Source organism: Amphiura filiformis, chromosome 1, assembly GCF_039555335.1.
Source record: "Amphiura filiformis chromosome 1, Afil_fr2py, whole genome shotgun sequence".
Taxonomy (NCBI): domain Eukaryota; kingdom Metazoa; phylum Echinodermata; class Ophiuroidea; order Amphilepidida; family Amphiuridae; genus Amphiura; species Amphiura filiformis.
This window is the reverse complement of record NC_092628.1, coordinates 14587332-14659420: the sequence shown is the minus strand read 5'-3', so window position 1 is coordinate 14659420 and position 72089 is coordinate 14587332. Positions and strand designations below refer to the sequence as shown.

Genomic DNA, 72089 nt, shown 5'->3' with positions numbered 1-72089 from the left:
ACTTTTCGATGTGCCATACAAAGCCTGTAAGAGTCGAACTATCTTGTCCGGGTAACCTAGGTGCTTCATTGCTGCCCATAGTCCATCTTGCCACACAGTGTCAAAGGCCTTCTGGTAATCTATGTAGCAGAGATACAGCGCCTTGTCTATTTCAGTGTATTTTTCTGTTATTTGTCTTAGTGTAAAAAGCTGGTCAACCGTGCTACGGCCTGGTCTAAACCCTGCTTGTGATTCGGAGAGTATCTCCTCTGTTTGCTTTTTCATCCGGCTGTGAAGTATGCTGCAGAAGACTTTCCCTGCGAGACTTAGTAGGCTTATGCCTCTATAGTTGGCACAGTCTAACTTGTCCTTCTTTTTGAAAATGGGGACAATGATTGCTTTGCCTCAGTCCTCTGGTACGCATTCGGATTCCCAGATCCTTCGGCATAATTTATGAATCATGTCTATTCCTGTATCACCAGCAGCTTTTAATTCCTCTGCTGTGATACCATCATGTCCAGCTGCTTTCCCTTCCTTAAGGTGTTTCAAGGCTAGTTCCACTTCCTCTCTGAGTATTCCTGGTTCAGGATCACTGGATTGAGTACTGGATAGTGTCTGCAGTATATAGTTGAGTCAGTTGGACCTGGCATGTTATATAAGTCTGAATAATTTTCTCTCCATCTATCCTTGATTTTTTCCTCATCAGTGAGAATATTTCCTGCTTTATCTTTTACACTTTTCATCCGGAGAGTTTGTTTCCCTGTTAGGGTTTTGATTGTTTGGTAGACCTGTCTAGTTTTAGAGGCTTGGTGGCAATGATCTACCTCCTTGCACAGATTGTTGATCCAGATGTCCTTACACTGTTTTGACTGTCTTTTGATCTCTCTGTTCAGGAAGTTGTATCTACTGTTTTTTGAGTTGTCTGTAAACTTTTGTTGCTTAATCTCTCTCCTTTCGTCACATAATTTGAGTACTTCTGCTGAAATCCAAGGCTTTTGTGGCTTTGGTTTCTTGAGGCCAAGTACGTTTTCAGATGTTACCTTGAAGCTTTGTTTTATTGAGTCCCATAGGTCTTTAACCTCAAGGTCTGTGTCTGGTACATCTAGAAGTGGTTCAAATCTTCCCCCTATTTGGATCTCAAATGAACTTCTGGTTGTAGAATCCTGAAGTTTTTGAATATCATATTTATTCTGTCTCAATGGTTTGGGCTTGACTTTAAGTCTAAGCTTGAAGTTGGCGAGTACCAATTGGTGGTCGGAACCTGTGTCAACACTGGGAAAACTTCTGGCCATAGAAATGCTACTTTTCCACCTTTGCTTTATCAGGATGAAATCAATCTTGTTCTTGGTTTTACCATCTGGGGACTCCACGTCCACTCTCTGCTTTCCTTTTTCTGCTTGAAGCAGGTGTTAGAAATACACAGGTCATTTTGTGCACAAAAGTTTAGCAGCCTTTCTCCTCTTTCATTGGACTCTCCATATCCAAATTTACCAAGTATTCCATTCCATGATTCCCAGTCAGTTCCAACTTTGGAATTAAAATCTCCCATTGTGATCAAGATGTCTTGTGAAGGTGTATTGTCAATAGTCTGTTGCAGCTGATCGTAAAATTGATCCGCTTCTTCTTCGGTTGATGAGGAAGTTGGAGCATACGCTTGAATAATTGTCGCTGCACCAATTTGCGTGCGAAGTCTGGCTGATATCAATCTCTCTGAGATTGGGTTATAACCCATCAGTGATCGTTGAGCTGTCTTGTTGAGGATGATAGCAACTCCTTTTCTGTGGATGGAGTCATTTCTTGAGCTCAATATTTGAGCTCAACTTTCGTAAACTCCCCTGAGTCGCACCAGTGGGTTTCTGAGATCCCAAGTATTTCCCATTGCAGATGATCTAACTCATGTAAAAGGTGTTCCAAGTTTCCCTCTTGGTGGAGTGTCCTTACATTCCACGTACCTATACCTATGGTTTTTTTCGCATTTCTTCTACTTCTACGCATTTTCTCATCAATAATTCAAATAATTCAAAAGCCTGTTCAGCAACTGGATGAGGTAACGTCACATGGGATATATGGTCATTGTCAGTGATGTGTTTGTGGCTGGGTCATTCTTCGGTAAGGTGCATATTTGAAGGTTTGGAAAATAGACATTTCAAAATGTTTTTTCTGTTAACTATTTTACAGATTAAGAAAGAGATATGTCTCCAGTGTAGTAAAAAAGTGTTTGGCTCAATCTTTATCTGGCTTTTAAGCTTTTTCTGAGCTAATGTCATCTCTGTCACCGTCGTCATCTCCGTCACAATTGCAACAAAGTTAAACTGATACCAAAAATGTGTTGCACATTGAACATTTGTTTTTTACCTGCAGAGCAAGGGAGTATAACCAAGATTATATGCAACATATCATTACTTTTCCATTTGACCAGTTTTAAGGTCAAAGCATGGCACTATCTGTGGAGTAACGGAGATGATGTCAACGAACGGAAATTCTAGTAATAGTAAAATCATCTCCGAACGTCATATCCGTCACAAAATTGTGACGGATATGACGTGATGGTATATTACGAAATAAACAAACTTACGACCCTAGTGGTAAAACTATAACATACACATGGTCAATAAAGGTATCAGAAGCGTTCGGAGATGATGATTAATAAAGGTACCCACCCATATGAGTGAAGAAATGGTTATAGTTTTGATGAATGAGGGAAAAATGTCTTTTCGTGACGGTAGATGACGCAGACATCGGGACAGGAAATTTTAGACATAAGGGTGAAATTATTTTTACTCCTGGCTATAAAAGACGTGTTACAATAACTTTTTCTACAATATACAATAAATAACTTGTCATTCCCGGTGTTTTTTACGATGCTGAAGTTATCCACTAAAAGATATCAAAGATATCAGCATCAAAAGTTTTGATGACCCCAATCGGGACATGGCGTTTGGGGGTTGTGACACCCTGTATAAGCATTTCTTCTTTTAATATTTTGACGTTTTATGATATAAAAGGAACGTCAATACTAAACAACTGCAAAAAATAAAATTAAAAATCACGTTTCGTATTTTAGTTATGACTCCTGAAAGTGGCGGGACTGCAATTAGGCACCTTACCGAAGAATGACCCGGCGATTAAGTTAAGTTGAAATTTGTTAAAAGTTTGCCCTGGACCAAATAAAGCACATTAGAAATGTACTTTATCTGTACTTTATGGGCACTTTAACTGTACTTTATGGGTACTTTAACTGTACTTTCTGTTAATTAGTACATATAAAGTGTACTTTAAATGTGCTTATTTTTCATATCCTGGAAAAACTGTGTACTTTAAAGGTACTTTAAATGTGCTTTATATGACTTTAATTATACTTTATGAATATTTTGATAAATATGGGAAATTTTTTGTGCTTTAACTATACTTTATTTGGACTTACTTTTTTTCCCAGTGTCAGTGAGTATACTTTAATTGTGCTTATTTTCGACGTAACCAAATTTTGAACATCAGTGTGTACTTTAAATATAGGCCTACTTTATCAGTACTTTATGTATACTTTACCTGGATTGGTTTTCCCAGGTATTGTCAGCAATGTAAGAGTACTTAAAATGTGCTTTTCAGTGTACTTTAAATGTACTTTAATGTGGCCATCATGGTCATGTGATGTTTACATATACAAGTCACATGACTATCCTTCTAGATTTGAAAAATACCAACGGCCATATTGTGCTAAGGTTGCATATTGCAATGGATGTATAAAACTGTTCATATTTATATAAAATGAAGGACTTAATGGACTTACAAATACAGGCTTGATTACAGGAGATGGTTACTGGTAATGTATGCTTGCATGTGAACATACTTGTGTTACCAATACTTTGATAAGCTCCATATGTGGTAAGCTTATAATTATAAGCTTACTGGTATATGGTATGGAACCTCGAAGCACAGTACTTTAAAAATGCTTTTTTTCAGTATGCTTTAAATGTACTTTTCTAGTCATTGTGCTTAATTTGTACTTTAAAGGTACTTTATTGTCGTTCCAAATGTTGCACATAGGAATGTTGTTTAGAAAGCACATTTAAAGCACAGTGCTTTAAATATATTTGTTTTGGTGTAAAGTATAATTAAAGCACAGTACTTTAAATATGCTTGTTTGGTATAAAGTACAATTAAAGTACAGTACTTTAAATGTGCTTTTTTCAGTATGCTTTAAATGTACTTTTCTGGTCATTGTGCTTTATTTGTACTTTAAAGGTACTTTATCGTCGTTCCAAATGTCGCACTTTGGAATGTTGTTTAGAAAGCATATTTAAAACACAGTACTTTAAATATGCTTGTTTGGTATAAAGTACAATTAAAGTACAGTACTTTAAATGTGCTTTTTTCAGTATGCTTTTAAATGTACTTTTCTGGTCATTGTGCTTTATTTGTACTTTAAAGGTACTTTATCGTCGTTCCAAATGTCGCACTTTGGAATGTTGTTTAGAAAGCATATTTAAAACACAGTACTTTAAATATGCTTGTTTGGTATAAAGTACAATTAAAGTACAGTACTTTAAATGTGCTTTTTCAGTATGCTTTTAAATATACTTTTCTGGTCATTGTGCTTTATTTGTACTTTAAAGGTGCTTTATCGTCGTTCCAAATGTCGCACATTGGAATGTTTAGAAAGCATATTTAAAGTACTGTGCTTTAAATATGCTTGTTTTGGTCCAGGGTGTGTGAGTGCTGTAGCAAATAATGCATGTGTTGACTGAAGATAGAAGAACCTGTAAGAAAAAAGACACAGACTATGGTACAAAATCGACTTACCTATGCATGTTACTCCATCTCCACTGTAACCAGCATTACATGTACATGTGAAGGAACCAGCGATATTGGTGCAAGCAGCATTTGAATCACAATTATTATCAGCAGGCAAAGCACATTCATCATCATCTGTATAAAAATGTTTTGAATAATATATTTTTCTATAAGACTACCAATTTTTTTCCAAGAATTAGTATATTTTGGTGCATAAAAATAATGTATTAGCCGATATATAAGAAACGATAAGGATAGTGATAAAGTTTTGGAAACATTGTCAATGATATTAACGTTTACATTATAAGGTTAAAGTAATCAGGGTAGCCTATAAACAAAGTATACAAACTTTTCTCTTGATTTAGTTTCTTGCTCAAGATAGCCTCATAATTCAAAATATGACAAACATATGAAAAGACAAAAACAACAACAATACTGACAGACTGAACAAGTGTGAGTGGTAGAGGGGAGAGACAGAAAGATTAGAAAGATAAGAAACAGAGAGGAGACAGAGGGGAGAAGGAGCGAGGAGAGACTCACATCACATGGTGCTTTGGAAGTCTGAACTCTTTTATTTTAAGCGTCGAATTAATATGGATTAGTGAAACATAAAATTTGTGTTCGGACAAGTAGGCATATCCTGCCTAGTAAAATTTATTATCATGATGAAGGACGTCATGAACTATAGGGGCGATTGACCACTTCAAACTCCGGTGTTCCATATTATAACTAATTGTTTTATCCATCCTTTATTGACAGATTTGAGTATGATTGTGATACTGTGTGACATTTGACCCTACGAGTGTCATGTTGCATGTATGGACATTGTCAGTGATGCTTGTAACCAAGTTAAGTCGTAATTGGTCAAAGTATGTGAGTGCTAGAGTATATATGCAAGCGTTAACAGATAGAAGAAAGTGTAAGAAAAAGGACACAGACTATGGTACAAAATAGACTTACCTGTGCATGTTACTCCATCTCCACTGTAACCGGCATTACATACACATATGAAGGAACCAGCGGCATTCCAGCAAGCAGCATTTATATCACAATTATTATCAGCAGGCAAAGCACATTCATTGTCATCTGTATAAAAATGTTTTGAATAATATATTTTTCTAAAAGACTACCAATTTTTTTCCAAGAATTAGTATATTTTGGTGCATAAAAATAATGTATTAGCCGATATATAAGAAACGATAAGGATAGTAATAAAGTGTCGGAAACATTGTCAATGATATTAACGTTTACATTATAAGGTTAAAGTAATCAGCTAAGAGGGTAGCCTATAAACAAAGTATATAAACTTTTCTCTTGATTTAGTTTCATGCTCAAGATAGCCTCATAATTCAAAATATGACAAACATATGAAAAGACAAAAACAACAACAATACTGACAGACTGAACAAGTGTGAGTGGTAGAGGGGAGAGACAGAAAGATTAGAAAGATAAGAAACAGAGAGGAGACAGAGGGGAGAAGGAGCGAGGAGAGACTAACATCACACGGTGCTGTGGAAGTCTGAACTTTTATTTTAAGCGTCAAATTAATATGGATTAGTGAAACATCAAATTTGTGTTCGGACAAGTAGGCATATCCTGCCTAGTAAAATTTATTATCATGATGAAGGACGTCATGAACTATAGGGGCGATTGACCACTTCAAACTCCGGTGTTCCATATGATAACTTGTTTTATATCACTCATACATAAATTCTAGACAGTTCATTGGTTGATTACCATTTATCATTTTTACCATCACCCTCTCCGTGTGATAGTCTTTACTATCATAGTGCTCTGCCGTAGTGCGCCTGCGCCAAGCCGTGCGCTGACTCTTAGACTCGCCGATTTAGTTATGGGGTGGACCCCAAAATGTGAAGTATATCACGGCAAAACATGGTGTTAAATGTTGATGAAAAAATGTATTTCCTACCTTAAATAGTATTTTAATAATAGAATTTATGCATGAGTGATATAAAACAAATATTAACTGTCCTAAATTCGTGTAATGGTCGAAATATAATCACTCGGTGAAAGATGTATTGTTATATTCCACTCACCGTTCCAGCTTGTGGAATGGAACAATCCATCTTTCACCTCGTGATTATATTTCGACCATCACACTCATAGACAGTTAATATTTGTATATTATCCATCCTTTATTGACAGATTTGAGTATGATTTTGATACTGTGTGACATTTGACCCTTCGCAGCCGCGGAGCCAGAAAGAAAAAAATACGGGGGGCGCAAAATACATAAGCTTTCTAGTGGGCGACAAATTAACCATATGGCCGGAAAGCAGTCATCGCGTCGCGTTTGCGCGACGCAGGTGGTGTCTGAGGGGGGAAGAAACTTTTGCAAAATGAAAACCTAATTGAAGCCATTTGGTGGACCATTTTGACACTATTGTGTAAATTTGAGTTTGAAAGAGCGGAAAATTTGTGAAATGACCATGACGGCCCATTCTCATTGGACAAGTTTTCAATATTATTGTATAAATTCAATTGCTTTAAACATAAAGTTCCGGGTATCTAAAGCATAAAGAAAAGGGCAACTTCTTTATACATAAGCAGGGGGGGGTGTCTGAGTGCCCCCCTCAGAAGTGAGAAACATTTTATAAAACAATTGATTGTGCTATAAAAATTAACACATGCATGGTCACAAGTAACAGGTTGGCAGGATACAACTCATCCCTGTATCGAGTTGGCATTCAGCTTACTCTCCCAGACCGGGTAGTCGTAACATCCTTTCCATGTCCTGGGTCTACTAGCCTGGTTGCTGTTTCTCGATACTGGTTTCTTTGGGACTTGGTGAGTTGATTGGTTCATCTTCGAACCGGACCTTTCTTGGCTGGATCTTGTTTGTTTCAATCTGAGGCATTCCCCTGATGTGTGGGGGATTTGCCATTTGGTCTAATACCATTTGGTCTAATATCCATTTCGTCTAAATCCATTTCGTCTAAATCCATTAGGTCTATCCACTACGTCCAATAATCATTTGGTTATTTAACCATTTGGTCCGATAACCATTTGGTCCGATAACCATCTAGTCTAATAACCAATAAGTCTAAAACCATTTAGTCTAACAACCATTTAGTCTAATACTCATTTGGTCTATAACCAATAGGTCTAATAGCCATTTGGTCTAATACCCATTTGGTCTACACACCATTTAGTCTTACAAGCATTTAGTTTATTAATAAATAGACAAAATGGTATTAGACTAACTGGTTATTAGACCATACGAATATTAGACCATACGGTTATTAGACCAAACGGTTAGTAGACCAAATGGTTATTAAAAAAATATTAGACCAAATGGTTATTAGACTATATGGTTAGTAGACATACCGGTTATTAGACCTAACAATATTAGACTAAATGGACATTAGACTATATGATTATTAGACTAAGTGGCAATTAGCCTTTCTGGTAATAGACCAATTGAATATAGACTAAACGAGAATTAGACGAAATGGTATTAGACCAAATGGCAATAGACCAATGTGTGCACGGTTTCTTCTCAGCACAGATCCATTTGGTGTGGTTACTTCATATGATCTTGGTTCTTGCTGTACTCCAGTAACCACTGCTGGTTGCCAGACTTTGCTATCAGAGTTCAGCACTCTGACTCCAGAGGATGATTTAAGCACTTCCCAGAAGTCTTGCGGTTAGCACAGCTGTGTGAGTGAACATGACACCACTGCCCGCCCACTGCATACACACGTGCGTGGTTGTATTTGAATTTGGACAGATATATTTACAATAAAAACACCTTCAAAAGGTTGGTCGATTTCACATTTTATGCTATCTACAGAAGGTGTGAATTATCCTTCATGCATACATCACTTTAGATCTAAAATCGACCAAGAAATGACGACACACGGGCAATTCTAAAACAACATCTTTTGCACAGAGTTCAATGGGATTTGAAAAGTAAAGTGGCAGTTGAAACTCTAGTGATAACACTTTTACGGTGCATGATGGGGCTTCCTTAAATCATCCTCTGCTCTGACTCTTTGTCCATCATATAGAGGGTCAATATCCATTCCTGCGTGCTTGTCATAGTCCTGTTTCATCTTTCTCTGCTTCTCCTTCAGCTGCTCATTTGCTCCATCTCTCTCGTGAGTCTTTTCTGCTAAATGGAAGCATGGCAATGTAGTATGTACTGGTCTTCCAAACAGCAATTCAGCTGGGGATGGTATTCCAGTATCCACCGGTGTTGCTCGCAGGTTTAACATGGCTAGATGGAGATCCTGCTTGGTTTTCTTGCATTTCTTGATTAGGGTCTTGACGGTTCTCACCATCAAAATTTAGAAAATCCCATAGGAAAATTGCCAAAAAAGAGCTTGTGTCCCCCAATCAGACCCGGTGCCCCAATCATGGTCGGTGCCCTCCCCCCCCAATCGGATGACCCATGCTACGCCACTGGAATACACCCAGGTGAAAAGCGTTACTGATGTTCTTGGGGTGTTATGAAGTGGGGAAGGGATATTTAGAGAGTTCAAATATGGTGAGTTGTCATTTGGAGAGTTCCAATATGGCGAGTTGTCAATTGGAGAGTTCAACTATGGTGAGTTGTCATTTGGAGAGTTTCAAAGTGGCGATTTGTCACCTTGAGCATATTGGAAGTTTTGTTTCTAAAGTTGGGATGCGGTGTGCTATGTCAATGTAATGGGAAGGTTTCTATTTTGAAGTGGGGAGGGTAATTTAGAGAGTTCAAATATGTAGGCCTATAGCTACCTTTAGCATATTGGAAGAGTTTATGTTTACAAACCACATCCTAACGTTACTACACAACTCTCCCAATATGCAGAAGGTGACAACTAACCATATTTGAACTCTCCAAATGACCCTCCCCCACTTTAAAGTACAAACATCCCCAAGGCATCCACATGACATATACCACATTGCAACCTTTACAAAATATAACTCCCGGATATAACTCTTTCAATTCGGTGTAGTGTAGGTGATAACTTAGTGCTCATCCTGGTGCATTGAACTCTCCAAATGACCCTCCTCCCATTTCAAAGTACAAACACTCCCAATTTATGCATCAACAGAACACACCACACCCCAGGTTTACCAAAGCACTTCAAATGTGGTGAAGGTGAAAACTCACCACATTTAAACTCTACAATGTCCCTCCCCCACTTCAAAGTAGAAACATACCCAATACATCAACATTGCCCAAAAATCATCCCAACTTTAAAACCAATACAAACCTACCACTATGATGTGACAACCTTATTTGAACTCTCCCAGTGACAAATTTGAACTCTCTAAATAACCCTCCCCACTTCAAAGTACAACCTCCCCAAGACATCGGCATAACACCCCAACAACATTCAGTAACACATTTCACCTGGGTCAGTCAGCATCAACCCACATTTAAATGATACATGCATGCATAATACATGCATGTCTGCTGAATTCAACAACCTTTATAGGCAATGTATTTATGAATATTAATCATCCAGGTAGATCAAATAGTTGACTAAATTATAATTCTATTCAACTGGACTTACTATTTATGATGGCACGGTATCACGTCATATCCATGACGCATAATCAGGCCGAGTGATCTTGAATTGGCTCTGTATTCTTGACCTGTGACGTCACGATGGTAGAAGTGACGTCACGCGAGTCGTCGAGGATCTTCCTGATGGTCGGTTCGTAACTCTTGGACATGTTGTGGCGTAGTCCCCCTCCGCGATTCAAGGTTGGCTCCTCCCTGCGAACATATATAGCTTCTTTCACCCCTCTTTCATACCACCTAGTCATACCACCTAGTACGCGAGTCGTCGAGGGATCTTCCTGATGGTCGGTGCGTTACTCTTTCTAATGTTGTCAACTCTACCGATCTTGTGGACAAATTGAAGGACATTAAGGTTGAATCAGACGAAACTATCACCTCATACGACGTTTCGGCCTTGTTCACTAGTGTCCCACCGGAGGGCGCTGTAAACGCAGTCAAGGAAGCTTTACACGCTGATAATACCCTAGGTCAACGAACCAACTTGAACGTGGACCAAATTTGTTCACTTTTGGAATTGTGCCTCGATCAATTCAACTTATTTCGTGTTTGAAGGGAAATTTTACAAACAAAATCATGGATGTGCGATGGTATCGATCCCCCGTTTCCCCAATTGTCGCGAACCTTTACATGGAACGCTTTGAACAGACTGCACTCTTATTTCACCGTCGCATTGGTTCCGATATGTCGATGACACTCTCGTTAAGATCAAAAAGAGCGAACTAGATCCGTTTTTTGACCACATTAACTCTGTTGACAGCAATATCAAGTTCACCCAAGAAGGTGCGGCCAGTAACCAGTTACCCTTTTTGGATTGTTTGGTCAAAATTCAGTCAGACGGCACTCTCATAACATCAGTATATACAGAAAAGCCACACATACGGACCAATACTTACAGTTTGATTCCCATCATCCACTTATCCACAAACTCGGTGTGATCAAAACGCTCTTTCACCGCGCGGAGACCATCCCGTCAACGGACGAAGCGAAAGCTGGTGAACGCGAACATCTGAAGTCGGCCTTATAGGTACAGGCTGTATCAAAATGATTGGTACCTATCAGTTTTCATGTTTATTGACAAACTTGCTGCTTCCAAATGCAGCGTTGGATCACAGTAAAATGGCCTCAATTTGTAGTTCATAATCGTTTACATTATTTGTCTACAAATTAGGTGCATCCTATGTTGCATTGTGATGTGGCAGCCCTGTCCATAATAATTGAAAACTGACGGGTACCAATCATTTTGATACACCCTGTACCTGTGGGTACAAGGACTGGACGTTCCAAAAAGCTTTGAAACCGCAAAAGGACCAAACATCGTCCAAACAATCTTCCACCACCGCTTCGAGCACCCGCAAGTTCGGTATTACTATCCCTTAGGCATTTCGCACTTGATTATTAGTTTCCTGTTAAAGATTTTGAAAAAGGGACGAGGTGACTTTTAATTATGAATTATTAATTATCTTTTATTTTCTTTATTTAGTTTGAACTATTACAAGCAACTTCTGACTCGTTTTGACTAGAGCGGGCATTTAATTATTTCGAAACAATATTTGATTTTATAAATAAGTGAAGGTGGAGTTGTACTCTTTGTTCATTCATCATTATTGTTGATATTATTAAAGTCAGAAAATGGCAAGTAGAAGTTGTTGAAAGTTATTTTAAAGGAGAAAATTAGAAATAAAAATAAAATAATTAATTATTTTGAGATTTTCAATTTTGGACGCGGGCGGTAAACAGGAAGCTAATAATCAAGTGCGAAGGGCCTTATGTCTCAGATGTTTCTGAGAAGTTAAAGATCTTCGGACAGCACCAGATCCCGGTCTCATTAAAACCCTGCAACACTCTGAGACAAAAGTTAGTCCATCCGAAGGATAAGATCCCGCAACGCAAACAAAGCAACATTGTTTATGCGATTAACTGCCAGGATTCGGACTGTGAGAACTACTACATAGGGGAGACAAAACAACCTCTCCACAAGCGCATGTATCGACATCGTCGCCCTAGTTCAACAGGGCTCAACGACTCTGCGGTATACACACACCTCAAAGCAGCCAAACACAACTTTGAGGACAAGGACGTTATTGTGCTTGATAAAGAACATAGGTGGTATGAAAGAGGGGTGAAAGAAGCTATATATGTTCGCAGGGAGGAGCCAACCTTGAATCGCGGAGGGGGACTACGCCACAACATGTCCAAGAGTTACGAACCGACCATCAGGAAGATCCCTCGACGACTCGCGTGTGACGTCACTTCTACCATCGTGACGTCACAGGTCAAGAATACAGAGCCAATTCAAGATCACTCGGCCTGATGATGCGTCATGGATATGACGCGATACTGTAGCCATCATAAATAGTAAGTCCAGTTGAATAGAATTATAATTTAGTCAACCTTTATAGGCAATGTTTCCTGGGGAAAAAGAACGACAAAATATAGACTTTGAAACTTACCAACAGCTGATCTTCCTTCCACAGGCATAATTGGTATGCTCCCCATCAACTAGACACCGTTAAAATACCCTAAAATACCCTTTAAACTGTTAATTTTTCAAAATTTGTGTAGTCTGCTTCCTTACAGTTGGTGACCTATGACCTAATATCATGTGACCATAATTAGCCTGAACAATAATTGGCCAGAATACCAAATCTGGCTAATATATAGCCATATTTTTGATTCTGGTTAATGTCTTAGCCAGAAAACTTTTTAAGTTAAGACTTTAGCCTGAAATTGGATTCAGGTTATGAATTCTGTTTATTAAATAACCAGAATTGATATTCTGGTTAATTTGTTAACCAGAAATTGATATTCTGGTTAATTTATTGGTCTTAGAATAATTTCTGTTTAGATTCAGGCTAAATTAACCAGAATGTTTGGTAAGGGATGATTTCCTCATGATTGACTTCATAGTGCCAGTTGATTTTTTATCTGTTGGATTCTTTTAAACACAGGAGCTCATCAAAAATGTGAAAAAGTTGACTCTTATCTCTCTTCATGGTGGTGGCCCTGCTCTACCTAAAATAACATTACCTGTGCATGTTATTCCATCTCCACTGTAACCAGCATTACATGCACATATGAAGGAACCAGCGATATTGATGCAAGCAGCATTTGCATCACAAATATTATCAGCAGGCAAAGCACATTCGTCGTCATCTGTATAAAAATATTTTGAATAAAATGTTTTTCATAATGTATGACTGAAAATAATTTTTTTGAAGAATTCAGACCGGTTGTAAGCCTATCTTGGCTAGTAAAATCTGAATATTATATGATGAGGGACTTGAGCTATCGAGGGGCGCTTGGCCACCTTCAAAACCGGCATTCGCGGTATTTTAACCTGTTTATTAATTATTGACAGATTTGAGTATGATTTTGACATGTGTGACATCTGACCCTATATGCGTGTCATTTCTACTACTTCTACACATTTTCTCATCAAAAGCCTGTTCAGCAACTGGATGAGGTAACGTCATATGAAATATATGGTCATTGTCAGTGATGTGTTTGTGGCTATTAAGTAAGTTGAAATTGGTTAAAAGTATGCGAGTGCTATAGACGAATCCATTTTCACGCATTCCTATACCTCAATGGCTGCCAAAGTCGGGTCCTCGTCGGCTCAATCTTACCTAAAATGTGAAATAATGCGGCCTTGGAGGGTATTTTAAACTGCATTCTATCACCCGTGTTACAATAGACAAAAGAATGATGACAGTTTACAACACAAAAGAATCTAACATCGATTTTTATGCGGCTTTTTGGTGTTGAGGGGACCCAAAGATGGCCGACCAAATCCTGACCATGACTTGGCTCGTTGGATTCGTCTATAGTAAATAATGCATGTGTTGACTAAGAACCTGTAAGAAAAAAGACAGACTATATGGTACAAATTAGACTTACCTGTGCATGTTACTCCATCTCCACTGTAACCGGCATTACATGTACATGTGAAGGAACCAGCGATACTGGTGCAAGCAGCATTTGAATCACAATTATTATCAGCAGGCAATTAAAGCACATTCATCGTCATCTGTATAAAAATGTTTTGAATAATATATTTTTCTAAAAGACTACCAATTTTTTTCCAAGAATTAGTATATTTTGGTGCATAAAAATAATGTATTAGCCGATAAATAAGAAATGACAAGGATAGTGATAAAGTTTTGGAAACATTGTCAATGATGATTTTAAACTTTTGATCTCAACACAAGATTAGACATACCTCAAATTTTCGGTCATAACTTCGACCTTCATCGGGAGACTGGCAACCCAAGTTTGGGATCAATGACCTTTTGGACACTTGACCCCAACACTTGGTCGCAGATTCTTGGTAGCTGGTATCAGCCCCCGGCACAGTTAAGTGAAGGGTGGTTGACTCCAATGTAGATGGCCTCCTTGACACCCCTTTCGAAATACTTAGGTTCCCGGTCAAGGACCTTAACTTGCTCCAAGTCAACTTGGTGCCCCGGGGATTCAATGGGATGTGTTTGGAGACTTCTCACTTCTGACAAGCTGGAACTTGGACAACAGTGCTCAAGGAATCTGGCTTTCAAGGATCGTTCGGTTTCGCTAATATATGATTCCGAAGACTGGCCTTTAAGTTTTTTCCCTGACAAGGGATAAAATACACTGGTCCCGCTATGTTCTCTTTTTCAGTCTTGTCTTTTGGTGACACAAGTAACTGTCTAAGGGTTTGAGTTGGTTTGAAACAAACCCTGACACCGTAGTTACTGAAAGTTCTTCTGAGGGCCTCAGACATTCCCTTAAAGACCCATTCAGTGATCCCATCAGCGCAAGTGTAAAAAAATTAAAATTGTTTATAAATTGCTTAAAATTGAAGGAGAAGTCATTCAAATTGTAATTTGGTATTTTTTAACTGACAAATTTGGCAAGAAACAAAGAAAACAGCAGTACTGACGAAGTTGAAGCCCCATTCAAATACATGTAGCTAATTTAGATACTGTCAGTATCTAAATTACAGATTTGTGTAAAATGTCTTATTTTGTCGTAAATGCACAGCTTTCGCCAATGTCAATGGGGTGTTCAGAGATTTTGGGGTCAAAGGTCATTAAGGGTCACACAACGGCTGTGTTCGTGGTCTTGGTCTTAGACCACAGTTATGTACATGTCTAGTATAACTTGTTTTATCCAGCCTTTATTGACAGATTTGAGTATGATTTTGAAACTGTGTGACATTTGACCCTACGAGTGTCACGTGGCATGTATGGACATTGTCAGCGATGCTTGTGACCAAGTTAAGTCAAAGTTAATTGGTCAAAGTAGAGTATATAATGCAAGTGTTGGCAGATAGAAGAAAGAAGAAAGTGTAAAAGGACACCGCCAATGGTACAAAATAGACTTACCTGTGCATGTTACTCCATCTCCACTGTAACCGGCATTACATGCACATGTGTAGGAACCAGCGGTATTGGTGCAAGCAGCATTTGCATCACAAATATTATCAGCAGGCAAAGCACATTCATCGTCATCTGTATAAAAATGTTTTGAATAACATATTTTTCCAAAAGACTACCACTGTTTGGCCCCCACATATATGTGGGGCTTATGTTATCATCCAGATGGTTGTTTGTTCCCTTGTTTCTTTCTTTGTTTATTTGTTTGTCCGGGCGGAAGCAAATTCATCAATCCACTCTCCAGCTTAAATGCTATCACCAATCAACTTCAAACTTGGTACGGAGGTAGGGTATGGTGGCCTCATGTGCTGTATAGTTTTGTGTTGCATTATTTGCATATTTATGAATATTAATGAGCTCATTAGCATATTTTGCCTACATTGTCCTTAATCCACTCTGCAGCACAAACGCAATCACAGATCAATTTCAAACTTGGTACAGTGATAGTATATGGTTGCCTCATGTGCTGTATACTTTTTTGTCGCATTATTTGCATATTTATGAATATTAATGAGCTCATTAGCATATTTTGCCTACATTGTCGTTAATCCACTCTGCAGCTTAAATGCAACCACCGATTAACTTCAAACTTGCTACGGTGATGGTCTATGGTGGTCTCATGTGCTGTATACTTTTGTGTCATGTTATTTGCATATTTTTGAATATTAATGAGCTTATTTGCATATTTGGCCTACATTGTCATTAATCCACTCTGCAGCTTTAACGCAATCACCGATCAATTTCATACTTGGTACGGTGATAGTATATGGTGACCTCATGTGGGGGCCACCTTAATTACGAACCGCGTAATTCTAGTTTTCCAAGAATTAGTATATTTTGATGCATAAAAATAATGTATTAGCCGATAAATAAGAAATGACAAGGATAGTGATAAAGTTTTGGAAACATTGTCAATGATAATTTATGATTTTAAACTTTTGATCTCAACACAAGATTATATAGACATACCTCAAATTTTCGGTCATAACTTCGACCTTCATCGGGAGACTGGCAACCCAAGTTTGGGATCAATGACCTTTTGGACACTTGACCCCAACACTTGGTCGCAGACTCTTGGTAGCTGGTATCAGCCCCCGTCACAGTTAAGTGAAGGGTGGTTGACTCTAATGTAGATGGCCTCCTTGACACCCCTTTCGAAATACTTAGGTTCCCGGTCAAAGGACCTTAACTTGCTCCAAGTCAACTTGGTGCCCCGGGGATTCAATGGGATGTGTTTGGAGACTTCTCACTTCTGACAAGCTGGAACTTGGACAACAGTGCTCAAGGAATCTGGCTTTCAAGGATCGTTCGGTTTCGCTAATATATGATTCCAAGGACTGGCCTTTAAGTTTTTTCCCTGACAAGGGATAAAATACACTGGTCCCCTATAATCCTCTTTTTCAGTCTTATCTTATGGTGACACAAGTAACTGTCTAAGGGTTTGAGTTGGTTTGAAACAAACCCTGACACCGTAGTTACTGAAAGTTCTTCCGAGGGCCTCAGACGTTCCCTTAAAGACCCATTCAGTGATCCCATCAGCGCAAGTGTAAAAAAAATTAAAATTGTTTATAAATTGCTTAAAATTGAAGGAGAAGTCATTCAAATTGTAATTTGGTATTTTTGAACTGACAAATTTGGCAAGAAACAAAGAAAACAGCAGTACTGACGAAGTTGAAGCCCCATTCAAATACATGTAGCTAATTTAGATACTGTCAGTATCTAAATATACAGATTTGTGTAAAATGTCTTATTTTGTTGTAAACAAATGCACAGCTTTCGGCTGAACCACTGGCAGGCTATGTTAGCACATCTATGACAATGACAAAGGGATTTTTACGGTCATCCGGATGAGCAAATCACTGAATGCATGGGCCTTTAATATAAGCTAGCACTATTTGCCCTCTAGTCTCTACATTTGCATTGTCCTTGTTATTGTCGGATCTCGCTTTCTTAGGCTTGTTTGCACGATCAAAAGCCCATTTGGGATAGTTACACTTCTCCCATGCTTTACTGACGTGTAATTTCTCCTTTTCCTTATCCTCTTGGTCAGTGATGATGCTGCCAGCCCTGTGATGTAGGGTCTGTATGACACCTAATTTATGTTGAACTGGATGATTTGATTCGAAATTGAGATATTGATCTGTGTGCGTTGGTTTGAGATAGATCTTGATCCTCAGGCTACCATCCGCTTGGATAACCGTGTGTGTATCCAGGAACGCGAGCGCTCTATCCTCTTCTCCTTCTGTGGTGAACTTTATGTCCGGGTCAATGGAATGCATTGGTTCGACTACATATACGTCTGTTCTATTAACTTAGAGACCCGGTCTTATAATTACTTATTTAAATATATGTTTTTGAAAAAAAGTCATGAAAAGTTGTTAGTGACGTTAAAACCTAAGAAGTTTTTCTTGCTCCAAAGATATTTGGTAACATTATATAAACCACAAATCTAACTAGACTTAGCTGTGGTCTAAGACCACGAACACAGCCGTGTTGTGACCCCTTAATCACATTTGACCCCAAAATATATGAAAACCCCATAGACATTGGCTAATGTCAATGCACGTGTCCATGTGGCATCACTTTGCTATGCTTTTTGTGGCAGAAGGGGCATTTGAAGGTATTTCGGTTTATACCGGAAATGACCCTTAATGACCTTTGACCCCAAATCTGTGTACACCCCATAGACACTGTGTAATAACAATGCATGTGTGCAAGTGGCGTCACTGTCCTACATAATCTGTGGAAGATGCATTTTAAAGGTATTTCGTTTTATACCGGAAGTGACCCCTTACTGAAATTTGACCCCGAATAAAAAAATACCACATATACATTGAGTGACTGCAGATCATGTGTGAACATACGGTTACTGTCCTATGTTTTTCTTAGCAAATAAAAAAAAAATTGAAGGTTTTTCATTTTATACCGGAAGTGACCCCTTAATGACCTTTGACCCCAAATCTGTGTACACGCCATAGACACTGGGTAATAACAATGCATGTGTGCAAGTGGCGTCACTGTCCTACAGAATCTGTGGAAGAAGATTCATTTTAAAGGTATTTTGTTTTATACCGGAAGTGACCCCTTAATGAGCTTTGACCCCAAATAAAAAAAATACCACATATACATTGGGTGACTGCAGATCATATATGAACATACCGTTACTGTGCTTTGTTTTACTTAGCTAATAAAAATTTTTGAAGGCTTTTCGTTTTATACCGGAAGTGACCCTTTAATGACCTTTGACCCCAAATCTGTGTACACCACATAGACACTGGGTAATTACAATGCATGTGTGCAAGTGGTGTCACTCTCCTACGTAATTTGTAGGAGAAGATGCATTTTGAGTTGAAATCACGTTTTTGACCCCTGTGACCCCTGCGTGACCTTTGACCCCACGAGTTTCATGTGACATGTAGGGGCACGGTCAATGATCATTGTGACCAAGTTAGGTCAAAATCGATGTAAGCATGTGAGTGCTAGAGCAAATGTAATGGTTGACAGAAGAAAGAAGAAGAAAGAAGAAAGAAGAAAGAAAGAACTAGATCTGGTTACAGATCTGGACCTAGCTGGGGCCGGAAATGCCAGTCTTAACTTAAAGTTTGACCTTTGACCGGCTATTACGGACATCTCACACCATTAATGGTGCTTCACTGTAGCATGTAGGGGCTTTATCCGTCTTCCATAGGCTGAGATACAGCTACTGTTCCGTAATTTTAAACATTTTTTGCAAATTTGACGTTTTGACCTCCTTAATGACCTTTGACCCCAATATAAAAAAAACCCTCATATACACCGCGAAAATGCATTGTTACAGTTTAAATTAAAAAATCTACTATGCTTAGTTATGGAGATAAAAATTCTTGAAGTTATTTAGCTTAAAACCGGAAATGACGTCTAAATGACCTTTGACAAAAAAAATAAAAATACCGTGCATACATTGGGTAACACTTATGCATATATGAAGTTTATGTCACTCTGGTCTGTTTACATTTTGCGATAAAATTTTTTTGAACATTTTTGATAATTTTGGTTTTTGACCGGAAGTAACCCCTTAATGACCTTTGACCCCAGAACTGTAGGCATCCTAAAGACCCTGGCTAGTAGCGATGCATGTGTGCTAATGGCGACTCTCTGCTATATAATTTGTAAAGACAGTGATTTTTTGAATATTTTTACAAATCTTTCAGACTTTTACCGGAAATGACCCCTTAATGACCTTTGACCTCAATTTTTTAAATAAGTTTTAAGCACTGCCACATGTTGATTCATATGCATGAGTCACATGATCATTGCATGTAATTTGTGGAAAGAGAAGCATTTTTTGTGAAATCAACATTTTTGACCATAAGGTCAAGGTCAAAGGTCACAGTCAGGTTAAAGTCAAATGTAAGGTTTGGCCTAGTCCAGTGGTCATTTGGCTCAAGTATGGTTGAAATCTGTCAAAGCATAAGAGAGCTAGGGCGAAACGTGGCAAGTCACGCAAAATGTCACGCTTTGTTGCCAGAAGAAGAAAGAAAGATCCGATAGCATCACAAGACCTAGCCGGTGTCCCGGCTAGGTAAAGAACCTGTAAGAAAAAAGACACAGCCGTGACTAACGTCACGGCTGTGTAATGAAATTTGAGCAATTTCATGGCAAATGGCTGTTATGGAAAATAATGTTTTGGCATAATACAAGGGCTTTAAGTTTAAATTGATTGGAAACAAGGTCGTTCTTGAACCACAAGTCTCCACCTGCTCTTGTAACTGCTTGCTTTCACAATTACTTTTGGTAACAGACATAAGGCCAAGTAAAATAAAAAACATGTTTCACGTCCGGGTTTTTGAAAAAAAGGAGGAAGAGGGGCCTGTTTATTTTTTATTTTTTATTGCAAAATCGGTGTAAATACCCATAATTAGAGCTGTTTTAGCGTATACAATAATGCCTGGGAAAAGGAGGAGGCCTCTTTTTATTTGTTGTTCTGAGAGATAGGCCCCTCTTACTATCACAAAACCTTACAAAAGTGTTTCTTGTATATTAGCAAGGCTATAGAAAGCATCTCTACTTCCTAGACATATTTTTTGGAAAGTTATAACTGAATTTCAAAAAATAAAAATAAAATTGAAGAAACCTCAAAAAAGGAAGCGGGAAGGGACGTGAAACATGTTTTATTTTTTATTTGGCCTAAAACAATAGGGATGGCTGTCCGAAATAGGTTGTCCAAAGACACTGAAAGTGAACACCATGCATAGTAAATATTTATAGACGATTTTATTTTCATGCATTTCCAGCCTACTTAACAAGTTGACCTCAAATGACCTTTGACCTTGAACACCACCATTACATTGAAGTTCCCATAATGAAGCTTGGCCCAAGTTTAAGGGTGCTAATGGATTTGAACTGTCAATTTCAGCCAATTTTACAAGTTGACCTCAAATGACCTTTGAACTCTGTATGTGACCTTTGATACCACCAATATTATATATGTATGTAACCATACTGGCTGCAGCTATGACCTAAGTTTGGTTGCAATAGGATTTGAACTGTTCATCTGAGAGCATTTGATCAAAACTTTAAACAAATTAAACAGCTGAAAAAGTGATTACATGGTCTACTGCCTTATCATGTGAGACAACAAAACAGTGATCATATGAAACGTTATGATTAAAAAGTTAATAAGATGCTCATTTCAGTCTAAACGCAGGACAACCGATCTTTTGTTCTGCTTAAACTTGTTTTCTTTAAACCTCCGTGGTCGGGGTACGCGCTGGTGTTGTTTGACCACGCAGATCAGGCGAGGTGTACGCGTTCGATGACCTTGGTGTGTACATGCTTTGGTGTGTACATGCACAACACAGCGAGCATGAACATTTTACTATATCCCACTGCGCAAAAGGCTCCGAACGACCAGCGTGACTTTTAATGACGGCTAAAATGATCGAGCATCACCAAAATATTGTACACAATCAAGAATGACGTCGGCTGCTCCCAAAATGTAAACATTGAAATTCATGAACTTAAAAAGGCCTACAAAGACCGTAGAGACGAAATAAAACATTTAAGTAGCAAATACTGTATTTGTATCAATAAAGAATATTTATTTGTCATATTCCGTGTTTTTCATTGTAATTTGTAAGATATCACTAAGATAATTTTCACCGCGGCAGCGGTGACCGGTGAATATTGTCACACTTCGCCGGCATTTTACGGGCATTGGTTTAACCAGCAGTAGCGCATGATAAATATTGTTCAATTTTGTCGGTTTTACGTTGACTTTGGTTTTAAGTTTTCACTTGTCATATTCGGTATTATCATGGATTTTATAGGACAAGGAAAGGCGTACTGTAAGCAAGCGCAGAACATAATACTAAATGTATGGGGATACTTCTCGACAAACGGTACTCACCCCGTTAAGGAAACAATTGAAGCAACTGGAGTAAAGAGGGATACTCTTATGAAACTGCGCAAAAATGGAATAAAATCACCAAAGAAAAACGGACCAAAGAGGAGGAGAATGCAGGACACAGTGGATGAATTCGATAGGGGTGTTATCAGAAGAATCATCCAAAACTTTTATATAGACAAATGTTGGCCAACTGTGGCAAAGATCTACGAAGAAGTAAAACAACAGCTAAATTTTAAAGGCTCTATTTCTACTTTGAGACGAATTTTGAAACACATGGGATATAAATATGCATCACGACCGACAAGAGAAATAGTTAAAGAAAGACCTGATATTGTAGCGAAAAGGCATACCTTTTTGACGTCCATGCAAAAACTTCGAAGATCTGGAAGACCCATTGTGTACCTCGACGAGACGTGGTTAAATACTACCCACACGGTTGGAAAATGTTGGCTGGATGATGCCGGTACGGGAGGCCTGAATGTACCAACCGGTAAAGGACGGCGACTGATAATCCTCCACGCGGGCTCGGAAGATGGCTTCATCCCAAATTGCTTGTTATCTTTCGAGTCCAAGGGCAAGAAATTGGCAGACTATCACGACGAAATGAACGGTGACTGTTTCTTAACTTGGTTTAAAAACCAATTATTACCAAATATTAAACCAAACTCGCTCATTATAATGGATAACGCCCCTTATCATTCGATGCTGGAAGAAAAAGTCCCAACACTTAGCAATGGAGGAAGAAAGGCCGACATGCAGCAATGGTTAAGAGCACACAACGTGGACTTCGAGCGGAATATGATTCGAGTTCAGCTTGATCAGTTGATTCAAGCTCATAAATCCCGATTCCCTGTTTATGTGATAGACAAATTAGCAGCGGAAAATGGACACTTGATAATAAGATTACCGCCGTACCACTGCGAGTTTAACGCGATTGAGCTCATGTGGGCCCAAGTCAAAGGAGGTGTTGCTATTCATAACAAAGAATTCAAAATGACTGAATTAAAACGTCTTCTTGATGAAGAATTACGTAAGGTGACACCCGAAAACTGGTTCAAGGCATGCAAGCATGTAGAACAACTGGAGAACACTGTATTCGACGCTGAAATTAAAATCGACACAACTCTTTCAGAATCGGATTTAGCTTCATTCCGCTTTTGTCCATACGCGGATGACAGTGACACTGATGACAGCGAGAGCGACTGGTCAGATGTTGACAGCAGCAACGACGAAGATGAACTCATGTGGATTCCTGCTCCTGAAGTATATGATTCCGAAACGTCAATGTCAGATGACGATTATGTCACCGAATATCCACAGTGGACAGGAAATGAACATTGATTGTTTATGTTATTGTTTTGATGCTGTCACTCATGCACTGCGCCTGCATAGAGCTGCACACGTGGGCAACTTCATCAAGTCAACAGTCGGTAAGTCGGCTTTGCACGTTGTCTTTTCTTGTAATTTTGCAACATTCTTCACCATGCCTTCGTTGTATGTAATTCCACGATGCTACACAAATTTTCTACATTAAAATTGAGTCGATATTCTTGCAGAAATGAGCAAAAATCAAGCAATGATTCAGCTCTGACAGTGACGTCTTTTTCAAAAAAGTTGCAAATTGTGTGTGCACACACGTGCAGCGTGTATCTCTATGTGCTGTACACTTTTGAGGTACGTGAGAAAGGTCAAATGTTGTTGTCGTCACCGTGTCGTCAAGACTATTGATCAGCCAATCAGCGTGATTGTTTATTGCTTTTGCGTATACGCTCGTGTACGCGATACGCACAGGCACGACCACGGAAGTTTAAAGAAAACAAGTTTAGTCGCGCTAAAAGTCGATCGATACATGTTAAAATCAACACAATTCCGAGATACACCTTTTTGCTATGAAATTTATTTTCTCGGTCAAATATAAAGCAAATTTTTTTTTCTTCAGTAATGTCAAATAAAAACATAGTGCTTGGATGAACATTTTTTTTAAAAATCCTGGTGTTAAAATTAAGCATCGAATTGTGTCTTTTAGTGTGATATTTTTGATTTTTATAGGCCTTTAGTTCGCCCGTGAGCTTTTTACAGAATTCATTTTTAGCGTCTCAAACTAATATAGTTTGCTAAAGAAAGATATTTCCCACCTCTGTAAAGCACATCGTGTGGGTCTATATATTATAGTTTTGTCAGAATTTCCGTTTTTATTTTACCCTTTTCCCTTCATGCTCCGAAAATGTCAAACTTAGTACTTTACCTCGAGAGCAACCAGCAGAAATAATCGATATTTCAATTGTTGTCAACCCAGGTCCCTTTTCCATTGAAAACCAGGATTGCCTGACCAGCGATTTGGTAGCCCAAATCCCCAATTCTGGTAAATGAGGTGGATTTTGGAAATTTGCTCCCGTGATAGCCTGCAATTTCAATTTATAGGGGCTATGGATTCCATGATTATGAAAACCATTTTGTCTGTTTGTTTGTTTATTTATTTACCTAGGATGAGGTCCATGGGAAAATCCACTGTCCAAACCTAGAAAAATTCGCGTGTTATTAGAGGGGATTTTAATTTTCTGTCCCTCCTATCTCCAGGTGAATTTTGAATGACCCCCCATCGCGGGTTGGCATTTTCATTACACCCTTCAGACTTGCGTTCGGGTTTGTGTAGGCCTATTTGTCATAATTTAGCGCTATAGGACCTACTTTCTAAATGTATAGCTATAGCCGTGCTATATAAATATTATAAGGTACCGGTATGTAATATTATGTAGGCCTATGGGGGTGGGGTGGGTACTCAACACATTTTAACCATGACTTACAATGCAAGGCTCATTGTTACCATAAATGATTTTTCCTTTAGGTCATTATAATAGGTTGTTATAAACTTCCGTGTTTAACCTTGTATTGTTTTGGCTGCTTCATTATGACTTTCGGTGGGTTTAAGCAATTTCAAACAAACACAAACAAAAGGCACTATACCGAAACACTAGGTAATTTCTTTGCTATATTGAAGTTCTGGCAAAACTGTATCCAGGCCGGGCACCCAGAGATATCGATCCACAATGCTAGTATTTCACGCGTGGATTTGAAATTTTTTCAGCTGGTATTCAAAAATTATGGAATCAAAACGGAAATTCTGACAAAACTATGATATATCGCTCATGGTGATGTGCGTTAGAAAGCTGGGAAAAATCCTTCTTTAGCGAACTATATTACTTTGAAAAGCTAAAAGGTTGATCCAAAAAAAGGCTCGCGGGCAGAGTTGAAGCCTATCAAAATCGAAAATCTTACACTAAATGACTGAATTTCACGACTAAGTTTAACACTAAGATTTGAAAAAAAATACAGTATCAAGCATTACAGTTTTTCCTGACATTTACTGAAAAAATGAAAATTATTGCTTTTCATTTGGCCGAGAAAAAAATTTTACACTGAAAAGGTGTAACTCAAAATTTTGTTCATTTGAATACCAAATTCGATCGTTTGTATTGCCTTATTAAATGACTGAGTGAGCCTTGCAGAACAATAACAATCGGTTGTCCTGCGTTTAGACTGATTTGGCTATTTAGCTAAATGATTCGACTACATATGCAGTTAGAATACATATCATTGAAATTTGTCAGGCAGGATCATATTTCAGAATAAATTGTTTTGCAGTAAACCCAGGGGGGGCACTCAACTTAAATTTTGGTAAGGGTGTGCGGCACGGCGCGCCGAACTTTGGGAACTAAGAACTGATTTTCGGGCAAAATAGGGGCTTGAAGAACTGAAATTAGGGCCAAATTATAGGCTGTTGAGCTAAAAATTTCTAAATTATTTCCAAATTTGAGCTTAAAGAGCTACAATTGTCCGAGTTTGAGGCTCAAAGAACTGGAGCAGATCCAAATGTGGGGCTTAAGGAACTGCAGGAGAGCCTGAAAAAGGGACCCTTGAGCGCCGCACATACCCGTACCACCTTAACATGTGAGTGCCCCCTCGGGCAGTAAACTTGCTGTAATACAAACCTAAACAGTCTGCATATGCCGATGACCCTGTAGCCAATGTTCCTTGACCAGCTGGACAATAAGTACAAGAAGTTTGTTGAGTCATATCTTGATAGCTATCTAGAGCACAATCTGTACATGGTGCTAATCCCCTGTTGTTCCAAATGTACCTGGTTGGCAAATGGCTGTTATGGAAAATGATATGTTTTGACATAAGACAAGGGCTTTATGTTTAAATCTATTTGAAACAACACAGTGATCAAATGAAACTTTATGATTGAAAAGTTTATAAAATGCTCATATGGCTATTATTGCTATATGGTTTTTATGATGCCACAAATCTATTGAAATTTGAGCAACTCTTCACGGCAAAGTTGAAAATGAATCGTGAAATGCTGGGTACATTACCAAATATGTATTTGGATGGTTAGATTATTTTACTTTGAAGGTAGAAATCCTACGGATGTGGTAGTCAAATAAGGAAAACCAGTTTTGATCAATACGGTACACCAGTAGATAATTAGAGGAAGCAGAATAGCATTTATATGTGACTATTATATATCTTTGTGAATATTAATAGTGTATACATATTGTGTTATCATACATTTCAACAATAAATCATGACCAGGTAATTATTCCTGATGATTAAAAACTTTTGAAAGGAAAGTCCATTGCGAGTAAAATGGAGGCCGGGAATGGAGGTCACACAGTGGAAAAGGATACCAGCAATGTGCAAACCCACAGATTGCTGATCAGTAGGTAGTTAGCATACATATCATTTAGAATTATCAGGCAGGATTATATTTCATAATTATTTTTTTTTTACATTTAAATTGCTGTAATACAATCCTAAACAGTCTTAAATAATACAAACCTAAAATAATACAAACCTAAACAGTCTGAAGCTGCAGTCGACGCCGTTGTCAATGTGTCCAGACCAGCTGGACAAGTTGTACAAGTAGTCTGGTGAGTCATATCTTGATAACTACCTTGAGCACAATCTGTACATGGTCCTAATCCCCCTGTTGGTCCAAATGTACCTGCTTGGCAAATGGCTGTTATGGAAAATGATATGTCTTGGCATATTAAAAACAAATTTTAACCAAAGAATACTTTGCCATATCTCAGGTGCTTTGTTACCTATTCTTTGTTGAAAATGTTGTACGAAGTGGAACAATTTGAGACCACTTTGAGCGAAATCTGAGCATTTTTGATGTTTTTACCCATGTACAAATTTGACATTTGACCTTTTTGCCTATAACTCAAGAACTATACATCGGAGATAGGTCAAACTATGCTTTTTCTGAATCCTAATAATAAATACAATATGATTTTTATCCACATTCAACACATTGTCTCGAGACAGCAGGAAAGCACAACAACGCAAAGAATAGACTCCGCATTGCCCCCACGATCATGAGGACCATTTAATACACATAAGCTTATTTATAATAATTTCACAATCTCATAGAAATTAAAGACTATATTGAGATAATAACAGATTAATAACATATCAATTAAACAAATTATATACATTGAGATAATTAATTGCAGCAAGCATTTGGAATTATTATTGATTATCTTCATATAAATCAATAAATACACAAATTATTGGGAAAATGTGTACAAGCCAACCATACAGGCTGGACAAACAAAAGTTGACTTCTGAATCACATTTAACCAAATTTCATCTTAAGCAAATCTTAAGCATATCTTAAACAGATACATCTTTGGATCAAACAGAGGATTGGATTGGAAAACAGCATTTTTAACCGCAATTAAATAATTAGAAATCTCCAAAAGAATAAACAATGCCAACACTAGCAAACGAACATTTTGTATTCAGCAAGATCTGGCATCAATGCTTAAACCATTTACTGATATATAATATATTAAATCCACCGTTATTTACAACAAAGTAAATAAAGATACTCCAAATAAGCAACAAAGCATTTATAACCCTGGTATAAAAACGCAGTAGAAAGGGAGGAAAGCATGAAGGCAACCAATAGCCCACTATAAAACGCAGTAGAAAGTGGAGACAATCTACTGACGAGATTCTTCAGGTTTTGAAGAAACTCCACCACCCTCAATAAAAACGCAGTAGAAAGTGGAGACAATCTACTGACGAGATTCTTCAGGTTTTGAAGAAACTCCACCACCCTCTATAAAAACGCAGTAGAAAGTGGAGACAATCTACTTACGAGATTCTTCAGGTTTTGAAGAAACTCCATACAAAGCTTTCAATAGCCCAATAAACCCATTCAATACCATAAAACGCAGTAGAAAGTGGAGACAATCTACTGACGAGATTCTTCAGGTTTTAAAGAAACTCCATACAAAGCAATCAATAGCCCAATAAAACCAACAAATACCATAAAACGCAGTAGAAAGTGGAGACAATCTACTGACGAGATTCTTCAGGTTTTGAAGAAACTCCATACAAAGCTTTCAACAGCCCAATAAAACCATTCAATACCACAAAACGCAGTAGAAAGTGCAGACAATCTACTGACGAGATTCTTTAGGTTTTGAAGAAACTCCATTCAAAGCAATCAATAGCCCAATAAAACCAACCAATACCATAAAACGCAGTAGAAAGTGGAGACAATCTACTGACGAGATTCTTCAGGATTTGAAGAAACCCCATACAAAGCATTCGATAGCCCAATAAAACCAATCAATACCATAAAACGCAGTAGAAAGTGGAGACAATCTGCTGACGAGATTCTTCAGGTTTTGAAGAAACTCCACCACCCTCTATAAAACGCAGTAGAAAGTGGAGACAATCTACTGACAAGATTCTTCAGGTTTTGAAGAAACTCCACCACCCTCTATAAAACGCAGTAGAAAGTGGAGACAATCTACTGATGAGATTCTTCAGGTTTTGAAGAAACTACATACAAAGCATTCAATAGCCCAATAAAACCAATCAATACCATAAAATGCAGTAGAAAGTGGAGACAATCTACTGACGAGATTCTTCAGGTTTCGAAGAAACTCCTCCACCCTCTATAAAAACGCAGTAGAAAGTGGAGACAATCTACTGACGAGATTCTTCAGGTTTTGAAGAAACTCCACCACCCTCTATAAAAACGCAGTAGAAAGTGGAGACAATCTACTAACGAGATTCTTCAGGTTTTGAAGAAACTCCATACAAAGCATTCATTCCCCTTCTATAAAACGCAGTAGAAAGTGGAGACAATCTACTAATGATATTCTTCAAGATTTGAAGAAATTCCATACAAAGACTCTATTTTTAAGCATAAAGCAGCATAATTGGACATACCAATTTATTGGAGTATCTTTAACCATATTTAGTTAACTGATCCCGGGGGGATCACTCGCATACCAAAGTGGTATGCATGCTCGTCCCAGCACCTCAAAAATGGACCCTAAATGGCGTAATCAGTGTGGAAAAATTTCACCCCTTATTGGCGTAAGGCTCTGTAAATCTTACCCCTAAAATATGGCGTAATTCGGCGTAAGAAACTACAATTGAAAATGAAAAAATATACCCTAAACGTCGAAACTTTACCTAAAAATGTTGATGTCGCCACAAGGCCGAAAATCAACCCCTTTTCAACGTTTTTGGGGACGAGCATGGGTACCACTTTGGTATGCGAGTGACACCCCCGGGTAACTGATTCACCCTTCCAGCTTTTGGGAGGGCGGGTGGGATTTTTTGGTCCATCAAGATCGAAGGAACAATTGCAAGTGCATCACTAGGAGAACTATGGACATAACAAAGGAATGAAAAAATAAGAAAGGGACCTGAATGGCTGCACACCACTAAAGTGACAGCTGACTGGACAGAAAAACTGAGCTTGTTGCTATAACAACATAACAACAACCCCTAAATTAAAACTGAATTGACCAGGAGACCAAAAACCATTAAGTGTACTTGAGAATGCTCAAGTGGGAATAAGAGGATAAGCCTCTACACCTAGATGCACATGACAGCCTAATGTCCCCTGCTGCTGAGACAATCTAGTTTTTAAAAGATTTGCAACTTTAAAAAACGGAATTATTGAAATTTTAGGCCTGCATTATATAGCGGCCATTTTGCTTTGGATATATGTTGTTCAGGGGGGTATTTAGAATAGAGTCACTAGCAAAAAAAAAAATTGGTTCCATTTTTGTCTAGCTCAGTGGCGTAGCCAGTGGGGGCCAGGGGGGCCGGTGCCCCCCGCTCATCATGGCCGTCGGTTCATATAAAGCTGTCGGTAGAAGGAAGGCGTTGGTGAAAAAAATTGAGTTAACAATAGACTATTTTTCAACCAGGGTGAAAGAAAACAGGGTAGAATTGTAAAAAAATGATGATAAATTGTGAATTATACATAAAAATTATGTGTTTTTATGTTAGTAGCGCCTATTATCCTTTTTTTTTTGCTCTTCACTTTTTCAAACCATGTAAAAAAAATTTGGGTCAACAAATCACAACTTCTGTCGGTAGAAAATATTTCCGTCGGTACATTTACAAGTTGTGCCCCCTCGGTTCCAAAATCCTGGCTACGCCACTGGTCTAGCTCATATGTAAATTAACTTGTCTATAACTATTATATAGGCCTATCTTTATCTTTTTGAATAGTCCCACATCTCACAATAAATTAGGACCAGGCAGTTATTCCTGACAATTAAAACTTTTGAAAGGAAATTAAGTTCATTTCAAAGTTTCAAAGGCGTGATTAAAATGGAGGTTAATCAGTGGAAAATGATATTAGGAGTTAGTATACATATCATTTAGAATTCATATTTCAGAATAGATTGTTTTACATTTAAAATGCTGTAAACAGTCTGCAAGTGCTATTGACGCTGTCGCCAATGTTCTTTGACCAGCTCGATAAGACGAAGAAGAAGTCTGTTAAGTCATAATATCTTCATGGAAATAGATGTTTTGGCATAAAACAAGCGCTTATATTATTTTGTTTTTATAAACAAAGTAATAATAACGTACCAAATAACAACATACCAAATAACGTACCAAATAATTTCATAATATATATAACTTTAAAATGGCTATACTCCCAAGTTTTGAAGACCAGGGCTATACACATTGTTACAATACTATTCTGGCCTGTTTTATATCATTTTACTTACCTAAAATTTCTTTTCCAAACACAACCAAAATTAACCAAACAATTCCTCGATAAACCCGGAAAAAGTGGCATGCATACTTTGCATAGCAGTTAGCCATTTTGATGTCTAGTATTGAGTTACACATGCTGGTAAAAGAGTTCCTGATTTGTAACAAAAGGGCTAGTCATGCAAGCACTCAACCAAATTGTTTCTGGTAAACTGAATACAGCTGTGAATATAAAAGGTTCTGGTTCAAGGCCAAGCTGCAGATAAAAGAGAAAAACATCATAGCAAAAAAGAAGCAAATTTCAAATCATTTGTAATCATGTATTCTCCCTAATATGTATAACTTTCTGTTACCTTACTTACCTATCCTCTTCGGGCCCTGTGGCCCATAAGGCTGCGAAACTTTCTGTATCTTAGCAAAATTTCAATGTTGAAATATTAAAACTTAGAAATTAACTTTGAAGATTTAACATGTTTTTTTTAAATTTACATGACCAAGTAAATAATGTGTACAACATAATTTCTTTAAATCTGTTTAAAAAGAAAATTGTACATGGAATACTAGTACATAATAACATAGATAGATAGATATCAATATTGAATGTAGACCATTTTGAATGGGACTATGTTGGGGTGAGTTTGTGTTGCTTGCATAAGATTGTAGAGTTGCAATATTTTAATAATAAGCCAACAACATGGTGAATAAAAAAGTGTAATAGGGCAAAGAACTCATCCTTATTTATAACCATATTGACCTTTCCTTTAAAACAAAATGATATGAACGCTATGTGCTATATCTATTTTCACACTTTGCATGCTTTGTGTTTGTTTCAAATGTTTTTTTATGGTTTCCAAGTTTAAACAACAGAGTATCTACAGGAATTTGTTTCTGTTAGGCCTAAAACACTACTGAAAGTAAAAGAGAAAAAACTTTTCAAAAAATTTGCTCTAAATGTTGACTGTACCCACCAAGTTTCATTCCCATCTAACAGTTTTAACTAATGTGACCTCAGATGACCCCTGGTGAACCTAAAATGACCTTTTCAAAAATTTGGCTGATTCATTCGTTTAAATATTTTTGATTTTTAGCATTCATATTAGAATTTTGTTATAGTCTATCAACTTGAAATAAAATAAAATTGTGTGTTGCACCGCAAGCAGATGCAGATATATAACTTAACATATTAAAAAATGAGCATACCTGAGTGACAGTTTTGAATCAATCCTGCAATTTGTAGTCAAACCATTTCCTTTCATTTTTACATATTTCACGCAAGATACAATCTAACATCAGTACAGCTCAACTGATCATACTTTTCCTACATTCGACCTTGCATGATTTTTGAGTTGACACAGTCATGAAACTAACAGACCATTAGTAGCCCAGTTCTGAACCTTTTCATTGATCATTCATAACAAGAGGTATCTGATGGATCAGTGAAGATAAGAAGGGATTATAATATATCCGTAACCTTGATATTATAGTACATCTCAAGGAAAAAGTGCAATGGACATGTTTTCATTTTATGTTTCAAATATCCCGCGCATGATAATTGAGTATTTAACCCAAAATGGAAAATGGAACAATTTATTGGAAATCTGTTTTAACAGATTTTTTTGACATCTTTTTCTGCACTGTATTATACCTAAATTAAGAAATTTGATAAATATTCAAAGAAAATATAGGTCATCCAAAAATGTTGATTTTTACACATTTTGGGGCAAAAAAGGAAAAATAAGCAAAAATATCAAAATCTGTTTTAACAGCTTCATTCATCAAGTCATAACAAACGGCCTACATGCTTAATTTCTAATAAAATATTGAAATTGTGAAAAATATAGGTATTTATTGATTTTCATGTTTTTCTTGCAAATATGCTAATAATATGCAAATTATGAAATTGCAAAATAAAGTTTCTACATAGCATACATCTTTCAAGTGTGATGTTCAAAATGACAGACATCAAAAAGAGATTCGATGAAATGTAAAGGTGTAGTAACAATTTTGGCATGGACTGTCTGGTTAGGCAAAGTACGGTAAGTTGAGCTGTAGTGTTTCAGACAATAATCCATAGTGTTATATTTGCAATTAAATCAACAATATAAAAGATTCCAACTGGTTCCATTTTAAATCTTGCAGTTGGTATATTTCATATATTTATGAAATTGAAATATAACATTAAATATCCATCAAATGCAGCGCATACCACACTACACACTTTGCAATTAATCCTAAATAATTTACTGTAGTGTCAGCTCAGGTAAACAGCCTACCCCTTGAATGTTGCATTGAAAACCCCTCTCTACATGCAACATGATTAAATTTTGAATCATACGCTTGTTAAACAAATTGAATGGATTAAAACTCAATAACACTTTTGAAGTTTGTGCTACATTCAAATAATGAAATGAAAAATAATAGTTAATATTATTATCGCTCCATTTGTACAAAATAATAATATACATTATGTTTACAATGGTAAGAATATTTTTATGAAGTGAAATATGGAATCTTCCATTCAAGGAGGCTTTGCTTGGTTAATGGAACAGTTCATATGTCACTCAATGGAAATATCCATTGAATGAATAAAAACATTCAATACTTTATTTTTTATAACTCATATGGGTCATTCCATATGAAATCAAGGAGGCGCACCACCTGACCCCCTCAGATTTGCTTTATATTTTAGTCATATATTGTACTTGTAAAAATATTAAAAACCTGCAAATTTGAGGTCTGTAGCTCTTACGGATTTTCTGTGGCAGCCATTTAAAGTTGGAGTAGGGGGGTCTAAATTTGGACCCAAAAGTTGCTCTTTAAATAAATTTCATCTTTGGGAGTCTGTACCTTCTTTATAAAAAGAAAGATCTAAATATTTTTGACCCATTCTAGTGCTAAAATTGCAATTTCTCATGGGTTTCACATGCACACATTTGTCCTGGTAAATAAATCATAAATAAATCACAATACAACAAAACAAAGAAAAAATACAAATGAAGGAGGTGCAATGCAAAGCAAAAGCCTGAAATTATTAAACAGCTATATTTTATTACATGAAATTGCAATATATACATGAACATGAACTATAAAAACACTTCACATCCCTTACACACTCACTTAAATATACTTGCATACAAACAAGATTGCAGGAAGCAAACACACAACATAATCTAGTGAAAATATTAAAAAAAAATTATAGTATTAATATTCACATACATAAATTGTTTAACAAACATTTTTGTGGATTTGAGCAATTTGTCATTGGGGCAGAATACAGAAGAATGATATTTCTGGGTAGTAAGTTAGTTAAAAAGGTTGGTGGCCAATATTTATTAAGTGGTCTGACATTTTACTCATTGCATTTTTTATCATCTTAAAAATATCTTTCTCAAGGCACTCTTTGCTTTTGAAAAAGCCCCTAAATACACTTAGCATCAGACCTGCTAACCTTTGAGATCACAAACCTATATTCTGATACCCCAAAAGTTGTATTAATTTCATTACATAAAAACGCATTTGATAAAAATATCAAGCATTGACGAGCTTATGTACAATGTTATACGATCTAATGTAAGTGCGAGCGATGCTGAAAATCCACGCTACAAATTGCACATTGTGCATGATTTTCTCCTTTGACTGTATGAATTTCCATTTCACCGAATACTCTAGTTTGATCTTTTTTGGAAGTTTGAGTTGACAAAGTCAAAGCCATATTTAAAAATTCCATGGCCAAACTGATGAATGGCGGCCATTGATGATTCTCGCAGGGTACCAAACGCTTTTGTATGAGATGTTCTGATTGGTTAATATGCCTTTGTTTTGCCCAACTGTTTTGATAAATAGGATTTTTTGATTTTTTTTTTGGTCAATGGTCAAAACCATATTTTTTTTTGGAAAAAAATGTATGCCAGTATCTTTAACAAATTCCCATACGGAATACTGGAAAACGTACTAGTTGGCAGGTCTGTAGCATGCTACCACACAATATAATTAGGATGGATAGAAATTTCATAATTGATCTTAACTTAAACTTTTACCTAAAATATATATACAAACATAATGACTTCTTCCACGCTTGACAGTAATAAAAGATGAGTTAGTGGTGTAGATGAGGTGGTTGCTGCTGCATGAATTATCAGAATTAACAACATCCAATCAAGGTGAATAGTAAGGTTTGGTGAGTTTTATGATATAATGTGGAGTTTTCCTTTGCAGTACATGTACATAACATTTTATGTAAAAAACAATGGTACATTTATCTCTCATCATTACGGAGGTTTCGTTTGGTGAGTTCTGTGATATAACATGGAGTTTGGTTTTGAAGTTCATAACAATATTATGTGAACAACAATTGTACATTTATCTGTCATCTTTGTTGAGTCTTCAATTGGCGAGTTCTGCGATATATAACATGGAGTTCGGTTTTGAAGTTCCTAACAGTTTATGTGCACAACAATATCGTACATTTATCTATCATCTTTGTCAAGGCTTATGGCGGCATACTTGAAGTTCTGATAGCAATGTGTTGACATGTAGATCTATGACAAAAACAAAATTATGGACAAATTTATGATATGAAACAATATACAATCAAATGTACCATACTTATTATTTTTTCTATGCATATTTAGCTTACCTTTTCTTGTGATGTCATATGTATAAGAATGTCAAGGATTTCCTGAAATGATGGTCTATCATCTGGGTTCTCTTGCCAGCATTTCAACATCAGATCATACCTTAAAAAAGAGAGGAAATTTGGGGAAAAACCAAAAGCTTGAATATTTGTTTTGTTATGTCAGCATGCTAATGTAAAGCCAAGAATTTTCCGTGTTGCGGAAATTCCGCGAAAATCGCGGAATTCGGAGGTAAAGCGGAAAACGCATTTCTGAGAAAAAAATAAAAAAAATAATCAAAAATGACCTAGAAAAAGGAAAAAAATACAATTGAAAAGAAATAAAGTAAATACTAAATGAAATGGGTCTTCAAAATTCATCAAAATAAAGTAAAATCCGTCATAAATTTACCGTACAACGCCCCATTGCAGCCATGATACCCAATTACCCATCCCAACTTTGCAAATCGCAATGATCGTCACAAAATTCTTGTGAAATTTTATTATGTCAGAAATGTGCTAAAATTACAAAGCGGAGAAAAGCGGAATTTAGCATTTGTAAAGCAGAAAATTCTTGGCTTTATACTAATGAAAGCACTTTCTTTTATAGGACATTATCAAACTTTTGGTTTGTTGTTGCCTTACAAAAAGCAACATCTTATTGTCAAGCAATTTTGTAAAGGTCTTGCTCAGCAAATTCATTACATAAATATTGTTTAAATACAGACATGTGCCAAGGACTGCCCAAGTTGGGTGACCAAGGCCAACTCTTAATTCCCTTCATTGATGCCTGAAAAACCTGTAGCCAAACTAGATAGAAAATGATGCACAGTTTGCATATTTGACCATTGTATTTACTGCTATATACAGTAGATAATATATTGGACCATTCATTACCGTTACCTACAGTAGAAACATATTGATCATTGTATTATTGCTATCTAAAATAGATTGCATATTGGACCATTGCATTTACTGTTATCTACAGTAGACAGCATATTAGACCATTGAATTACTGCTCTCTACAGTAGATGGTATATTGGACCATTGTATTTACTGCTTTCTACAGTAAATAGTATATTCAGACCTGAAACTGACCACTTCTGAAAAAAGGGAAAATACTTTAAAAAAAGAGAGGAAAATAGCACAAAATCATGCTAAAAAGCTCAAATTGGGCTGAAAATAACAAATAATGCATAAATTTCAGGAATAAAAAAGAGGAAATCAGCTAAAAAGAGGAAAAGTTTCATGTCTGTATATTGGACTGTTGCATTTACATGTTAACTGCTGTCTATAGTACATAACATACTTGGACCATTTTGTTTTAGGCCTACTGCTATCTACAGTAGACAGTATATTGGACCATTGTGTTTACTGCTATCTACAGTAGATATCATATTGGGCCATTGTATTTACTGTTATCTACAGTAGATAACATAAAAGGACCATTTTGCTGTACTGCTATCTACAGTAGAGAGTATATTGGACCATTGAGTTTACTGCTATCTACAGTAGATAGCATATTGGACCATTGTGTTACTGTTATCTACAGTAGATAACATATTTGACCATTTTGTTTTACTGTTATCTACAGTAGATAATATATTTGGCCATTTTGTTTTACTGCTACATACATGCATCAACAGTAGATAGCATATTAGACCATTGTGTTTACTGCTATTTACAGTAGATAGCATTGAACCAGTGTTATATAAAAAAAGTGCAGTGCTTTATAGTGCGCTACGCACAGGCACAACGCCTAGACGTTGATCCACAAGCCTCAGCACACTTTACAGCATATATAAGGATTCCAATCACTGGCAGACAAAAGTGTGTGTGGATGGAGGAGGCAAATGGGGTGTGCATATGTGTGCCTAGTCCTCTTTGCGCACACCACTGCTTCAAAACCAATCAATTAAATAGACTTACATTTCCTGTTCACAGTTGTCAGGTTTTGGCATACGGTATCCTTCCGTCAAACTATAAGCCAAGTACTTAGTTTCCATATCTGAGTATGGTGTCCCACCTGAGAATATGTTATACATTTAAATGTAAATATTACATTGTTTTAAGTTTTGTTTTAAAAAAATGAATGAAAGAAGATATGGATGTCTAAGCATTTAACCTGTGGTATTTATATATTTGAGAAAATAAAAAACAAACAAACAAGGATAAGTAACTTTTTGTTTTGCCTATTAACAGCTCACTATATCACCTTCTGCTTTAGAAATAATATATAATTCCAGTACTGATATTTGGTTGTAGATATTATCCCAGTGACAGGGTTTATTAAAACAATTTACAATCTTTTACAGTGTATGACTTTAATACAAAAGTAATTATCAGTATTAATGGCAGATTCCATGGTATTTTGAAGCTTTACTTAAATATCAACATAATAACATAGGAACATCATATTTCTTATCTTGCACGTAATTAATATAAACTATTGCAAAAATTATATATGCATTGACTGCTAATTGCAGAAAATAATACACACCAAGAGTGGCAATTTCCCACAACAGAATTCCAAAAGACCACCTAAAATGAAACAAAATAGATGAATAAAATTTAAAACTTAAATTTCAACAAATGTAAATATTTTTCTTTTAAACAAATGTGTATAATTTCATAGTTTGATCACGCACAGGAAGAGGAAGCAGGGATGTTGCCCTGGGTCTCTTAGACCCTATGATTAGAGGGCCCAAAAATAATCAATGATTATTGAGTCCTATATATGGCTGATGGTGATCTATTTTGAGGCATAAGAAAATGTCTCTGATAGCGCAAACTATTCTGTATTTAAAAGGCAAGTACAAGACAAACATGAAAAGTCAAATTACCCATGTGGAGCCCAAAATTCCACCTTTGACCTTTGCTTTAGGCTTCTGTATGGTAGGTCAAAGGTATGTCAAACTATACATTTTCCGAACTTTCATGACTGGAGAAATGTTTATGTATAGTTTTAAACATGAATTTTGACCTCTGAATAAACCTTGATCTTACATATTGCTCAACAAATGGTTAACTATTCCATTCTTCTTTTATACCCCAGAAACTATCACTAACATGATTAACCTTCATATGAAAATCTTTGGTATATCTGCTTACTATAAATACTATACACAGGAAAATAAACTGATGTCACATACTCCGGGCACATACTGCCTCAGGAAGTAACAAAATAAGTATGACATGGCCAAATCAACTGACATGATTCCATGGTAACTTACACATCACTTTTGGTTGTGTACATCTTCTCTGTCAGGGACTCAATAGACAGCCATCTGGTTGGCACACGTTGCTAAAAAAACCAAAACAATTTATATTATTTGTAAATTTGCATATTATGTTGCTCTATCGACAACTTTGGGCGGCCATGATAACAAGGGTCAGCCTTAATCACTAGATTTATTACTGAAACAAAAGCTAAAAAATTTAGCTATATTGAAACAATTGTTAATTATTCATTGTGACCAGCATCAAATTAAATTTGTCACTTTTGTATCTTTTGGTAGGGCTAGCTCATCAGTTATACAAAATATGACAAATTGCAGGAACGTCACCAAAAATTATTATTTATTTATTTTATTAGATCTTATTTTGCCTGAGGAACAAACTCAGTGGTCCACACTGTCTGGTCCAGGGGTCAAACAAAATACATCAAAATACAAATTAAATACATACAAAAGAATTACATACCATGGGTTTAACAAATAACATCATATAAGAACACACCAAGGAAGCACATCTGTGCTGGCCGGCTATGTCAGCAGGCTTCTAAGACAGTCCGCAGACAAAGTCCGCACTGTAGCCGACCATCATGCAACAACTTGAATAATTAAATAATTAAATTGCACATCCCTTTGAAACGGCCTGGTGTAGGAGGTAATGGAACTTTAACCTGGGTTGGCAATTAATTAAAAGAGACCACGCCTCTGGATGTGAATTTTCGCTTAGCCAACTCGCTCTTACAAGGCTATTAATCAGATTATAAATCAGATTACTCAATCAGTTCAATGTACATCAAATACATTTGTTTAATACAGTTTGAGAATAATAAGTAAAGAGGTTCACAACTTATTAACTGTCTACATACCGATGAAGCTTGCACATAGATGTTCTCTTCCGATACATTCCAAAATCAGCAACTTTTGATGTAAGACCTTTCCCTACCAGAACATTCCTTGCTGCTAGATCACGATGTATTATCTAGGAGAACAAAAAACCCAAAAATAAAATAAACAACACAATTAACATCTTGTTGTATAAGGATAGGGCATCCAACATAGTAACCCAATGGGAAAGATTGCTTGCTACAAGAGGTAACTGGATATAATTAATTGGGAAGAAGGAACAGTTTTAAAAACCAACCCAAATTTTTACAATTTTAATTGTAACAATTTGGGTTAGAAAACATAAACAAAATCTCAAATGGCACACAACATAACTGGAAAAGGAAATGCAATGTGCCACTATGGGATTCACACTAACAGTCTTCTGTATTACATGTTCTTGTGCAGAATGCATAGCCACATGATGCCCTCTGTCAAAAGGTCCCATGTTCTAAACATATCCAAAAGTCCACTTTAAAAGGGCACGATGTGACACGATCTGGTCCATGGGGGCCAAAATTGAGTTACTATAACTATTACCTTGTACAAACATTAGGCTATCATATACTGAAAACACCAAAGGTCTAGCATATTTGGTTCTAAAGGTATGAAGTTTCGTGATGTCTATTTTCTTATGTATTTTATTGTTTTTTACTACATATTTTTGCCTTTATCTCAATATCAGATTTGCCGCCTTTGGCCCCCATGGGTCAGATCATGTCACATATGTAAAGCTTTGATTTCCTACTGGGGTGGTTCACATATTGCAGACAGGCCTGAAGCCCTATGGTGCAATGCAACCCTCCTCCAATCTGTCACTAAGGTCTCCTGTTCTAAACAAATCCAAAATTCCACTTTAAAGGGGTAAATTCCACCTTTAATATGTAAAGCTTTGATTTCCTACTGGGGTGGTTCACATATTGATGACAGGCCTGAAGCCCTATGGTGCAATGCAACCCTGCCCCAATCTGTCACTAAGGTCTCCTGTTCTAAACAAATCTAAAATTCCACTTTAAAGGGGTAAATTTCTATCTTTAATATACAAAACACTTGAGTTTCCTACTGGGGTGGTTCACCTATTTATGACGGGCCTGAAGCCCTGAAGTGTGATGCACCCCCTGAATCTGCCAAAATGTCCCCTGCTCTAAACAGATCCAAAAGTCCCCTTTATAAGGGGTAAATTTCAATCTTTTATTATGCGAATCAATTGTTTCCTGAAACAAAAAGAGGTCCATTTAATTTACAAATACGAGATGAGCAACGATCAAACCTCGACTGATAGATTTAATCTAGAGCTCCGATGTTCTCTCAGTACCCGGTACCTAGCTTAGTGGTCAAAAAGTCAGTCAAAAGATCCAAAGGCTGCCAATTCCAATATGGCAGAACGCACTTGTTTTAAAAAAAAACCATATATGTGTGCTGGCCAATCTATGGAAAGATAAAACTTGTACAATTGTAATATATCTTAAATTACCCCAGTAGCTGAGATGTGCTTCATGGCTTCTGCTACACCAACTGCAAATTTCAGCAGTTGATCAGGATTCAAATTGGACACCACTCTTCCAGGCTTTCCACCTCCTGCTGGCATTTGCATGCGACTCTTCCGAAGGAACTTACGAAGGTTTCCATGAGGAACATACTCCAGAATAACATACAGTGACCCTGGGGGGTAAATATATACAAAATAAGAACACTGAAATAAGAATCCCTTGAATTGGGAAAATCTGCCCTCCCATGTCAAATGAAGTATATATCTGCTTTGGTACCTATTAGCAGTGGTGTGTGCAAAGAGGGGGGGGGGGCTGGGGAGCATATGCCCCCTCTTTTGTTAAAAATTAGGGGGAAATGGACCCAATCAGGAGAAGATTTGGGAATTTTTTTGGGATTCCAGACCCCTGCCCCGGACTTTTAAAAACCTGCGCAGAATGATTCAAATTATTTGCCTCCAGATTATAACAAGGTATATGATATGTAGCAAATAATATGAAACTATCCCACAGCTAGTATGATGCTGTTATATATAGTGTAGGCCTACAGTATAATTGAGCTTTTCAGCTGTTATAGCAGGGCAAATTTATGACACAAAATATGAAATCAAGATGTCATTTTGGTCCACACATCGTGACACAACCCTAACTTGTCAATGGCTATCATTAGGCCCTTAAGGTGGTACTGCACCCCTTGATAAATTTGTGACTATTTTTGCTTTTGTATTTTCTCAAAAATAATAACACACTGGTAACAAAAGTTATGTATATTATTGGGGGCAAGGAATCCAGTTACTACATTGGAATTTCAGTGACTCAAGACAAGTGGTACATTATTTATGATAAGAAAAAAAGGTACCGCTAGTTATGTACCTCATTTCTTAACATATATAATGTCTTGAATCACTGAAATTTCAGTGAAGTAATTGGATCCCTTGCCCCTATAATATACATAACTTTTGTTGATGATGATTTTTTCCCCTTTGGTCAATTTCTCAATTTTTGCTTTTGTGTGATAACTGACATGTCTATGTTACCTATACATACCTGCATATTCACACGACCCTAATATATTCACTACATTTGGATGGTGCCCAATTCTTGTCATAGTTGCAAACTCTTCCTTGAAAAGAGCCTTTTCTGAATCAGGGGTGCCATCTGCAATGTCAAAAATGTCTTACTTTTAATTTTCTATTTTAGCTAATATATGTACAATATTTTACTATGCAGTTGGAATCAAATTTAAAATGTTATGACCGATTTTGGGCCTATTAATCTAAGGCCAAATAAATAAGATTTAGTTTGTGTCTTGTCTGATGTACATGGTCGAATCCAACCAAAAGTGTACACGGCATGTTCAGGGCCATAACTTAAAAGTATTAATCAATTGGCATTCTTTTTTTGTATTGTGTTTATTCGCTTTGATCATACGCTTCGCGCCATATATAATAAGACCCCTTCTGTGAAAAACTTAGACACAGAGATCCCAAAACATGCTATTTTTACCCATTTTTTCAAAATATTTCTTAAAGTATTTTTAAAAACATCTAAATCAGTTATGAAAAGAAGTCATTGGATTAAATCTAAATTGATTTCCTGAAAGGTGTGTATTCAAAGATTGCCTGTTCAATTTTTCACATATTTGTACATAATTATGAATTTTTGTGATAACTTTTTGAGTGGTATTTTTTTACATTACCTACGAATACAATTTTTCATAGCACTAGATATATCTTTAAAAAATGGAAATCACTAATAAATGCGCAATTGATACAAGCTTTGATATGTCAAATACTGAAATACATTGCATTCGGACATCTTTATTATTGTGTTTAGCTGCCAGAAATTCTAAATGGCACAAAGGTAGGTTTGGTAAAAAATATGCATTACCTCCGAATACATGTTAAAAGCTGTGCCACTTCCACAAAGTGAGAGAATAGTAAACAATAGTTAAGCAATAGGTGCAGGGTAATACACTCTTTATTTCTACCAAGTTTCAATAGCCTGCGTTTAAATATTTCTGAGATGTCAACAATAAAAGCAAGTATTCGTAGGTAAATTTCGGTAACCGAATGTTACCTACGAATACAATTTGACATCATGACAGTATTGTGAAACACCGCCATTCATGCCAATGCCCATATTGGTACATAACGAAGGCCTGTATGTTTGCTATCAAAGCATATGTCAATGAAAGTTGCGAATTCACATACATGCCCACCATGCAAAAGTGAATACGGCTTAACTGTTGAAAAATATGTACTGAAATAGACGACGGTCTGCTCATTTAAAAGAAAAATCAGATTCAAAGAAGATTTGCCGACCTTCTGGTTTCTGAGTAATTTGTGTCCAAATTGATTTATTCGAAGGTAACTTTTGACGTTTTCGCTAAGGTTACCTACGAATACCATGGAAAAAACGCCTGTTCTCATTGTCTCATGATCTAGACAACACAGTGATGGACCCTGGTATATAGCTAATTGTAGTTGCCCTCAAACGAAAGGCCACAAGACGTAACTGACTCCAAGATGGACTTCACAAGTCTGCAATAACGGTTTTAAGCGATTTGTGTGCAATTAAGCAAATTAAAGTCACTTTAGTGCCTTTGTTTCTTACTTCAATCCTCTTTCAAACGCTGTGAACCGACATTATTAATACATGATAGGGTCTAAAGTATCAATAAACGCACATAAAGAAAATAATACATTCAAAGTGCTTTATAAAATGAAGTTTTGATTGCGATATCCACCAAAAGTCTAATTCTTACCTACAAATACTGAAATGTTACTTACGAATACAGCATAATACATGACATGTGTAATGAAGTGTCCCTACCAATGGAAACTAATTGTCAAAAACTTTAAGCGGTACCCCAGGACACTATTATTACCCATATACGGATTCATTCAACAATTATTTATTATGTAAAATTGCTGATTAACTACTTGTATATCAAAATGAAGTGGTCAAAATCTTGCTATAAGCGTCAAAAAATTTTTGATCTAAGGTAATAGCATTTATTCATTTGGACGTACCATCTGAAAGAGATCTAAAAACTACCATTTTATTAATTCATTACCATAATAGCAAAATTTAAACCTCTAAACTCAATATAGATATTGTTAAATCGCCCATGTTACCTACGAATACCCGGGTTTCTTCACCTTTTCATTGTATAAAGCGTTAGGTGTATGCGTATAATTCCTAATATTCTTGAAAACATATATCCTACTTGTTCTTATACAATGTGTAAATTGATTCATACTCATTTGATAAATAAAATACAGAAACTGACCTAAACTTCATTTTCAAAAATAAACTAGCATAAATTGACTAAGATCATATTGATCGCGTTATAAAAATAAAAACAAATATATTCTGGTTGAGCTAGCATTTTCCTGACACCCTGTGGTCTACATTACACGAAAAATGCGTTAATGGGAATTTTCCATTTGTTTTAGGTTGATTAGTATTGCGATAGTGAACGCATCCTAGTGGTATTCGTAGGTAACATTGGGTTTTGATATCACATTTACTATCACACGTCCTGGATTTATTTTTCAAGATTAGTAATGGCACTTTTGGTTCCTATAAGGCCAATATATCATCAATCAATGGGCAAAAGGAAAAAATTGTGGAGACATTTTTATTTCGGACTTTTATTTTTGGCCCGTGGACACTTTTGGTTGGATTCGACCACATGCACATTGGTAATACCCTGTCAAAATTCTAATCTCAATTTTCAAAATTCTGATTTTTACACGATTGTAATGTACTTAGGTGCTATATTTGTGACAAAATCAAGAATCACGGAACACAAAGATATTGTAATTCATGCTCCTAACATGTTGAGCAGACAACCTCATTAACGATCAACAGACTATTGCACCCATGCGCTGGAATGAAATAGCAATTTTCTTTGTTTTTGCCTCCTTTGTTTGGTAAATGGTTCAAAATTAAAGGGTACATTTTAATGAAAATGTTATACAATATTGTTTTTTATTGCTGTCTTTAGCCTGGTACTATCAGACTATACCACATGTCCAAAAGATATAATTTGTATCATTGCCTGTATCACATATTGACGTAATTTGCAATGGCTGCCTTGTGTGACCTTTTATTATTGTCATCTAATATTGTGATGAGATACACTGTAAAAATAAATGTTGTAAATTACTCACTAAATAAATTCATCAGGTTTGTTGATAGACATTATAAAACAGGTTTGTTGATAGAGATTACAAAAAATTCTTTGTAAGGAGGATGACGCCAACACAAGAAGAATTAAAGAATCCATTTGGATCAGGAGACGAGGTCCGAACGTCATGAACAGAGACGAGGGGGCCCACTTCCTTAGTCACGTGTATGATCCTCTCCTGGCTGATAAAACACCCTCTTCAGTTGGGATACGTCCAACCGGAAGTATGGATCTGCAACCATCATTCTGATGATGCCTATCGACCATGATAGGCGAAACCGTCAAATAGTGAGCTTACTTTTGGTTTTGTTTCAATGAAATCTTTTATAAAGTTGTAAATTACTGTTAAAGTGTTATCACAATATTACAATCCCATGTGCATGCATAAAAGAAGCATGGTGAGATATTAAGTAACAACATATAAAATACAACAATGATAATAAATATCACTGAAGGCAGCTATTATACGGCCGACTAAATTTATGGCAATTTACCTTTCAAAGTCTTGACAGCTGCTTTCATCCATCTACCTTTAATCCTAACTTTCCCGAGTTGTACTTCACCAAAATTACCCTTGCCTAGAATCTGCCCTGAGAGATTTAAATCTTGCCAAGCAACATCCCACTTGGATGACTTCATATACTCATAGTCCTGGTCGTTGATGTCTTCATATCCTTCAACATCAAATGCAAATGATGGGTTTGTTCGGGTTTCTTCATGAACAATCTGTTTGATGGAAAAGTTAATATCATTTTTGCTTTTGGTTTACTAGCGCAGTGCAGTGATTTATAGTGCACTAGGCACTAGGCACAATGCCTAGATGTTGATCCACAAGCCTCAGCATACTTTACATGCAGTACTCTTGAATGCAAAACAATGACCCCCTATCTGGGGTTGAAGTTTTTGCATGACCCCCCCCCCTATCTTGGGTTTTATGACCTCTCCCTCTGCATGCACAGATTCTGTTTTGATTTTGAAACTTTTGATTGCAACTGCAAAGTATGCACACATTGGGTACAACAACACTCTGAAGTACAAAGTGACAACGCGCGTGTATACAGCGAGTTAACGTGCGTAGTGCTGCAGGTATGCGTGTCTTCAAAGTCGGCACAATGTGTGCGTATGCGTCGGTACTTTGTACTTCAGAGTAGACAGACTGTAGTCACAATCCCTTGATACATTTATAACCCCTGTATAAAAATATTTTGACCCCCTATTTTTTGTATATAAAAACTATGACCCACAGTATATTTATAACCCCCTTCCCAAGAAAACTGTGCCGAATAGGGTCTATCCAAGGCTAGGATTATGATTATGATTAGGGGTTAGGGATTATATCAGTGTTAGGGTTTAGCTCAAACAAAGATGTAGCCACACTCTGAGGTAATTTAAGCTTAAGGTTTGGATGGGTTCTATTCAAGGTTATGGTTAGGGATAGACCCAGGGGATAGTATGAATGTAATTTTAAAGGAGGATTAGGGTTAGTTTTATGTTACAGTTTAGGGTTAAACACACGGTGCAGAGGGTAGTCCGTGCTTATTCCATTATAAGTTAAAGCAATAATGTGTGATTTGCAAAAAGAATAGATTCCTATTTAAATGTTTGTTTTCACTGATCACATTATCCCCTTTTAATTTCGAGCCAAACAACTGAGGTAGGCCCCTATAACAAAGAAAATTGCGATTTCAGTCCAGCGCCTACAATGCGTGTACTACGCTTGCCGATCATAACATGTAATACTGCACGGAGCATCGCGCTTGACGTGTGCATACATAAGCTGACATCCACGGGAGATGTTAGCAAGCAATCGATCGGTGAACTCTGAATAAAACCGGGTTGACCCGTTTTTAATATAAAAGTTAAAGTTTACTGTTATTGAAGCACTTCAGGCTTAGTCTTTTACATGGTATTTTAGTACACCACTGGGTATTATTTCTTACAGGATCTTCTTCTTTCTTCTGTCAACTTTTACATTTGCTCTAGTACTGACATTCTTATACCGATTTTAACCTAAAACGAAATAACTTCAAAAAAATTTATCAGCCAAGAAATCACACATCTATAAATAGATGTTACTCAGTGTATATACGTGGTATTTTTATTTGGGGTAAAAGGTCATTAAGGGGTCACTTCCGGTCTGAGACGAAAAACCTCCAAAATGCCCATTCTGCCACAAATAATATGGCAAAGTGATGCCACCTGTACACATGCATTGAAATTAGCCAATGTCTATGGGGTGTTCTGAGATTTTGTGGTCAAAGGTCATTAAGGGGTCACCCACCGCTGTGTTGGTGATCTTAGACCACAGCCCTGTCTAGTTTTACATTTATCTTAATAATGTTGATGAACAGTCGCATATCAGGGAAGAGGGAATACCAGAAAAAAATCCCTTTAAAAAGGGATGTGCTGGGACATGGTTGTTCACAATGAGTAACTTTATATTTCTTTTTATAAAAAAGTCAAAATAATTTGAAGTGCAAAGATTCGGTTGGTTCAAACCTCTAAATCAAGAACTTTTTTCCAGATACTGATGATTCAGTAGGATTCCTTACATCAGTTCCATTCCAATTCTTATACTTTTATGCTCTTTATGTTCTTACTCCTCCTCAGGTTTTATTACGTTCACTAACTTAAAGCCCAATACGAACAATTTTAAAATTTCATCCCTAGATGACCTATGACCTCAAAACATTTTCACTCACTTGATGCTCCCTTTTAGTTTTAGAGATTATTATCACTATAGGTAATGTTTGACATTGAAATTTACTTTTACAAAGGAGAGCAATTTCCCATCGCTTAATCAAAACCAACAATGACCTCATTTGACCCCTAAATGATATCTCCACTCACGTGTCAATCATGTTACATGTAGTTGAAAATTATTCAACACATATAATTTGATAACAGACCACCACACACAGACCACTATCTACAATGATCTAGGAACATGAACAGATTTAGGAACATGTGTATTCATTGCTCACTAGGCCTACTCAGCAGGTACCGGTAGCTCTCATCAGAGATACAGGCCATACAACACAGATAACTCCAACAAAGCATGTATGGTACCCGGTGTGTTTGCCCATAGAACCCATAGCCTGCCAAGCTTGGTGTGCTAGTGAAGAGAACCATCAAAACTTCCTAGTCTAGATTCAGAAATATTATTTTCCAAAAACATATACCTATTTTACCATAAATGCACAATATTTCTTATATCTACACAGGCCAATTTTAGTATTTCTGTTTGTCATAACCATTTTGATCATTTTTTTGCAATATTTTTACAAGTTTCCGTTTTCTTCATGAATTACTAATAGAAACAACAGAAAACAGAAATCAAACAAAAAGTGCTGGGTTGCCATGGCAACCCAACACAAAAACTGGTGTGCATCATTAAGACTCAGTATGCATTGAGTTGTATGTATACCTACATAACTTAACTGTAAGATCAGTGGGAAGACTTTACAGTTAAATTATGTATCCCTACATAACTTAACTGTAAAGTCTTCCAACTCATCTGCTCCAAAATGACTTAACCAGGACAGTGCCACATGAAGCTAGCTATTAACAATTTGGCAATATTTTAGCCCAGGATCAAAGTGAAGTTTAGTGTTAAACATGCCAAAGATAAGATGAATACTGCAATTTTGGTCAACTGTTCCCCAGTATAATGGAGCTGGTCTGCCCACTAAGTGATGTTGGGGATACCTAGTATATGTTACTGCTGATAATAAACTAATTGAAGTTCTTACCCTATCCTTATATAGTCTCACTTCATCAGGTGTATTTGCATCATTCCTCTCTCTCTTTCTGATACAGATGACAACAATAACAACAATGATGATGATGAGAATTACAGCTATGGAAACACCCGCAGCTGCTCCAGCACTGAGTCCTGATGGGGAGCCTGGAATAGAAGCTAGTGAATTGAAAAACATGGTTAATATTTCACAAACGCACCCCTACACAAAAATAGATACACATGGTAGGGGACCAAAATCGTTGATAAAGTCTCATGCAAGCAAAGGTCATGGATCAGAGAAGTGCAATGTGGATAAGTAAGGAGGCGGGAACAAGGTAATCAAATGTGATGTATTTTAGCCATTTGCTTGCCAATTTTCTACATATTTCTCAGTAATCATTATTAACTTGTTACGGTACCATTTTCAGTAATGTGGGAATGGACAACACACATGATATGAAAGACCTCTTCAAGTGGTAATTCTAAAAGGGCGATGAATAGGTGATAGTTTAGCGAGTGACCGCTTTCAATAATCATCTTCTCTGGCAGAACCAGAGGGAGGGGGCCAGGAGGCATTGATCTCAACTTTCATATGCCACCATTCTTGGTAGTTCCCAAAATAGTGTACTGTATGTACAGATATAGTTGCTATGTTTGGGTAGTAATTAAAACAAGTTCCCTAGATATAGATCTACTGTCTCTGGAAATAATAGAATCAAATGAATGATCGTGTCTGGTGCATACAAAAAACCAAAAAAGTCTACATTATAATAGCCGTGCCCAAAACAGGCTGCCTTGGTATATTAAACAATATAATAACCAATAAAAATGTAAAAATGATGCACCAAGTTGCTTCAAATGAGGCTTCATTTTGAAAATGTTTTGATTTATAAGGTATGCACACACCCACCACTTCACTTAAATTGTCTCCACTTTCAAAATCGTTCCACCGCCCAACTTTACAACTCACCTACATTTTCACAATTGATGCCTGAAAATCCATTCATGCATGAACAACTGTAACTATTCCCAATATTTGTACATTGTCCACTGTTTTGACATGGGGAAAGTGAACATGGACTAGATGCTGAAAGCAAATACATATAGAAGAAAATATTAGCAAATACTAATAGAACATTAATTTCATTATAAACTTTTTGGTGAATATGCAATGTAAAAAATGTCTTGCTTTCAATTACCCATTCTAGCTAATCTGTAAGATATTTTACATATTAATAATAATGACACTGTCATCACTATGAGAGTAATTATGCACATTGTTTATTTAAGTTTATAAATATTGTAACTTGCTCCAAAAATAGGATAACAGAGTTGTTGCAAGTGAATCCTAATTGTTGACCTATTTCTTTGATGCTTGCCAATTCAAGGCTATATTATAGTAAAAATTGGGTGGCAACCGAAAATTAATATATCATATCTATATAAATAAAAGGAAGTCGCTAAATCTTGTGCGCGAATAGACTCAGAGATGATTTCACTTTCAGCTCTGATTTATTCGTACATTGATCGGGTACATATTGCCATTAAACCATCTGAGGTTCATTTTGCAAAATTGATGGTAACTAAGAGAATAACATAAAAACTGTCGTGTTGCTATGCAAAATCGCATGCAGTGGCATTGTGGGTAATAAGGACAGTGTGAACCGTGTAATAATATTTCCATTAAAAAACCATACGCAGAGCAACATTGCCCTGTTTTCTGCCAACTGCGAGGTGGCCAAGAAATGATTCAGGCTATCTAGATGCACAACATCGCGTACTTTAAGAATGATCTTACGAGCTTTTCGCCCCTACGCAGAGCTACGCACCCCATTTTCCGCCACTGCACCGAAGTTGGCAGCCAAGAGATTAAGGCTACGTCGCGTGAATTTTATTATTTATTCTAGGCCTATGAATCGTCGTTTAGTTTTACAGCCAAATTCATACGGGAGATTGAGGAATATACGGGGAACGCATTGCACTTTATTTGGTTGAAAACTGTCAAGACCAAGAATTGGCCTCAAAATCAGTGAAAATATGGTTAAAACCGGGGTTTTTTTCCTCGGGATTTTTTGTTGTCAAAACTCAGTGGTAGCGCGTACCGTAACTAACTGGCAGCAGCGCGTTGGCGTTAGTACGTCGGCGTACTGAGCAATGTGACTCGCACGTACGGGGTGCATAATATGCACAGACCAACTTTCCGTGCCAGAGAAATAGAAAAGAAACGAAAGGAAGACAAAACTGAAAAGGTAGGCCTATGGATGGGTCGGGTTGTGGATTATATGCATGGTACTGGATTCGGTTAAGAGATTACCCGCCAAGATGATAAAAATCATGAGGATACGAGAGGAAAGAAGGAAGCTAAAAATGAATAAAGAAGGAAGCTAAAAATGAATAACTAACTAACTAACTAACTAACTAACTAACTAACTAACTAACTAACTAACTAACTAACTAAATAGACCTATGCAAAATAGGATAACAGAGTTGTTGCAAGTGAATCCTAATTGTTGACCTATTTCTTTGATGCTTGCCAATTCAAGGCTATATTATAGTAAAAATTGGGTGGCAACCGAAAATTAATATATCATATCTATATAAATAAAAGGAAGTCGCTAAATCTTGTGCGCGAATAGACTCAGAGATGATTTCACTTTCAGCTCTGATTTATTCGTACATTGATCGGGTACATATTGCCATTAAACCATCTGAGGTTCATTTTTGCAAAAATTGATGGTAACTAAGAGAATAACATAAAAAACTGTCGTGTTGCTATGCAAAATCGCATGCAGTGGCATTGTGGGTAATAAGGACAGTGTGAACCGTGTAATAATATTTCCATTAAAAAACCATACGCAGAGCAACATTGCCCTGTTTTCTGCCAACTGCGAGGTGGCCAAGAAATGATTCAGGCTATCTAGATGCACAACATCGCGTACTTTAAGAATGATCTTACGAGCTTTTCGCCCCTACGCAGAGCTACGCACCCCATTTTCCGCCACTGCACCGAAGTTGGCAGCCAAGAGATTAAGGCTACGTCGCGTGAATTTTATTATTTATTCTAGGCCTATGAATCGTCGTTTAGTTTTACAGCCAAATTCATACGGGAGATTGAGGAATATACGGGGAACGCATTGCACTTTATTTGGTTGAAAACTGTCAAGACCAAGAATTGGCCTCAAAATCAGTGAAAATATGGTTAAAACCGGGGTTTTTTTTCCTGGGATTTTTTTTTTTCAAATCTCAGTGGTAGCGCGTACCGTAACTAACTGGCAGCAGCGCGTTGGCGTTAGTACGTCGGCGTACTGAGCAATGTGACTCGCACGTACGGGGTGCATAATATGCACAGACCAACTTTCCGTGCCAGAGAAATAGAAAAGAAACGAAAGGAAGACAAAACTGAAAAGGTAGGCCTATGGATGGGTCGGGTTGTGGATTATATGCATGGTACTGGATTCGGTTAAGAGATTACCCGCCAAGATGATAAAAAATCATGAGGATACGAGAGGAAAGAAGGAAGCTAAAAATGAATAAAGAAGGAAGCTAAAAATGAATAACTAACTAACTAACTAACTAACTAACTAACTAACTAACTAACTAACTAACTAAATAGACCTATGCAAAAGAAACTGAAGAGAAAGAAAGGAGCTAAATGAATTTTTAAAAAAAGAAAAAAAAGAAGAAGAAAAACGTATAAGAAAGGATAGATTTAGAAAATAATGGGAATGGGGTTAGGCCTAGATAGATAAATAACATGGAAACGAAAAATCACAAGCTAAATAGAATTTTGTTTTAATGGAAACAAACTAGGCCCGTGCAGAAGAAACTGAAAAGAAAATGGAAATGCAAGAAGGGACAGGTTTAGAAAAAAAAATTTACCTTTCAATGATTCTACCTTTTCAGTAATTCCTCCTGTTTTAGTGATCGCTCCCATTTACTCATCTAGCGGGGACCCGCGCGAAGCGCGGGTATCCCGCTAGTATCAAATGTTATAAAGAAAAATACTAACAAGACAAATTTTACATGAAGAGGAGCATCCATGGCTGTCTAAGCTGCCCACTGTTTTGTAATTTGATTTTAGATGTTCTATATAAAGGCCATTTACTACATACAATAGAGTTTGAGTTAGAGCTTGAGTATGCAGACCTGCAAATAAACTTTCTTCATCGCAGTATTCAAATTTAGCTTTTAGAGACACCAAAATTCAGCCTTTATCTGTAATTAGGGTAGTAATATGGGCTAAGGGATGAAATCAAAACTCGACCGCCGGTTACCAGCGGTTGAACCGCGTTCCATTAATTGAAACCAGCTCCAACCAGATGGAACCGTCCGGAACCGGTGGATGACCGCCGTTCGAGTTTTGATTTCATCCCTAAAGCAGTATAGCTCAGTATACAGACTTTTTATTGTACGTACAATATTGTATGTACAATATGTACGTTATTTAATCTATTGCCATTCTATTTCCAGTAATGTTTAAGTTCTAACGAATGTTTGATGACGTAAAATCGATAATATATTTCTGCTAGATATTGTATGTAACATATTATCGATTTTTCGTCATCAAACATTCGTTAGAACTTAAACATTACTGGAAATAGAATGGCAATAGATTAAATAACGTACATATTGTACATACAATATTGTACGTACAATACTCGGAGTCTGAAGCGCGCTTTAGGTGATGTTATGCCATTCTGGACAAAATTCTCAGTGCAATTAATACACTAACCTTCAGTGCTCTTTGTAAAGAACACATGTCGTTCTGCTTTCCCTATACCTGCTGCATTTTCAGCAGACACATAAACCTCATAGATAGCATCTGGTATCAGATCATGAAGAACATATTCATGATGTATATCACTATCTCCTCTTACATCCAGGGTATCATTGGTAAATTTCTCATTTGATAAATCATTATTGTTTTGAGTGGATGTTTGAATTGGTCTGTAATCAACCTGGCAACAAATAATTAATACGCTCATATATGTGACCTGCTCTTACCAAATCAGACAGAACTGGGTGCCGATATGTTCCTTATCTAAATTCGATCTGATATTCTTGTTTTGGCCGGCTCTGAATCAAGAAATTTAAGAGGTTTATACCTTAAAGGAGGATTTCGTGATCCTAGCATCCTCTAATTTTTGTGACATTTTTATTGCAGTCCTTTCAATTGTAGAATCTTATTTTTTCATTATCCACTGCATTGTGGTACAGGAAACATGTTCTATGCTTTTGTTTGAAGCAGATAAAAACTCTATAACCAGTAACATGTAGGTGCCCAGTTCCATCTGATTTTGACAGAATGGGTCACATACTTTACTATTTAAGGAATTTGCCTGCACACTTTCTAAATAGTAACTAGTGGTCATCCGTCTTTCACGGTCACTGTCTTTCGCGGTCACTGTCTTTTGCGGTACTAATATTTTATATAATTTTTTTAAGGTTCTATTTATAATGTAATTAATTATCGCACGGTACCTTAACTGAATAAATATAGGCCTTCAAGACATCAAAATGCTTAGCCTTACCAGACTTGCACCTGCATTGCTGAAAAGTCACCCAATTGTTTTCTTAACCATCTGTTTTTATGGGACAGGAGACTGTTGAAATTCTCAGGGAAAATCTTCTAAAGTCACCCATTTGGGCTACCAAACCATGGGTTTGGCAACCCTGATTAAAGGAGTATTTCGTGATCCTAGCATCCTCTATTTATGTCATTTTTTTCATTAGATATCCACGAAAAAAAACCTATTCCCAAAATTTCAGTTGATTCCGATTTTGAGTTTGCGAGTTATGCATGATTATGTGTATTACACTGCTCCATAGACAATGCGTTGTAATTTCGTTCTGGTGCACCAGAACGAAATTCAAATTTCACGATATCTTTGCTAAACGAATTAATCTGCAAGAAATATTTTGTACATAAACATTATTTAGGCAGAGGTTTCCAGTGATATAAAAATCCCAACTTTTTTTGAGAAAAGTGGGGGGATGAGGCTGTGGATCACGAAATGCCCTTTTAATTTGTCCTTCAACCCAAAAGCATTAAACACTTGAACTTATTCAATAAACATACACTTTACTGTTGACAATAGGTTCTCCATAAAAATCAGTCCCCGGGAATCACCCTTTTAATGTTGACAAATTAGTTGAATAAACAATACATGCATGATCAGTTAATTACTTGTGAGTTTCTCCTGTGTGATGTAATAGTTGATGCAGTGACCAGAGTATGAGACAAAAAAGTAGTATGCGAGTGAAAAATATGACAACCTTATTTTAGTCCAAAAGGCCCTTTTAGTGCTTTTGAAACTAATTAGAACACCGAATTCTTTCATTTCGGATGTAATTAAATCCACTTTTTTTTTTAAACTTCAAAGAAATTCACTTTGTGTTGGAAATATGATTTTGAATTTCCAAATCATTATCTAAAACAAATTTGTTTTTAAATGGACTGTAAATAGTTCACTTTATTTTTATTTGAGCCTTATCTGGTAGTTCATATTTTTTGGTGGCAAACTGGGCTCGAAGTTTAAAAACGTGATTTAAGAAATGTATTCCTTTGACAATGGTAGTGATGATGATGATTATGGTGATGATGGTGATGATAATGATGATGATGATGGTGATAATGTTAATGATGACGACGAATCACTGTCAAGGTTTTTATTTATTTTTAAAATGTCATTACCATCGGAAAGGAAATTGTAAACAAAACGCAAAGTACGGAAACTAGTCTTGGGACACTTGAGGACCACGCACCATATTCGACCCCTCCTCCCCGTAACAATGTTGATTTGGGTCTTATGAATAGCCTCCGTGTTCGGACTCTGCAATTTTGAATCCTAATTTGTTTGGTCACAGGAGCCTAATAGAACCCAACATTGATTGGTGGGGAAGGGGGAGGGGGAGGGATGTGGTGTTAGGAAAATGTTTAGGTTTGAGCACTTCATTTGCATTCTTTCTAAACAAGTAGTAACCTTCAAATTAAATGACGTTTAGTCAAGTGTTTGCTTAAACATTGATATGGAGGGGGAAGGAATGTGAAACATTAATGTTACATTATTGTTTTGCCTGTCTTGCCCGCGTGTTATGTACAACCAGACGCACGTTTTTCTCGCTTCATAATATTTTGCAATGGTAGCCTGTTTTAACACACAGATGCATAGCGAAGCATATATAACTGTCTCTCTCGAGGACAACATTAGAACTTTTACAATGAAACAATTCCCAGTTCATTTCATTAAGATCCACAACATTCTCATCTATCAGGGGAAGTTCTTATACCCCAATACATGTGTACATTCATTGAATGACCTTTGAAGATTTGGGTACAAAAAACTCATACTCTGCAACTTGAGGTCAAATTTTGCACTATGATTATATAATTGAGGTTATTGGACTGTGCCATTGGACGAGGCTCTTGTGGTCCATAGTGTTTGCTTTGAAAGGATACCTTACGTAACCAAATTAAATCGGCATTCTCCCCTCAAACATGTTGAAGGACGAGCAAGGTCTGCTGACCTTTTATAACGAGAGGCTAATTATGTACTACGCATGTTTGTGCGTAAGCACACTTGTTTGTCATATACGCGTATTGTGTTCGCACACGTATCGCATTTTGAATAGTATGCGTATAATGCGCAATGCGTTTTGGGCGTTTAAACATTACTAGTAAAATGTACTGGAGATGTTTGTGCGTATGTGTATGATTTGGAAATTCAAAATCATAATTGCCAAACAAAGTGAATTTCTTTGAAGTTTAAAAAAAAACTGGATAAAATTACATCCGAAATGAAAGAATTCAATGTTTTAGGTTAATTTGACCCCTTAACGTAAACAAAAACAAAATTTGACGTTTTCTAAAATAATGTAAACCGTAGAAGTTTTTTAGCCTTACCTATTTGCCAAACTCAGTAATTTATTATAGATACTAACACCACTGCAATTTCATTTCCATTATTCTCCTTTACCTCTATCACAGACTTCTTCCTCAAAAATAAACAATACGAAGCAGCATGCTGCAAAGTAGTGAAGATAACATCAAAAAGATCATACACCTATATAGTATGATGTTTTCAAAGCCTTTACAACCTGAATATAATATCCTCATTAGAGCCATCTGGGTCATTCCAACTAAGTGTGATCCTTGTAGCTATATATTTTGAGAGTTACATACTTACATGGTATAATATAATATCCCCATTAGAGCCATCTGGGTCATTCCAACCAAGTGTGATCCTTGTAGCTTCTATATTGACAGTTGAAACATCCAATGGAGGATTGGGAACTGTAAAAAGAAATATTTATCAAGAAGCACCGATAGGTGCTTCCAAGAATGTAGTCAAAAGCGTAGGCAAAATCGAACATGCATATGCAGATCAAATGCTTACCGCTTATTTTATGCACATTAACGAAACAAAGCTGAACAAATACCGTAAGCAATTTTCCAAATACAGTAGGGGGCCTAATTAATACATATTCACAAGGTTACGCTGGCTTCTAACCAATCAAAAATTCATCACATCCATATATTGAAAAGAGCCAATCTGTGTAAGCTCTGTTATGAGCTGTCACATGGCCATGGTAGCATTCAAATCATGCATAATTCATACACACCGTTTTGGTTCCTAGCTTTCGCTCGGCGGAATTTTTTACTTGAGCCTTGAGGGAGAATGTCTTAAGTTTTAAATGGAGAAAAGGGAAAAACAAGGGGGAATCAAAAAAATATGTGCAGACACGAGGGCGATCGCAAATTTTGTTGTTGATTTTTTTTATCGAACTCCCTCTCCCTCCCTGGAATAAACATTGAATGGTCCCTATACTTCCACCAATTTACAAAAAAAAACACACAAAAAAACAACAACCCAAATACCACCAGATATAACTGTATTGTCAAAAACTAAGGAAGTATAGATGAGTTGACCTCAATGTTTATCAATAAAGGCAAGGGACTGGTATATCGATATGCTTGACTAAACCCTGTGCAACAACAACACTGTTCAATAACCTTATTATCATGTGGCGGGAGTTTTAAAAACACGAGCCCTGAACAAAATATGATGCGCGCGCATACTGCCAGGCAAAAAACAATGGAAATTGTGATGATGCGTGCGAATACTGTCAGGCATTGACGTCAGAAGTCAACTCATCTATAAGATTTAGCCCAATGCTAATGAAAGTACAGATATCATTCACTTTTATTGACTGATTTGTCTTCATGGGTTAAACAGGAAGCCCCGCTTAGCCAGTTCGCCACAGAAGAACTGACTTACACCTGTTACTTTGAAGACAGACAGAACAGAATTCACATGGATAAATTTTAACCTTGACTAATTCAATAAGGAACTTGAACCAAAAGTGGGACTTCCACTTTAAGTAAAGATGTGATGGAAGTAAAGAGCTTGAAAGAGCAATCAGTGGGTGGATTTAGAGATGGTTGATCCCAAGGTCTCTGATTGCATTTGGAAATGTTTGTATTGACCGCCAGGATTGATCATCTATGCAGAAAGGATGGGAGAAATGAAATTATGATATTTGTACCTTAATCATGTTTATCAGCATTTGGTTAAGATCCTATAATTCCCTTAAACAAGATATTCCTGAAAAAAAATGGTGTCAGTTCCAATTTACAATATAATTATTATTTGAATGTAATGTTACAGATGGAATTGCATGAGAAGTTTTGCACTGCAGCACTGACAGGAACATTTAGTGGTAGTTCATTTATCATTAAATAATTACTCAGTATACACTTACATACATGTTTTGGCGCAGCATCAGCCTTCTATTCTTCAAATTTGTTTACAAGTGTCATGATGATGACCAGGGCCGTGACACTCATATTTAATAAGGTTTCTGAATGCATGTCAGGAAGAAACCAATTTACTTATGCAGAGAAAGGTTATCGCCCTTTTGGCGACCTCAAAAAAGGTCATCTTGCTTCGACCCGGTGAGATTGTCATATGACCTAGTTTGGCGCGTGTGGGCTCGTGTGGTTTGGTCCAATCATAATGCGTGTTTTGGTCGGGTCGTTGCGTGGACCAAAGGGGACAGGCCTTTCAAAGAAAGGTCGGCTCGGGTTGTCTCCTTAAAATCACATCACATTCAGATTTCATCCGATAAGGATCCAAAATATTTATTTTCCCACCCGCCACTCCCAAAAATTGGTGTTTTGTCATGCGCAGATCTCGTGTTCATTTGTTTGAAAGCATGGGCAAGTTTAGAAGTGGCGCCAGTGGTTCATGAGGAAGTTTTTCGCATAACATTTCAACAATGTGAGCAAAAAAAATAGCATCTTGTAATTAATAAAAAAATATTCGCTACAAAGGACGAACACTTGTATTTGTGCTAAAAGGAGTAAAAATGGTAATTAAAGCTACAATTAGTTCTTTTCTCATCTTCCTTAAACCTGGGGGGGCACTCAACTTTGGAGGTGACGCGTATGTAGGGCTGTTAAGACCCCTTTTTCAGCATCGCTGTCACCCAAAGACCCCATTTTTTTTACGAACACATGTTCTGTCACCCCAAGACCCCCTATTTTTTCATTTTATCTTTATCTGTCACCCAAAGACCCTTACAAGTTCAATTTTAACAGCAACTTTCTTTTATCACTGATTTTGTCACTTAATTTTGAAAAAACAAAGAAATTAGAAGCCATTTAGCCCTAGAAATTCGTGTTTCTGTGGTGCTGTTTCGGCTCTCACCCAAAGATTCCATTTAAAAAAAAGGTCATGTTCTCACCCAATGACCACATATTGTTTACATTTTGCTGTCACCGAATGCAGGCGGCGGATGACATGATCGAGCCGGCAACTCGTGAAACCGCCCGGCCGTATGCCATTTTCCATATACTCGGTTAGTTTTGTGGGGTTCATTATCGAACCCCAACGGTTTTAGCTTGTATTTATATTATTTATCAACATAGGCCTATTTGTTTGTAATATTTCAAGCGTTTTAAAATTTCAAAATAATCCCATTCAATTACACGGTTGACGATGAAAATTTACTGAATTTAGGGAATGCACGTCATCCACCACCTGACCGAATGCCAAAAATCATGCTCTCACCCAATGACCCCATATTTTTTACATTTTGCTCTCACCGAATGCCCCTTAGTGCGAAAGTGCGAGCCCTACACCTATATCCATTTCAAATTGAAGTGCCCCCCCCCCCCCGGGATCGGGACATGGCGTTTTGGGGGTTGTGACACCCTGTATAAGCATTTTTCTAGAAAATAAGAACTTCCTTTAATATTTTCATGTTTTATGATATGAAAGGATCGTCAATACTAAACAAGTTAAGTTGAAATTTGTTAAAAGTTTGTGTGAGTGCTGTAGCAAATAATGCATGTGTTGACTGAAGATAGAAGAACCTGTAAGAAAAAAGACACAGACTATGGTACAAAATAGACTTACCTGTGCATGTTACTCCATCTCCACTGTGACCGGCTTTACATGCACATGTGAAGGAACCAGCGGTATTGGTGCAAGCAGCATTTGCATCACAGTTATCAGTCCCCAAAGTGCATTCATCGTCATCTGTATAAAATGTTTTGAATTAAATGTTTTCAAAATAGACAACTAAAAATAATTTTTTTGATGAATTCAGACCAGTTGTAGGCCTATCTTGCCTAGTAAAATCTGCCAGTGACTTAAGCTAGAGGTGCGCTTGGGCACTTCAAACTCTGGTGTTCCATAATATAACCTGATTTATTCGACCTTTATGGACAGATTTGAGTATGATTTTGATATGGGATATATGGTCATTGTCAGTGATGTAACTGTAACTGGTGGTGAATATGTACTAACTGACAGTGTCTACATGTACATGGGTTTTCAATTTGCCTGGTAATTGTGTGTTGAGTGTGACGACATGTATATTTGGTATACAATGTGTAATTAATGTTAAAATGTTGCAATGTAATTCATGCCAAAAATGAGGCCTTTTTGAACTAAAATTTTGATTTTCGAGGTTTTTTGACGCTGTTTCGGCTCTCACCCAAAGGTTCCAAAAGTTATGTTCTCACCCAATGACCCCATATTTTTTACATTTTGGTCTCACCGAATGCCAAAAATCATGCTCTCACCCAATGACCCCATATTCTTTACATTTTGCTCTCACCAAATGCCCCTTACTGCGAAAGTGCCAGCCCTACACCTATATCCATTTCATATTGAAGTGCCCCCTTCAAACTCCGGTGTTCCATATTACAACTTGTTTTATCCATCCTTTATTGACAGATTTGAGTATGATTGTGATACTGTGTGACATTTGACCCTACGAGTGTCATGTGGCATGTATGGACATTGTCAGTGATGCTTGTAACCAAGTCGTAATTGTAAAGTATGTGAGTGCTAGAGTATATAATGCAAGTGTTGACAGATAGAAGAAAGAAGAAAGTGTAAGGACACAGGCAATGATACAAAATAGACTTACCTGTGCATGTTACTCCATCTCCACTGTAACCGACATTACATGCACATATGAAAAAAACAGCGGTATTGATGCAAGCAGCATTTATATCACAATTATTATCAGCAGGCAAAGCACATTCATCGTCATCTGTATAAAATGTTTTGAAAATGTTTTTCAAAATGGACGAATAAAAATATGTTTTGGAAGAATTCAGAATTCAGATAAGTTGTAGGTCTATCCTGCCTAGTAAAATCTGAATATTGTGAGGAGGGATTTGAGCTAGAGGGGCGCTTGACCACTTCCATGATCGGTGTTCCATATTATAACTAGTTTTATCCAGCCTTTATAGCAGAATTGAGTATGATTTTGTCATGTCATTGTGTGACATCTGACCCTACAAGTGTCATGGCATGTACGGTCATTTTCAGTGATGTTTGTGACCAAGCTAAGTCAAAATATGTGAGTGCTATAAGTGCGAGAAGAAAGAAGAACCTGTAAGAAAAAAGACACAGACTATGGTACAAAATAGACTTACCTGTGCATGTTACTCCATCTCCACTGTGACCGGCATTACATGCACATGTGAAGGAACCAGCGGTATTGATGCAAGCAGCATTTGCATCACAGTTATTATCAGCAGGCAAAGCACATTCATTGTCATCTGTATAAAAATGTTTTGAATAATATATTTTTCTATAAGACTACCAATTTTTTTGCCCAAGAATTGGTATATTTTTGTGCTAAAAATAATGTATTAGCCGATATATAAGAAACGAGAAGGATAGTGATAAAGTTTTGGAAACATTGTCAATGATATTAACGTTTACATTATAAGATTAAAGTAATCAGGTTAGCCTATAAACAAAGTATACAAACTTTTCTCTTGATTTAGTTTCTTGCTCAAAATAGCCTCATAATTCAAAATATGACAAACATATGAAAAGACAAAAACAACAACAATACTGACAGACTGAACAAGTGTGAGTGGTAGAGGGGAGAGACAGAAAGATTAAAAAGATAAGAAACAGAGGGGAGAAGGAGCGAGGAGAGACTCACATCACACGGTGCTTTGGAAGTCTGAACTCTTTTATTTTAAGCGTCGAATTAATATGGATTAGTGAAACATCAAATTTGTGTTCGGACAAGTAGGCATATCCTGCCTAGTAAAATTTATTATCATGATGAAGGATGTCATGAACTACAGGGGCGATTGCCCTGGGGGGGGGGCACTCCCACTTTGGAGGTGACGCGTACGTAGGGCTGTTAAGACCCCCTTTTTCAGCGTTGCTCTCACCCAAAGACCCCATTTTTTTTACGAACACATGTTCTGTCACTTGAAGACCCCTTATTTTTCCATTTAATCTGTCACCCAAAGACCCTTATTTTTTTAACTTGAACAGCAACTTTCATTTATCACTGATTTTGTTCCCTATTTTTGAAAAAACAAAGAAATTTGAAGCCTTTTTGAACTAAAATTAAGATTTTCGAGGTTTTTTGACGCTGTTTCGGCTCTCACCCAAAGGTTCCAAAAGTTATGTTCTCACCCAATGACCCCATATTTTTTACATTTTGGTCTCACTGAATGCCAAAAATCATGCTCTCACCCAATGATCCCATATTTTTTACATTTTGCTCTCACCGAATGCCCCTTACTGTGAAAGTGCCAGCCCTACACCTATATCCATTTCATATTGAAGTGCCCCCCTTCAAACTCCGGTGTTCCATATTACAACTTGTTTTATCCATCCTTTATTGACAGATTTGAGTATGATTGTGATACTGTGTGACATTTGACCCTACGAGTGTCATGTGGCATGTATGGACATTGTCAGTGATGCTTGTAACCAAGTCGTAATTGTAAAGTATGTGAGTGCTAGAGTATATAATGCAAGTGTTGACAGATAGAACTAGAAGGCTATATATTTGTACACAAATACGGCTATACCCGCATGTTATCGGTGTACCCAAACTTACAGTCCTTATTTGCCGAGGACTTAAAATAAAGAAATTGTAAAAAGTCGCCCAATCGGGCAGAAAATGTGTAAAAAGTGAAAGTCCAAGTCACAAGCTTTAATTGAATGTAGGTTGCACTGTCGTAGCACTTAAAATAAAGAAATTGTAAAAAGTCCCCTCCCAGGGGAGTCGTCTCTCTTACTCTCCATAGGTTGCTGTTGTCGGTATCTCTTACTCACAGTGAGGCTATGCAATATGATTAGGGGGAACTATTCCAGAAGGAGTATATAAATTAAATGGAACAGCCATTTCAGAGGGAGTATGTAAATTATACGGAACAGCCTTTTTGGGGCCATTTCAGAGGGAGTATGTAAATTAAATGGAACAGCCAATGGGTATGTAATTTAACTGGAACAGCTTTAACGTTTCACGCTGGTATTTCCAATTATGATAATACGATCTGTCTGTTTAGTCCTACGTGTGTGGGGTGGATGGGTGTGTGGGTGTTAGTAACAATATAATTCTCAGGGTCTATCTGTGTACATATTCTGAGCCCGGAAGCTGCTTTCTTTGATGAGAAACGGCCCGCCCTTTGTTTTAACATTTGGGGCTCTGGGGCCCATAATATTTGACTTATGAGGCCCATGTACATAATTATGTTGAAGTATAATTCTCTAGTGCTATCAGTAGACTGAAGCTGGCCAATGTAGCTACTTTATTTACTGAGTAACGGCCGGCCCTATGTTTTAGCATTTGGGGCCCTGGGGCCAATATTATGTGATATATGGGGCTCATATGTACATTTAACAATGTAATTCTCAGGTGCAAATATCTGTGTACAAACTCTGAACCATAAAGCTGTTTTATATGATGAGAAACGGCCGGCCCTTTGTTTTAACATTTGGGGCCCTGGGGCCCAATATATATGACTTATGGGGCTCATGTACATATGTTAAAGTATGATTCTCAAGTGCTATCAGTAGACTCAAGCTGGGCATTGTAGCTGCTTTATTTACTGAGTAATGGCCGGCCCTATGTTTTAGCGTTTGGGGTCCTGGGGCCCATATGTGACATATGGGGCTCACATGTACATATAACAATGTAATTCTCAGGTGCAATTTGTGTACAAACTCTGAACCATAAAGCTGCTTTATATAATGAGAAACGGCCGGCCCTATGTTTTAACATTTGGGGCCCTGGGCCCAATATATATGACTTATGGGGCTCATGTACATATGTTAAAGTATGATTCTCAAGTGCTATCAGTAGACTCAAGCTGGGCATTGTAGCTGCTTTATTTACTGAGTAACGGCCGGCCCTAAGTTTTAACGTTTGGGGCCTTGGGGCCCATATTATGTGACATATGGGGGTTATATATACATATGACAATGTAATACTTAAGACCTATCTGTGTACAAAATCTGAACCCTGTAGCTACTTTATTTGCTGAGAAACGGCCCTTTGTTTTAACATTTGGGTCCCTGGGGCCCCTAGACTTGTACGTCTGGGGTCAAAATGGGCAAAAGGCACATCTACAACTTAGGGCCCATACATATGCAATTTATGAGCCCTAGTGATCTTGTACTTTTAGAGCTAGGCTTGTCAATCTGTTGCACCATATTTTAACATTTGGGCCCCTGGGGCCCATAATATATAACATGTGGGGCTCTTGTATAATTGTAAATATAGAGTACCCCTAGGGCTATCAGTGTACCAACTCAGGGCCCTGAGGCTGCTTCATTTGATGAGAAATGGCGTGCTTTGTATTTTCACATTTGGGCCCCTGGGGCCCGTGACCTTTGACCTCTGGGGCCAAGATGGGCAAAAGGCACTTCTACGGGATATGGCCCATAAGTGTACCACATATGGGCCCTGGGGTCCTTGTGGTTTTAGCGCTAGCCTTGACAGAATGATGTGTTTGGTGGAAGGAAAAGGAGGAGGAGGAGGAGGAGGAGGAGGAGGAGGAGGAGGAGGAGGAGAAGAACCACAGGATGGCAATATACCCATCCATGCTTCGCATGCGGGTATAAGAAAGAAGAAAGTGTAAGAAAAAGGACACAGACAATGATACAAAATAGACTTACCTGTGCATGTTACTCCATCTCCACTGTAACCGGCATTACATGCACATATGAAGGAACCAGCGGTATTGATGCAAGCAGCATTTATATCGCAATTATTATCAGCAGGCAAAGCACATTCATCGTCATCTGTATAAAATGTTTTGAAAATGTTTTTCAAAATGGACGAATAAAAATATGTTTTGGAAGAATTCAGAATTCGGACAAGTTGTAGGTCTATCCTGCCTAGTAAAATCTGAATATTGTGACGAGGGATTTGAGCTAGAGGGGCGCTTGACCATGCACTTCCATGATCGGTGTTCCATATTATAACTAGTTTTATCCAGCCTTTATAGCAGAATTGAGTATGATTTTGTTATGTCATTGTACGTGTGACATCTGACCCTACCAGTGTAATGGCATGTACGGTCATTTTCAGTGATGTTTATGACCAAGCTAAGTCAAAATATGCGAGTGCTATAGTAAATAATGCAAGTGTTGACAGATCACAATTATTATCAGCAGGCAAAGCACATTCATCGTCATCTGTATAAAATTTTTTGAACATGTTTTTGAAAATGGACGAATAAAAATATGTTTTGGAAGAATTCAGAATTCGGACAAGTTGTAGGTCTATCCTGCCTAGTAAAATCTGAATATTGTGATGAGGGATTTGAGCTAGAGGGGCGCTTGACCACTTCCATGATCGGTGTTCCATATTATAACTAGTTTTATCCAGCCTTTATAGCAGAATTGAGTATGATTTTGTCATGTCATTGTGTGACATCTGACCCTACGAGCGCCCTCTTTGGCAATTAGAAAATACCGCTGTGACATGATGCTTACATCAACGTCACGGGCGAAGTCTTAGCTCTCAAAGGCCGTTTGTTCTTTTCAATTTGCTTTTTCCAATTTCGAGATATGTTTATTTAACAACGAAAGGGTAAAATCACAATTGTGCCACTTTCACTAGGGAAGAGGGCTGTACATGTAAATCAATGATAGCTGATGTTGATGCGTCTAATGCACTCCCCTTTAGGGGCACATGCATTAGACGCATCAACATCAGCGTGCGTGCATTATTTTGTCTGATATCAGGCAAAAGAGGGCGCTTTTCACTTGCACAATTTTTTTTTGAGACAGGCTGTATAACATTTATAAGTGCGCAATATTTGTTTGTCTTTTAACATGTCTGAAGTGACTAAGAGATCAGTATTTACCATGATAAAATCATTGACATATGCACATGTATTTAATTTTTATAGCAGAATGTGAAATATTTATTTATCTTTTAATCTCTTTTTAGTGGAAAAAGAGAATCATCATTCCTGCATCATAATAAAACAGTCAAAACAGTCAGAAAATTTTTGTATTGTGTAATTGATGCATTCTTTTGATTTCACGAAGGAACTCTTGATAAACTTGATGCTATCACTGTTAGATGTAAAGCCCTCTTCCCTAGTAAAAGTGGCACAATTGTGATTTTACCCTTTCGTCTGTAACTAAACATATCTCGAGATTAAAACAAGCAAATTGAACAGAACAAACGGTATTTGAGAGCTAAGACTACGTCCTTGACGTGGATGTAAGCATCATGTCACAACGGTATTTTCTAATTGCCAGAGAGTGCGCTTTTCACTTGCACAATTTTTTTGAGACAGGCTGTAACGCAAGTGTTGACAGATAGAAGAAGAAAGAAGAACCTGTAAGAAAAAGACACAGACTATGGTACAAAATAGACTTACCTGTGCATGTTACTCCATCTCCACTGTGACCGGCTTTACATGCACATGTGAAGGAACCAGCGGTATTGGTGCAAGCAGCATTTGCATCACAGTTATCAGTCCCCAAAGTGCATTCATCGTCATCTGTATAAAATGTTTTAAATTAAATGTTTTTCAAAATGGACAACTAAAAATAATTTTTTTGATGAATTCAGACCAGTTGTAGGCCTATCTTGCCTAGTAAAATCTGCCAGTGACTTAAGCTAGAGGTGCGCTTGGGCACTTCAAACTCTGGTGTTCCATAATATAACCTGATTTATTCGACCTTTATGGACAGATTTGAGTATGATTTTGATATGGGATATATGGTCATTGTCAGTGTCTACATGTACATGGGTTTTCAATTTGCCTGGTAATTGTGTGTTGAGTGTGACGACATGTATATTTGGTATACAATGTGTAATTAATGTTAAAATGTTACAATGTAATTCATGCCAAAAATGAGGCCTTTTTGAACTAAAATTTTGATTTTCGAGGTTTTTTGACGCTGTTTCGGCTCTCACCCAAAGGTTCCAAAAGTTATGTTCTCACCCAATGACCCCATATTTTTTACATTTTGGTCTCACCGAATGCCAAAAATCATGCTCTCACCCAATGACCCCATATTCTTTACATTTTGCTCTCACCAAATGCCCCTTACTGCGAAAGTGCCAGCCCTACACCTATATCCATTTCATATTGAAGTGCCCCCCTTCAAACTCCGGTGTTCCATATTACAACTTGTTTTATCCATCCTTTATTGACAGATTTGAGTATGATTGTGATACTGTGTGACATTTGACCCTACGAGTGTCATGTGGCATGTATGGACATTGTCAGTGATGCTTGTAACCAAGTCGTAATTGTAAAGTATGTGAGTGCTAGAGTATATAATGCAAGTGTTGACAGATAGAAGAAAGAAGAAAGTGTAAGAAAAAGGACACAGGCAATGATACAAAATAGACTTACCTGTGCATGTTACTCCATCTCCACTGTAACCGGCATTACATGCACATATGAAAAAACCAGCGGTATTGATGCAAGCAGCATTTATATCACAATTATTATCAGCAGGCAAAGCACATTCATCGTCATCTGTATAAAATGTTTTGAAAATGTTTTTCAAAATGGACGAATAAAAATATGTTTTGGAAGAATTCAGAATTCAGATAAGTTGTAGGTCTATCCTGCCTAGTAAAATCTGAATATTGTGAGGAGGGATTTGAGCTAGAGGGGCGCTTGACCACTTCCATGATCGGTGTTCCATATTATAACTAGTTTTATCCAGCTTTTATAGCAGAATTGAGTATGATTTTGTCATGTCATTGTGTGACATCTGACCCTACAAGTGTCATGGCATGTACGGTCATTTTCAGTGATGTTTGTGACCAAGCTAAGTCAAAATATGTGAGTGCTATAAGTGCGAGAAGAAAGAAGAACCTGTAAGAAAAAGACACAGACTATGGTACAAAATAGACTTACCTGTGCATGTTACTCCATCTCCACTGTGACCGGCTTTACATGCACATGTGAAGGAACCAGCGGTATTGGTGCAAGCAGCATTTGCATCACAGTTATCAGTCCCCAAAGTGCATTCATCGTCATCTGTATATAAAATGTTTTAAATTAAATGTTTTTCAAAATGGACAACTAAAAATAATTTTTTGATGAATTCAGACCAGTTGTAGGCCTATCTTGCCTAGTAAAATCTGCCAGTGACTTAAGCTAGAGGTGCGCTTGGGCACTTCAAACTCTGGTGTTCCATAATATAACCTGATTTATTCGACCTTTATGGACAGATTTGAGTATGATTTTGATATGGGATATATGGTCATTGTCAGTGATGTAACTGTAACTGGTGGTGAATATGTACTAACTGACAGTGTCTACTGTACATGGGTTTTCAATTTGCCTGGTAATTGTGTGTTGAGTGTGACGACATGTATATTTGGTATACAATGTGTAATTAATGTTAAAATGTTACAATGTAATTCATGCCAAAAATGAGCTTGAATAAAGAAACTTGTGAAATCTGACAAAAATTTTGGCAATCCCTCATTTCAAATCTTTAGTTTTGGTTTCTCTTTTGTTCAGAAACCAAAAATCAAGGGATTAAAAAGTAGAGCTGATCTGGTCTGCAATCATAACACTATTATGCTGGGAGGACACAGTATAGGGTATATAACCAGAAGTATACAATAGCCTATTGTGCTAACATAATTATTATCATGATTGATATCGGAAATATATCCCGCGGACGACAGTTGATGCTCTCTGTCGAAGGTAGGTGGCATATTACACTCACGAGTTCTAGGCCTAGAAATCATATACATGCACATATATTGAAGGATGGGGCGGGGTGGGGGATTTGTTTGTTTGTATGAAACATAAACGATGCATGGAGATGATTTGATTATGAATTAGTTTATTATCCCCGGGAAGCACAACCCATACCTCTTTAAGAGGGGTCTCCCCTCCCTCTATAACCACCTCTTCCCTAAATTACCCCTTTCCCCCTCCTCCTCCCCTACATTCGATATCTTCATCTCAAGCTCTCCTCCCCCTTCTCTTTCACTTCCAATGCTCTCTCCCATCTGTTGCTCTCTCTCCTGGCCCATATCCCCCTTGCCCTCCAACCACCCCCCACACACACACCACACAATATCTCTTCTCCCATCTATCTTCTACTTTTTGCAGTAAAAATTGCTTCAGTAAAAGTCATTAGGTTATTAGAGGTCATATAATGGCCTTCCATCGATTCTGGTACATGGGATTAAGGATATGAATCGATTTTGTTTATAGCGCCTATACAATTACAATAGTGGCCCCTTTTGTAATGTCGAATGCAAATATTTCGATGGTCTATATTTTTTCACAGGTGAATTAGCCTAGGCTTATTCGGTTTTGTAAACCACGTCTTTCAATGTAGATTACCATGCTCGATTTCTCTCCTCGTGAATATTGCACTGCGAAATTTAAACATTTCTTTTGTATACTTAGAGTAGGTAACTTCAAATCAAATAATTTTACAATTCACACCACTTATAAGAAACTGAAACCAAAACCGAAACTGACTGACACAAATGTTCGGTTTTAAACAAAAGGTAGATACAATGAGTTCGATATCTTATGATTCAAGTAGTTAGGCAGGACAATAGGAAACCACGTGACCAAAACCAAAACCAAAACCAAAACCAAAACCAAAACTAAAACTAAACATTTGAAATGAGGCAATGTATTGTTGGTGTCACATTTTTGTATGTCAGTGTGTATGTAGGTCCGGGATGTAGGTAACACATGGTCACAAGTAACAGGTTGGCAGGATACAACTCATCCCTGTATCGAGTTGGCATTCGGCTTACTCTCCCAGACCGGGTAGTTGTAACATCCTTTCCATGTCCTGGGTCTACTAGCCTGGTTTCTGTTTCTCGATACTGGTTTCTTTGGGACTTGGTGAGTTGATTGGTTCGTCTTCGAACCGGACCTTTCTTGGCTGGATCTTGTTTGTTTCACTCTGAGGCATTCCCCTGATGTGTGCACGGTTTCTTCTCAGCACAGATCCATTTGGTGTGGTTAATTCATATGATCTTGGTTCTTGCTGTACTCCAGTAACCACTGCTGGTTGCCAGACTTTGTTATCAGAGTTCAGGACTCTGACTCTTTGTCCATCATATAGAGGGTCAAGGTCCATTCCTGCGTGCTTGTCATAGTCCTGTTTCATCTTTCTCTTCTTCTCCTTCAGCTTCTCATTTGCTCCATCTCTCTCGTGAGTCTTTTTCTGCTAAATGGAAGCATGGCAATGTAGTACGTACTGGTCTTCCAAACAGCAATTCAGCTGGGGATGGTATTCCAGTATCCACCGGTGTTGCTCGCAGGTTTAACATGGCTAGATGGAGATCCTGCTTGGTTTTCTTGCATTTCTTGATTAGGGTCATGACGGTTCTCACCATCAAAATTTAGAAAATCCCATAGGAAAATTGCCAAAAAAGAGCTTGTGTCCCCCAATCAGACCCGGTGCCCCCAATCATGGTCGGTGCCCTCCCCCCAATCGGATGACCCATGCTACGCCACTGGAATACACCCAGGTGAAAAGCGTTAATGATGTTCTTGGGGTGTTATGAAGTGGGGAAGGGATATTTAGAGAGTTCAAATATGGTGAGTTGTCATTTGTAGAGTTCCAATATGGCGAGTTGTCAATTGGACAGTTCAACTATGGTGAGTTGTCATTTGGAGAGTTTCAAAGTGGCGATTTGTCACCTTGAGCATATTGGAAGTTTTGTTTCTAAAGTTGGGATGCGGTGTGCTATGTCAATGTAATGGGAAGGTTTCTATTTTGAAGTGGGGAGGGTAATTTAGAGAGTTCAAATATGTATAGTTACCTTTAGCATATTGGAAGAGTTTATGTTTACAAACCACATCCTAACATTACTACACAACTCTCCCAATATGCAGAAGGTGACAACTCACCATATTTGAACTCTCCAAATGACCCTCCCCCACTTTAAAGTACAAACATCCCCAAGGCATCCACATGACATATACCACATTGCAACCTTTACAAAATATAACTCCCGGATATA

At 37.2% G+C, this 72089-nt stretch overlaps 3 protein-coding genes across 3 annotated transcripts; 1 reads left to right on the top strand and 2 right to left on the bottom strand.

The window, feature by feature from the left end:
- Window positions 1-17573: 17573 nt before the first annotated feature.
- LOC140156032 (uncharacterized) lies at window positions 17574-17996 on the bottom strand. The gene has a single exon (XM_072179142.1). The coding sequence runs from the start codon at window positions 17994-17996 to the stop codon at window positions 17574-17576; it is 423 nt and encodes a 140-aa protein (XP_072035243.1).
- A 4016-nt stretch (window positions 17997-22012) lies between these two features.
- LOC140156011 (uncharacterized) lies at window positions 22013-23446 on the top strand. Its single transcript, XM_072179078.1, has one exon. It carries the CDS (start codon window positions 22013-22015, stop codon window positions 23444-23446), a length of 1434 nt encoding a protein of 477 aa, XP_072035179.1.
- Window positions 23447-34517: 11071 nt separating this feature from the next.
- On the bottom strand, window positions 34518-71444 carry LOC140155993 (uncharacterized). Its single transcript, XM_072179053.1, has 15 exons — window positions 71322-71444; window positions 70924-71287; window positions 57500-57606; window positions 54046-54271; window positions 50284-50400; window positions 49324-49490; window positions 46066-46297; window positions 42421-42531; window positions 41361-41548; window positions 39871-39983; window positions 39005-39075; window positions 38272-38312; window positions 37701-37797; window positions 35796-35895; window positions 34518-35697 (listed from the first exon to the last, which is right to left on the bottom strand). The coding sequence occupies exons 1-11, from the start codon at window positions 71442-71444 to the stop codon at window positions 39036-39038; spliced, it is 1788 nt and encodes a 595-aa protein (XP_072035154.1). The 3' UTR covers window positions 34518-35697; window positions 35796-35895; window positions 37701-37797; window positions 38272-38312; window positions 39005-39035.
- Window positions 71445-72089: the final 645 nt, after the last annotated feature.

Coding starts and splice junctions, on each gene's coding strand:
- LOC140156032 (XM_072179142.1), bottom strand. CDS start 17,996: ATGCATTCCATTGACCCGGACATAAAGTTCACCACAGAAGGAGAAGAG.
- LOC140156011 (XM_072179078.1), top strand. CDS start 22,013: ATGGATTTTATAGGACAAGGAAAGGCGTACTGTAAGCAAGCGCAGAAC.
- LOC140155993 (XM_072179053.1), bottom strand. CDS start 71,444: ATGACCCTAATCAAGAAATGCAAGAAAACCAAGCAGGATCTCCATCTA. Junction 57,607..70,923: donor TATCGAGAAACAGAAACCAG/GCTAGTAGACCC, acceptor TTCTTTTTACAG/TTCCCAATCCTCCATTGGAT. Junction 41,549..42,420: donor AGGGTCGTGTGAATATGCAG/GTATGTATAGGT, acceptor TTTACCCCCCAG/GGTCACTGTATGTTATTCTG.